Genomic DNA, 72,089 nt, shown 5'->3' with positions numbered 1-72,089 from the left:
TTGGAGTGATTTTCTTCTTAGTTCTTGTTTTACCGCAGCTTTGGGTCTTGTTTCTGAATCGGCAATGGTGTTGATAGCTTTCAAAGCTGGATTGAATTCCTTATCCTCACAGATCATTCCAATGAGCGGCCCATTGTTATAAGCCGGTAGTGTGTTATTAATCCCATTAAGGACTTCCTAGTCCCTCAGCACAATTTGTTTTTGTTCTATCAGATTCTCAACCGCCCTTTTTAAGGTCCAACAATCCTCCGTATCATTACCCTCAAGCCCCGAATAGTAAGCACACTTTACACCTACCCGGTATGATGGGGATTTAGGATTTTGTCGATTATGGGGCACAGGCTACAACAGACCCAACTGGATCAACTTCTGAAGCAAGCTAGAGTAGGATTCACCAATAGGGGTGCAATTTATTCTCCTAGGTAGCTCACGAGGGCGTGGATTATGTTGGTGGTTGTATTGTGGTGGAAGAGGATTATATGGAGCTTGGAAATGATGGTTATTTTTGGGAGGTGGAGCTCGAGCTTGGTTGTAGTGTTGTTGTGGCCGTGTGCAGGGTTGGGCATTCATCACCGCACAGGGAGACGGTGCCATATCATAGGTTGCATCTTGGTGGGGATAGCAGTGTTGTGGGGTTCTGGGCATCATGAAAGAGTGATCACGTGATCGACGGGGACTTCTTGAACCTGAAGTCATCATGGCTCCTTCCACCCTCTTCTTTCGATTGGTCAAACCTCCCGAGCCGTTCTGGATGGCTTGGGAGGTAGCTCTCAAAGCAGATTGGCTTAATATGCGGCCTCTGTGCAAACCATTTTCTACCATTTCTCCGATTTTTATTGCCTCTGCGAATGGTTTGCCCATGGCAGACATCATATTCTGAAAATAATCGGCATCTTAGGCATGCAAGAAAATCATAACTATTTCGGCCTCGTCCATGGGCGGCTTTACTCTGGCAGCCTGCTTGCTCCATTTAATAGCATATTCACGGAAGCTCTCAGTGGTTCTCTTCTTCAAGTTAGACAGGGAGTTCCTACTGGTTCTCTTCTTCAAGTTGTACTAAAATTGTCTGACGAAATTGCGGGCCAAATCATCCCATATGTGTCAGTGGGATATTTCCTCGTCCATGTACCATTCTGAAGCGATTCTAGTCAGGCTTTCCTCGAAATAAGACATCAATAACTCTTCTTTTCCACCAGCACCCCTCAACTGGTTGCAGTATCATTTCAAATGAGCGATCGGATCTTCGTGCCCGTCATATTTTTCAAACTTTGGCATTTTGAAGCCAACTGGCAGATGAACATGTGGAAACATGCACAAATCGGAGTAGGAGACACTCTTCTTGCTACTCAGTCCCTGCATATTTTTTAGGCTTTGCTCTAGGCTTCTCATCTTCCGAGCCATTTCTTCCTTCTCGGGGTTCCTCATTGTTCTTTCTTGTTCCATTGGGGACTCATATTGCGGATGCTGAGGGTATGAGTCTGGAGTAACATGAGTTGTATCTGGGTGAAATTGCGGGCCCTGAAAGGTGAATGTTGAAGGCTCAAAACATGGCCTGGGCGTGGTCGGTTGTGCCATGGTAAAGATTGGTGGTGCAGTGAGCAATGTTGGGGGTACCCCTGTAAATGGTGCCTGGGGGCGGACCTCAGAAGGCATACCGGTAAAGTTGGCTGACATAGTAGGGTACCCGAGCGGGACAAATGGATTAGTCACGGGAATGGGGATGTTGGTGGTTCCACCCATCCTGGGGATCATCTCAGGATATCCAGGGATTAAACTTGGTGGTTATCTACCGTTGGACCAGTCGTCCCATATCTCTAACATGCCCACGCAGCCTTCTATTCTCTTCGGTAGTTGCCGATTCAGGCTGGGTCATAACCGGTGTGGCATTATCCTCAGGATCGATGATGCGGAGACTGCTTTCTGAAGACATTGGGATGCTTCCTTTTGATCTTGTAAAGGAAGGGTGGGAAACCAGGATACCGTCAAAACTAACCACCTAAAACAAGACTCGTCTCATTTTGCACGCACAACAACCTTGTCAGTTTTGAAGCATTTAACAGATAGGGAATCGCACATTGGGGATGCAATGCACCTGAACAGTTAAACGTTTCTAAATGTTTTTGCAACGGTTGTGTGTTCATCTCGGCTTTTGCTATCTCTTTCTCAAATTTCAACCTTTGATTTCTTTTCCTACTATTTTCCGCTCTTTCCTTTCCTTTTGTTTTTACCATTTTTCTTTCTTTTTCCCTCACTTTCTTTTCTCTTTTTCTCTTTTTTATTTTATTTTATGGCTATGATCGAATCTTATAGGGATTGCCTACGTATCATGACGCCGCATGAATCATATCATTGCGTAATTTAGGAAATAAATGCGAAATAAAAGAAAAGAAATTTTTTTTTTTGGATTTTTTCAATATTTCATTAATAAAGACATCTTTTTGGGGTTTTCTATTACAAGGACTTAAAAGTACTGACGACTACAAAAGAAAACATACATACTCGAAATAAAACAACAAAACAGCCTTGACAAAGACGAACAAAACTCGAGAAAAAGTAAAATACATACTCAAAAACCAAGAAATCAAAAATACATAAGAGCCTCCGCTGGTACTCCGGGGTCCTGCGGGACATCAGCCGGTCTCTGTGCGGGCCTACGTGCAATATCTTCTTGAAGGTGGTCTAGGTCAACCATCACCTGGCGAACGAAAGTCATCACAGAAGCAAAAAACATAGACATGGTTATGTCTTCACATTCATGGCATTTCATTACAACATAATCAGATATCTCTTTAATTCTCATTATGATGATACCCTTTTTCTTGAAGCAAACGTCCAATTTGCTGTGCACGAGCTTCCAACACCTGTGTAACTATGTTATTTTGGTCTTGGAACTGGTGCATGCTTTCTTCTAATCGGTAAATCAATGTGTAGCAATGCACTCTTTCTGCCTTGAAATCATTTGTTTGCTGGACAATTTCATTCTCAAGGGCGAATAACTTTTTCTTTAAAATTGTTACTTCTCTGTCGTATTTCTGCTTCAACTAGTGGGCTAATCTAGCCTGTTCTTCCGCACCTTTGGCCAACTTTTCTTGAGCATTTAGCAAGTCTCTTTCGGCCTTTGTCAAGTCAGTTGCATAGTCATGCACCTTCAACCTTAATTTGCTGATGAGTTTTTCATCTCTTTCGCTCCTCACAGGAATTTCAGCAGCTATCCTCATGTCCCGAATTTGGGCTCGGAGTGCCTCGTTCTCTTGGGTCAATCTTCTCTTTTCACCTTCGGCCTCTTACGCCTGTAAGTCATCGTCAAATGTGAGGCTTCTCAACTTTTCCTTTAAGGCATGGATGGTGCCTTGATATTTCTTTTCCTTTTCTCCCCAGGCCAACCGTTCTCGGACTTTGTCATCAAAAGCCTAAATATGAGGTCTTTTGGCGGGCCTTTTGGGCTCGGGCTCGGGCTCTGGTTCATCATTAACGCAATACCTTCTCTCGAACCATGTGGAATAACCTGGATCTACCTCACCTCTTGCAAGATCTGGTGCCTGGGTATCCTCTTTCAAGTATCGGCAACCAGTCTAAGTTTGCTGGATTAAAGCCTCGGGGATGGGGCTTCAGGGTGTTGCTCAATGACTTGGACACTCAAATCTTCATCCTCGGGCACCACTTGGTATCTTCCCAACTGTCTTAGAACTCTTTGCGGTGCATACGGCTGGACACTTCTCAAGCCCATCAACAACAAATAACTCTTTATGGTCGTCATGTGTATGACTTCCCTTACCGGGAGCCATCCCAAAGTCCATTCAATCTGATTCGTCTTTAGAGTTCTTAGGTGGGAGATCCAAGCTTCAACCCCTTCTGGAGAGTTGTAATCTTTTACCTTTTCCACATAACTCTCGATGAAGTTGCTCTTGCTTGGGCCGTAACTCATAAATTTTGGGTGATGGCGGAGATGTTCAATTAGTCACATTTGCAAAAGAATATTGCACCCTTCAAAAAATGTCGCCCCAGACTTACACAGTGTCAATGCTCGGTAGATGTCTGATAATATAAGCGAAGCAAGTGTGTGATCTTCTTTGGAAGTTAAGACTTGCGCAATTCTGGCCATGCGGATATCAATTGTCTGTTTTTATTTGGGAAGACCATAATGCCCAGAAATGCCACTATGAACGCAAAGCGACAATGAATTTTCCAGGTGTCCTTGTTTTGCTTGTTTGTCAAGCCCTTTTCATGTGCTTCAGACCCATTTGAGTGCCCATATCTGGAATACAGGAAGTAGAAGGAGCAGCATCCATTATTTACATTGTTCTTCCTTATTTGTTTACTGATATTCAGGATATCCAAGAATCGATGCACAGAGGGAGGCCTTGGGAATATAAGTTGCTGATTTCTCAAGTCTCGGACGAAACCAGTATATCCAACTATTTCCTCCAAAATGGGAGTGAGCTCAAAATCTGAGAAGCGGAAGACATTGTAAACGGGATCCTAGAAAGTTACTAAAGCCTTGATCAGATCATCCCGGGGCTTGACTTTCATAATATCTGTGAGAGCACCTAAATATTTTACTACCCAGTGTTGACCATCTTTATCCAAGTCATACCAGCACATTTGAAGCTGCAGTGGAGCCTGCTCTGCAATATTTAATGGCGGGTTCTGGACAATGTTCATTTTGTACCTCTGAATGGTTAGGGTTAGGGTTGACTCTAGTTCGAAAGACAGACAAGTGGACTCTTTTGCAAAACAAGTTGTCAATTTTTCAAGGAGAAATCACATGAGAGTGGCTATTTATGCAACATTAGCCAAAGATGGCCATCTTTGAAATAATGCCCCCTTCCACTTTCGAATAAAGTTTTGAGGCCGGGGAAAGGCACTTCATGGGAAAAGTGATGCCACATTGACAGACATGCCTGTTCTTTGCGAGAATAGCCCTTTGACAATTTAAAGATATTCTAAGGCTATTCCAGCAAATAAAACGGTGAAGACGCAACCGAAGCTGGATCAGCTTACTCTTTTGATCCAAACAAACGGACGCATTTTTATTATTTTTTTTCTTTTTGAAAATTAGGTCGGAACCGATGAGGTTTACCTACGTATCTCACATCCGGTGAGAATCAAACCCGCGTAGTTTGGTCAGTTTTGACATAACCGGGAAAATATGATATTGACTTATTTTGAAATTTATTTTCTCTCTCTTTTGTTTTTTGAAAACATTTGGCAGAGTTTCGGGGCATTTCCAAATACCGGGGTTTTCAGAACCGGGTGAATTTTCTATCCTACCTCACTCTTGGTTTTTCTGTTGATTTCCTTTCCTTAGTCGGTCAACAAGCAAACTAAAACAAATAAATGCGCACATAACACGTAAGATGTATCAGGATGGTCTTTTATTTCGGGTACACCTGTCCTAGACGGACCCAACTCCTGTGTTGAGTCCCCAAAGTCAAATGCACATGATGCAAACAAACGTTCCTACTAGGGATCCGGCATGAGGCTATGTTAATCTAGGTTTAAATCTGTGGGTATGTTCTAGACATGGCTTACCCAAGCGGACAGCTTGAGCCGAGGTGGGGGCAATGTACCGGGAGTAGGGTTGTGCATGGATCAGATCGGATCGAATTTAGCATATTTTGGATTCGGATTTCAGATTTCGGATTCTATAAAATGCAATCCAAATTCGATCCGAATTAATATCGGATAGGATTGGATTTTAAAGTTCGAATCGGATAAATATTTCGGATCGGATTGTACATATTATTAAGGCTATTGCTAATCTAACTGGCAAATTCATCTGGCCAATTCGTGTGGTAGAATCCATTACATAAACCAAACACAATCTTCATAGCAAAATATAATTAACTGAAATCCCAATTAACTAAAATTCCAAGTTCCAAGTTCTATGACCATCCCACTCAATTGCGGCTCTCTTTCAAGTTCAGCAACACTGCATTTGACAAAAACGCGAGGATTAGTACTCTTAACTCTTAAGACAGCAACTAAATGATTAATTTCACACTTGCAATAAGGAAGAAAAGGCCGAAAGAGATACTTCTTTTGTAAAAAGATACATTTCAATAGCAATAGATAATTAGATATGCCCTACTGGACCTAACCGAATGTGGAATACATAAATATTCCTCTTAGCCATTGAAAAGATTAGCAAGGAGAACAAAGTGAGTCCCTTTAAACTAGTAAACAAAAAGAATTCTTTCCAGCAAGAAAATGCCAAGCATCGTTCCTGCATAATTCCATTGGGGGAGAAAGAGAGAGAGAGGAGTGTCCGGTCGCCGTCGATAATCGGAACACAGAGAAGAGAGGCGGAGGGAACAGACAGAGAAAGAGAGCAGTAGTCTCTCTGAAGTGAACTCTGTTAGGCAGAGGCATACTTCAAGTGAAAATGAAATAAAGACCTAACCCTAAAATTGAATCTTGTTATTTATACATGCCCTTATAATTTCGGATTTCGGATCGGATCGGGTTATATTTATACCAATCAGAATCTGATCCGGATATCTAAAATTTTAATAAACATAATCAGAAATCCGATCCAAATATCCGAAATCCGAAATTGAGCAGATCGGTTCGGATTTCGGATATCTGATCCAAATGCACAGCCCTAACCGGGAGCACGAAAGTCTATCCGACCTAGTTGCTTATCCATTCTCGTTCTATTTGGTACGACCTCTAACAGAAAAGTGGGCCACGTGTACGTGTGCACCATATTTTTAGAAGACTCATAAGGGAGGCATAAGAAGACAGTTTTAATACAATTCAAATAATATCAAAGGGGTAATAGAGCTGCAATTAGCATATTAGGACCACAAAAACTGTAATATCAACAAACAATAAAGCCAAGTATATATTACATTAACAAGCTCGAATTCTGAACCTTGAACCAGAGATTCTGGGTTCTGTTCCCCAGCAGAGTCGAGAGAGTTGTCACACCTCCTTTTTCCGAGGGGATATGGGATAGGGAGTTTTTTTTAATTAAAGTGACATTGTTCGAAGTTGGATTATTAATTTAATTCAGAGTCACCACTAGGAATAATTTATGGTGTCCCAAGTCACCGGTTTATTTTAAAATCCCAAATCGAGGAAATTTGACTCTGTTTAAAGTCTGCGAAAACCAGAAGACCAGGTAAGAAATTCTGTTAACCCGGGAGAAGGTGTTAGGCATTCCCGAATTCCGTAGTTTTAGCACGGTCGCTTTAATCATACCTGGCTTAATTGATTTGTTTAATTACGTATTTTTATAACATATGTGTATTGTACTTTTTACCGCTTTTAATTGTGGCGTTTATGAATTTTATCTTTGAAACAGATCACATGTGTGTAAATCCGCTTTATTTGGGGCGTTAAAATCATGTCACGCGTACATGTACACAAGCAATCACGCTTTATTATTTGAGATTATTTTGGCCAAAGTCACGCGAACGCGTACTTTGATTTATTTGTGGAAATCATAATCATGTCACGCGAACGTGTACACAATCACGATAATAGATTAACGCATTCCTAAAGCAACTATAAATATTCATTTGGGAAATCAAAATCGTGTTACACGAACGTGTACATAATCACGATAATTTGATTAAATGCGCGCCTAAAAGCATTTCTACGAATATTCAAAGAATTATTATCTAAAGTTCTATGATTAAGTGAAAGGAATCTATCCTTATGGTATTGATTGACAAATGTTTAAATCATAAACCTGCCCATATAAATGCTATTGAATGATAACACATAGTTAAGACTTGACCGGGGCAATTCGTAAAGGAAAGCATGTGATATTTGATTCAAGAAATGAAAAAAAAAAACGAAATTAATGAATTCGAAAAGTAAGGTGAAGCAGCTGGTTGGGCTTTAATTTTAAGGAATTCAATTAGCGGATCAGTTATATTAGTTAGCTAATATTCAAATAATAATGCTATGGGTTGCATAATTAGAGTCATATTCTAAGATTTCAAACATGCCCAAAATGTGAGGTACACATTGGCTAGAATAAGGCCTGAGGCGTTCCCCACCTTGGCCTGCTCATGCGATGGTGTCAAATCTCTAAATGGGCTCCATGTTGAGCCCAAATACATGCATAATTTCAAACCCCCTTTTTAATTAGCTAAATAATCCCATTTGGACCAACTACCCAGCTTAGTTAATCAATATTGCTTCTCAATATAATTTGCAAAAAATCAAAAATAACAACATTAATTACAGACTTTCTGAAACACAAATACATGAATACTCGAACTAAAATCACTACGTACTAAAAGAATAGAGGGAACTAGTTTAAATCCTCACCCATACTAACAGACAATTCTATAAACTAAATGCCTTCTATTTTTCTTCTTGACTTGAATAATACTACAACATATAATTCTTGAACCATTAACTCATAATCACTGCACGTTTTGACTTCAAATTGAAACCCATGATTCACAGCTACACCCTCATGTGTGTACAAAAACAGCGACAATCGACATATTTAATTCATGACTCATGGGCTCACATTAATACTTGACTAACAGTGACTTTATACCCAGATGAGTAAACGATCAGTAGCAAACCAGCCCAGTTAATGAGTCAACATAGCTTATATATTCAATTTAAAATGAACTAATAGAATCAGATATCTATCAAGAGAAACACAGATGAATCAAATCTAAGCATACCAACATAAGAAATACATAGAAATAGGTATAGATAAGGTATCAACATGTCAATTATGTATTTCCACATTCACAAGAGTCACAAGAAGGAGTCTCACATACCTATTTACGAAAGACATCCAACAAATAGCCAAATAAAGGCTGAAAACTGGGAATAAGCTCAGCAAACTCAAGAAACAACAACAAGCAAACAGACAACAACCAAGAAGAGCTCCAGACTAAACTTCAACTTCAGCTCAAAACCAACGTGAGAAGACCAAAGGTTGAAGGAAACCAGAACTTCTGAATCTATGTAAGGGAATGTAAATTGTAGAAAATACGGTGTGTTTTCTTTTTAAATGCAAAGATCAGTGTCAAAAATGAAGGAAAAATTCTGAAAATGCAGAGGATTTTTTTTTCTGTGTGTATCGACTGACTGTTTTTTAGAAAAGAAGGTGTCTCTTATATGCAAACAAAATCAAGGAATAATCAGCCAAGAATCTGTCAGCTAAAAAATAGGGAATGAGCTTCTTTTTTAACAGAAAAATGGACAACTGTCCTATTCAGATGTTTTAATCAAATTTTCAGCATCTTTTTCTTAACAACTTTGGACAACTGTCCATTATCTAGAAGCTTCCTATATGCCTATCTAAAATTCCCTCAAATTCAATTCCTAAACTACCCTGCAAGACCCCTATATTTACCCTTAGTAATCAATGTGTATTTGGGCTTCTTAGCCCATAACCTACAGAATCTGAACTTGACCAAAGCAGGTCAAAGACATCAGAAAAAGAGAGTTCGAATCAAATAAAATCAACACCAAAACAGGAAGTAATCAAGAACGAAATGATTTTAACAATTAATCATGAATTAACCTAAACATGCAATATTAAACTCAAAAATTACTTAACTAAATAATTAATTAGAACATGAAGATGAGAAAGATCAAACTACCGGCACCGAAATTATAATTAATGGAGAGAAACTGGGCTCGCAGAATCCATCACTTCAAAATTGATCAAGGATTTATAACAAATGAGCACTCGTTCAACTGTTAAGTCGAATAAATACTTCATTGGTTAGAAACCTTTGAGAGTTTGAAGTTTTGACCATGATGAAGGAGAAGAATGGGGCTCGTGAGTGTTCTGGCTGGTCAGTGGCGAGTCGATCAGAATCTGGCCACCGTAAAATAGGTCGGAACCAATGCCAATCGGCTTCTCTCATCAAAAGTAGTCGATTCATGTAGGTTTCATACCAATAGAGGTCGGATTAGGAAGAAATCGGAAAGAGGACAAAAGCTTGAATTTTTATTTCATAGATCTTCTAATTGCGGAGATGAGCAATTATTGGAGGAAATTGGTTATAGATTATGAAAGAGGGTCAAGTGAGGACTCTATGGTGATGTTTTGGGCGAGTTTGAAGGTGGTCCGCCGCCATAGTGCGATTTTCAGCGGCGAATTTGGGTGAGGTTGAAGAGAGATGAGGATGAGAGGGAATGAGGGAGATGATCTCTAAGGTTTGGGGTGTTCGGACAGTTTTAAGGGGTGAAAAAAAGGAGTTCAGGACCGTAGGATCAATAAGGGATCAACGGATGGGATTGTTTTTGGGTGAAACGGGATCGTTTGGGTATTAGGGGCTGGACATGTTTTTGAATAGAGCTGGGCTTGGGGCAGATGAAGGAAAAATTGGGCCACTGAAATTATTCGGGCCCAATTCAAAATAAAACCAAACCAAACTTTCTTTCCTTTCTTTTAATTTCATTTTCAGTCATTAATTAAACTAACATGATATGTAAACTAAAAATTACAAAATTAACACCTTACCACTTTATCTATCAACTAATTAGTTAATTAGTTTAATAATTTGAATTAAAAAGAAAAACCATTAATTTAAGCTAGAAGCTAAAATGTAAAAATGACTAGGGTATTTTTGTAATTTTTTATTTATTAATGCAATTAATTAACGTAATTAAATCCTACATGCAAATAAACCTAAAATGCTATGCAACGAAGATTTTGGATATTTTTTTGTGTTTTTTTATGATTTAAAAATATTAAATATGCCCAAAAATGCGACTAAATGCAAATAATTAAAAGAAATTCCTAAAAAATTTATAAAAGTTAAAAAATAATTAGAAAAGTTTATTTTTATGGATTTTGTAGGAGTAATTTTTGTGATTTCAAAATTACGTGCTCGCACCTTCAAGAAAAAGGACTAGCCAATATAGAAGAATTATATTTTTTTTTTCATAAAAGGAAAAATCAATTATGGTAAATATATTGCCCTTCAAAAAAACTAAATATAATAAGAAAATAATATTTAGAACCTATAAAATAAAAAACGTGACTAAACTGGTACGTGACTTTCTTCAATTCATGAAGCTACACGGAAAATGCTCGTTCACAGCTTCATCATTATAATGATGATTTTTCGGACTTGAATTGATTGCGTAATGCGAGAAGTCGAAAAATGTTTCAAAAATAATTTTAAAAAATTGACAAGAACGTCAAGTTCTGTTAGTACAAAATTAAGAAAAAGCCAAAACTAGGGGAAGCGAACGTGTTTTTAGCAGCTCTTACTCCAATAGTACAATGTAAGCCTAACAATAATGAGATGTATATAACACAAACTATTTGAGTATCTTATGTCCGTCTTCTTGAATTGATGGTCTTTTGAAAACAGTATTTTCACTCCTTCGAGGTAGGAATAAGGTTCGCGTACACACTACCCTCCCCATACTTCACTTGTGAGATTTTAATTACTGAGTTGTTATTATTATTATTGTTGTTATTGTTGTTATATTTGGGTATCTTATAATCTTAAAGATATCATGTTATTATGAGTAATTCATTCATGCTAAAATTGAGATATTAAAGGAAAGTAATTTTTAAATATATTTTTATGGGACAGACTAAAACGAAAAAGTTATGATATAAAATAAAATAGATGGAGCCTCACTTCAAGATGTATTTTTTTCTCATGAATACGATAACAAATTCAGTGTAATTTCATATGTGGAATATGAAAAGGATAATGTATTTTTTTGTTTGCAAATAATATTAAAAAATTAAGCAAATTTCAAACAATATTAGAGCAAAATAATTTGAATTCGGAAAAACATTTGACATCTAGCTCGAACAAATGGATGAACTCAATTTATGTTCCACAACTAGGGGTGTACAAAGAAAATCGACAAACCGTACCAATCCGATAATCCGAGTCAAACCGAGAAAAAAAATTCGACTATAGTTTGGTTTGATTTGGTTTGATATTGGAGAAAAAAACCCGACCATAATTGGTTTGGTTTGGTTTGGTTTTAACTAAAGAAAGTCAAACCGAAACTAAACCAACCCGACATTACATATATAGAAATTTTAGATATATTTAATATATAAATATACTTATTGTGATGTAATTTATAAATATTTCTTAAACTTTTTCATAATTTTATCTTTTAAGGTATTATTTCAAGGTTGGACTTAGAACTTTTAAATGTTCCAATAAGTTTTATAGCCATTAATATTAGTAAATTAAATAATGCTAATAAAAGCTCAAACCAAAATCAAATCAATACTAATGCTAACAAAAGACATTCAATTCTATACTACGAACGACAATGTATTGAATATCTATTTTTTGTTTTGCAATAATTTAGATAAAATTGGGTTGCTCTAGTGGTAAGCACCCTCTACTTCCAACCAAGAGGTGTGAGTTCGAGTCATCCCAAGAGCAAGGTGGAGAGTTCTTGGAGGGAGGGAGCCGAGGGTCTATCGGAAACAGCCTTCTACCCCAGGGTAAGGTCTGCGTACACACTACCCTTCCCAGACCTCATTAGTGAGATTATACTGGGTTGTTGTTGTTGTTGTTGTAGATAAAAATGCATAACATCTTTTATTTTTTCTTTAGCGTTTAGTCATGTAACTAATACTCCCTTATTAGTCTACTTATTTTAGCATGACTTAGTACTTTCAAATTATATTTATTTTTATTATGGCTTTTTAATTAGCAATATTTATATTACATAATTGTATTGTCTGTATTGTTAAGTATTTTAGGATAATGCTATGACACATCTCATATTTGGCATTATTTTCTTGGAAAATACCTTATATAGTTGTATCTTACTAGGATTAAAGAAATATTTTGAGCACAAGTTGTATGTTTTGTGCTACGAAGATTTTACCGGAAAAAATCCCGAAAAAACCCGAAAAATCCGAAAACCCGAGAAAAATCGAGAATGAAAAAATTGAGTTTTATTGATTTGGTTTGGTTTGTTTTTTAGATTTAATAACCCGACACAATTGATTTGGTTTGATAATTGCAAAATTCGAACCAACCCGACCTATGTGCACCGTTACCCACAAACAACTTCTTTATAATAATAGCTCTCTTATTTGGACAAATATCAAGTGTTAGGTTTGAGATAATGTCACATGCATAATATATATATATATATATATATATATATATATATATCCTGTACCGATCCGTGAGATTCTACTATTCCTGCTTTTGACACGTAAAACCTATGTACCTAAGGTTTGATAATTGCAAAATTCGAACCAACCCGACATATGTGCACCGTTACCCACAAACAACTTCTTTATAATAATAGCTCTCTTATTTGGACAAATATCAAGTGTTAGGTTTGAGATAATGTCACATGCATAATATATATATATATATACCCTTTTGTCTTTTTGGTCAAAGTGCATGAATATGGGAGCAATGACAAAAGTGAAATATAATCAATTGACACGTGAAAAATGGAGTTGGAAATTCGTAGTTTGCATTTGTTTCTAGCCCTCTCTATACCAGTCATATTTTATAACAGTTTTTTCTGAAACTAATTTTTCATGTTATATTATAATTATATATGTATTCTATAACAATACTCTATTCTAGTAGCCAAAATATATTATAGAAATATTTAACTGTATTTTATTCTTTAGGTCAGTATTGTCATGCTTTAAAGAAAATTAACTTGACTGATGGCTGATTTTCATCATATTTCATTCGTTCAATTTGAGAGAAGAATGAAAAACCAGCACGTTATCAAATGCAAGTCTCTAGTTTAATTCTTTCTACTGGAGCGATCCCCCCCCCCCCCAAACCCCCCACCCCTCTCCTTCCATTTGCGTATATCAAAAAAAATATTTGTTATTGATTTTCCATTACGGCAATTTCGTCCAAGCCCTTTATTTTTTTGGAAATTCATTCAAGTTCAAATAAATGCGCTGAAGTTGTATCTTCGTTTGCATTTTTTGTAATCATTCAATTTTTATAAATAAACTTTAAACAATGAAATTACTTAAAATTTAATTACAGATAAAGCCGGTATATTCTAGAAGAATTAACCCGAATAACCGCCCATCTAACTGTTTAAACTAAATATAGCCGATGGAGGTATAATATATGCATAATTTATGAATTATATATATATAATTGTCTATAATCTATGTATATAATTAAAAAAAATTAAATAACAAATATGATCGCTATTTGTGTAAAGATCTATATTCTCTCGCGGAATCGAAAAAGATTACCCAAGGCATAATAGGTCTTTTCATGGGCCAGTTTTATTGAATGGCAGATCTAAGTAGACAGCTTCATAGGCTTTTAGACTACATTATTTGAGTTGAAGTTGAAAATTAAAAAAATAATATTTGAATTTGAAGTTGTACACAAGTTTGTGGAAGTCTTGCTTTTGAACATAAACTTCACTTTAAGAAACAACATAACTACACTTGAGAAAAGTTAAATATTTGTGAATAAAAACCAATTTTTCACTTAACAAACACATTTAAACAAGTATCTTATAAATCACTTGATGTTCAAATATTAAGTGATGTATTTACAATTATTCATGTCAATCAAGTTGCAAAAACCGAATTATTATTTATGCCCAAATGAAATATCTCGGGTCCAAACTCCAAACATATCAATTCTCAAGGTAAAAAAAATCCCCTTTACTCATCTATTTGTTTCTAATTTTAATTTTATAAGGTTTTCTATTGTATTAGGTTTGTAGTGTGAGGTACAAATTTGTGGTGGAAATAACATTAGGTAGCCACTTTTAAGCTCACTGTTTAAAATACATCCAAAGTTTAAATGTATTTAAAAATAACCAATTCGTTCGAATTTCAAGACACAACGTCCTGAAGTTTAAACCTCAAAATCCAAACTTCAGGACATCGTATCTTAAAGTTCGAAAATTGTGTCCAGAAGTTCAAAACTTATGTCATGAATTTTAAATTAGCAGTTCAGAAATTCAGGACAAAGTGGCTTGAATTTTAAATTAGTAGCTCAAAAATTCATGACACTAAGTCCTGAATTCTAAATCCAGAATATTTAGTCCTGAAGTTTGGGTGAATTGGTTAATCTTTAAATATATTATAAATTATGGACATATTTTGAACAACGAGCTTAAAGGTGGCTAATAATGCACTTCGCCCAAATTTGTGCGTAACTGTCCAAAAACCAGGAGACAGCATCACAAGTATATAAAAAGAAAAGGTAGGAAAGCCTTGTGAGAGGTTGGGCCTAACAAACAAACAGTTCGTTCCAATTTTAAATATACTTTACAGGATAAGTTGGCCTTAACTTAAAACGGAAGGCAAAAAATGGAAATAAGTAACAATGCATATATGCAAATCTAGGATATTATCACTTTTAACCCGCGTCAAAAATTATTTATATTTCATAGCCGAAAAAGTATATAAAATTTGTATAATTTTTATATATAATATACAAAAGATATACAAATTTTAACATTTTTCGGCTATTATTTTTACAACGTCTATACAATGTCATTTTTCCAATAAAATAAATAAGAGATTTAACAACTTTTTAGAAGGAGAGTTTTTGAAAGTGATTAAGCTCTTTCTAATCTTGAATTATAGACCAAATCACAGACGTGTCGAACTATGGAGCAATATTTATGCCCATCTAGTCATTGGCTCATGGTGGCCCATCATTTGCTTATGAAATATTCTAGAAAAATGGCAGAAATTAGACACAATAAAAGGCGCTCTTGAACTTTTAACCTTTGGGCAAGTCACTTGATCAATGGACACTCATTAATCAGTTGACATATCGCAAAGGTCAAAAGTTCAAGATCATCTCATTTCAAGATTATTTTTGTTATTAACCTGAAATATTCATCTTCGTGACCTGCAACTGGCTAATCAATGAGTGGAAATAAGGGGGTGGAAGGGGGAGTATATTTGCCGCATTGTTACCTTTAACCCAACCTTCATTCTTTATCGATTTCTTTTAAAATTATTCAATGTTAGGAACTTGTAACGACTTGACTTGTCGTTTTAAGAATTAACGTCCCGTTCAGTGACTTAAGGTCTCGAGAAGTTTCGCAATATGTATTATGACCCGCGGGTGTGGTCGAGTTTGATTTTCGAAAGATTCAGAATTAAATTAAAAGAACAATTCTTATTTAGAAGCTTAAATGGAAAGAGTTGACTTTTGAGCAAATGACCCCGAAATGAAATTTTGATGATGCCAATAGTTTCGTATGATGATTTCAGACTTAGGCGTATATTTGAATTTGAATTTGGAAGTCCGTAGGATAATTCGACGCATTTTGGCAAAAATTAGAAAATAGAAGATTTTTAAAAAGTCCGACCGAAGGTTGAATTTTTTATAACGAGGTCGGATTTCGATTCCGAAAATTTGAATAGTTTCGTTATATCATTTATGACTCGTGTGCAAAATTTGAAGTCATTCCGGATTGATTTGATATGTTTCGGCACAAGATATAGAATTTAAAAGTTCAAAGTTCATAGATTTTGATTTGAGGTGTGATTCGTCGTTTTGATATTATTTCATGTGATTTGAGGCCTCGAGTAAGTCCGTAATATGTTTTGAGACTTGTTGGTATGTTCGGACGGGGTTCCGAGTGGCTTGGGTGAATTTCGGGGTGGTTTCGAACCATTTCTAGGCCATTTTTAGTTGCTGATTTTTAGCCACAGAGGTATGCATCGCTATCACGGATAAACGGTCGCGATCGCGAAGAGTAATTTTGCTGTTTGGACACGGTGAATCGCGATCGTGGAAGCCTTTTCGCGATCGCGTAGAGAAAAATTATGTTGCACTAACCCGATTTTGGAAGCTTATATCTCACAATCTATAAAAAATTTGGAGATGATCTAAAAATGAAAGTTGTAGACCAATGTGTCTAGTTTTCAGAAAGATAAATCATTTATCATTTGGAATTATGTACAAAATGTTATGGTAGATATACTATAGATTATCTGAGAAGAGTTTGAAAATCTCTGTTGCACATGGCTGACTTTGGAAGCTTATATGTAGCAATCTATAAGGAATTGGGACATGATCAACAAATGAAAGTTATAGCCATTTGCTGTCTAGTTTTCAGAAAGGTAAATCATTTGCAATTTGGAGGTTTGTACAAAAAGTTATGACCATTATACTAGAGGCTGTCTCGAAAAGCTGGGCACTTGTTCTTCGCGACCGCAAAGCATTTTCCGCGAGCGCGAAAGGCAAATTTTGGGATTAGAAAAGTTGTGCTTCGCGATCGCGAAGAGTAAATACTTGGTTGTAGCTATATTTTGAAGTTTCAGCCATTTTTAATATATTATAAGTTATGGAGCTGGGATTGAAGCGATATTTGAGGCGATTTTCACTATATGAATTCGGGTAAGTGTTCTATATCCTAAAGTGTTTATATTTCATGAATCTATGATTATATTCATCATTTAATTTGGATTTTAATGGAAGAAATCAAGATTTTTGGAAAAATCTTCCAAAAATAAAAAATTTAAGATTTGGAGGTCGAGTTGTTATCGGAATTTGATAAAATTGGTATGGTTAAACTCGTATCAGAATGGGTGTTCGAATTTCATAAAAATTATGTTGGGTTCCGAGAGGTGGGCCCCACTTTGACTTTTATTGACTTTTTGGAATAAATGTTTAAGTTGACGTATTATTATCCTGAATTGTTTCTGATGAATTTTAATGAGGTTGTACAATTAATTTTGATAGATTTGAGTTGTTCGGAGGTCAATTCAAGAAAGAAGGCTATTTTAGAATATCGACTTGACTTCAAAAAGGTAAGTATCTTGCCTAACCTTGAGTAGGGGAATTACCCTTTAGGCATTGAGTATTATGTGAAAATTGTGTGATTGGAAGTCGTGTACGCGAGGTGACGAGTACGTACTCGGGCTTATATGTATAAAATATATTGGGTTAAAGTCTTAGGCATATTGTGTAGTAAATTGGATAACCATTGACATTTATTAAATCATCTATTTGTCATGCCTCAATTCGCGTTTGTTGAATTTATTTTTATATGACAATTTGATGTGATTATTATTTGTATATTTATGTGAATTCCGTGAGTTTGATGATTTGATATTTCTTGAAATTTAATTTTATTATGGATTTTTCTTTAGCAAATAATTAATGAAATAAGTTTAAACTGGGGCGTTATATAATTATCAAGAATTTGAATTGTAAAGGCCGTGAATCATATTAAGGCAAAGTGCCAAATTGTGAAATATTATTCGGTTGAGTTGTTCACTCCCGAACATTTTGTTAAGATGTTGTGCTCATTATGGCCGAGCCGTGGGCTTCTTATTGTGGAAAAAAATATTATATTATTGAAATTTATGATATGTTGTAATATTTGAGCACTTGATGAGCCATTTGTGATATGTGAGCACTTGATGTGCAGTTGTTGAAATCATATTTACTTTGGGACTACGGAATGGTATTCCGGGAGATCCCCGTACATATTTACTTTGGGACTACGGAACGGTATTTCGGAAGATCCCCATGCCCTGCATATTTACTTTGGGACTACAAAATGGTATTCCGGGAGATCCCCCTACCCTGCATATTTACTTTGGGACTACGGAACGGTATTTCGGGAGATCCCCCTGTCCTGTATATTTTCTTTGGGGCTATGGAATGGTATTCCGGGAGATCCCTCTGTCTTGCATATTTACTTTTAGGACTACGAGGCGGTACCTCAGGAGTGCCCTTTTGTTGCTACTTTTCTATGGATGCACTTGCCTTTGGTTATTTTATTTTTCAGTGATATGTAAATTCTTGTCTTCTTCGGTGATGTACTAGTTGACTTTATTATTATGTGTTTTGTGCTCTTTGTTGTATTGTGTTGGCTTTGGCTTTTTAGTATGAGACTCTGAAAATTTATATTTCTGATTTTTACTGATTTTTTATGACTGAATTGTTTTAAATAAAAGAAAATTTTCTATTATGTTTTCAATTAATAAGTATTACATCCAAATCAGTAGTTTATCTGATACTTTAATTTAAGTGCAAATATTATTTTCTTCACTCAAACTATTTCTAAAGTAAATTGATCGTGCAAATTTTTTTATATATTGATATTTTTGGCACGTGAGTTGTCCTTGCAGTTGTGATAGAAACATGGGCATGAAGTACCGTGGAAATATGAAAGTGGATTGAGACCCATATTTTTATGAATATGAAATGAGGTGTCACCAGGTGACTTTTATTTGAAGGAATTATATTCCAAAATTTTATTTGAAAGAATTATATTTGAAAGATATTTATTTGAAGGAAGTATATTCGAAATAAAATTATTAGAAAGTATTATATCCTACAGATTATTAATTGAAAGATTTATAGGTGAAAGAATTATATTTGAAGGACTTGATTAATTGGTTGCACTTGTATTCATTATTTGTTGAGGAATATTTATGGTATTCTTGCCGATCTGTTGTTTATATCACTGGTTGATTATTATTGTCATCATTGTTATTTGTTTCCTATTATTTTTGTATGATATATTATACAAGTTATTAGACTAGTGGGTGTCTTGACTGTACCTCGTCACTACTCCACTGAGGTTAGTCTTGATACTTACTGGGTACCGACTGTGGTGTACTCATACTACACTTCTGCATATTTTTGTGCAGTGCCAGGTGTTGGAGATATCGGACTCGGACAGAATTAAAGTGTGATCGCAAGGATTCAAGGTAGAGCTGCTTGGTCTTCGCAATCCCTTGGAGTCTTTTCATTTTATTGTACTGTTAATTATTATTCGAACAATATTGAGTATTCAATCCTTGAGATCATTCCATGTATTCAGTTAGAGTTCGTGACTCAGTATTATAAGTTTTGTATATGTATGTATATATATATATATATATATATATATATGGCTTGAATTATAATTAAAATTGGCTTATTTAGTCTTAGAGACTAAGTACCATCACGATACATGTGGTAGAATTTTGGGTCCTGACAGAACTGTTGATCCGACTAATTTAAATTTGTATTATAAAAAATAAATTAGGGAGGAGTTCTACCTCTTATTACCAAAGAGGATTACATTTTCAAGGCTCAAATTTAAAAAGGGAGAATTACACAAAAATACAGTCCACCCATATAAATTACAGTAGAATAACCCAGTTATAGCTTTGCAAATCTGTAGCCCATTAACAATAGGTCAAATTCAAAAAATGAGCATTTTTCTTATTATTTTTTTTTATTCAATAGATCTTCAAGCACGAAAATTGGGTGATTTTTTATTCTTCTTCCTCAAGTTTGTATATATTCCTATTCCATCTACAAAAAAAGCAAATTAATATATAATGCAACTCGAGAACCTTAAATTTTCTTCTTTTCCAAGTTCCAAATAGCAGAAATAAAAAAAATTAAAAAAATTATTGCACATGATTTAGGAGATAAATCAACAAGGAAAGTTGATTTATACATAGATTGTTCGAAAAAAATAAAAATTGAACATATGAAAATTTTAGTTTTAGATTTAACTGCACATGTGCATTACATGTATAATTATGTATAACTTTGTATAAACTTGTATATACAATGTATACCAGAAAAATAAGACAAAGAAGAAAAAGAGAAGAAAGTGCTAAACTTCCATGGATGCCTATTATACACGTACAATGTATATGCACACTTATACATTAAAAACATAGATAATTTATACAACATCGTACGCAGATATACACGTTTATACATATTTATACAATATTGTATAAGTGTGTATAAACATTACCCATACAACATTTACACTAGAAAACACCTTCTGTCCATCACTACATTGCAGCTTTGGGTGGTTGCTGGTGTTGAATTTTCCCGACGAGGTTTTGGCATTCAAATTTGGGCTTCACTAGTAGCAAAGGATGACACAAAAATTGAGAAAAAAAGAAAAGAAAATACGAGACGAGGTTGTCGGAGATGCTCTTTTAGGCAAAATCTGATAGTTTTAGGCCAGATCTAATAGTTTTTTGACTGATAGGCCAAATTTATTGTGGTTCCTTAACCTCTTTTCATCAATTAACTCAAAATTCGAAACCTTATTGACATAGAATGTGAGGATTAAAGAGCCCTTGTGCTCAAAAGCAATAAACACGTGTGTGTACAAAATAATTTTGTAATTTTTAGGGAGAAAGAAGAGAGAGGCGAGTGGAGAGATTGAGTATTCTTGGAAAAAAGAAGGAAGAAAAGAAAAAAAATCCTAGAAGTGTGTCTTTAATAATGGGCTAAAGGCTGAAAAGTTTCTTTCAAATTTTATACAACGGCCAAATCGGGTAAGAACTTCAAACCTAGGCCATTTTAGGTTGTGCTTTTGGGCCAAGTGACAAGAGGTGTAATTCTTCAATTTAAGGTTAAAAACTCAGAAATTTTTCTCACTCCCCTATATCTCTTGGTGGTACTCCACCATTTTTTTAAGTTAGTCGGTTGATTCACCAAAATGATAGCCTAAATTGAAACCTATATCATAGTTAATCGATAAAACTTATGTAATAAATACATGTCGCACACTTATGAGTTTAGTATACATCGCATGCGAATAAGTAATTTTTTTCTGTAATCTACAATTGTTGATGTTGTTATGAAAATAATTATATTGTGGATGTTCATTTATTACTCCGCTATAGATAATCTTCCTGAAGAAGATTATCCATTTAGTACTCTGTTGAAGTTTATCTACAAGCATCTGATGCAAGCAGCTCAATGAAATAATTTGCAGCAGCTTCTTATTAAACAGGCATGTTGCAAGCAGCTCATGCAGACAGCTTACAAGCAGCTAAAGAAAAGCCTTGTAGCTGCTTCCTGAAAAGCCTCGCAGCTGCTTCCTTTCTTCTATAAATAGAGGAGTTTTCGGTTCATTATGTACACAAGTTTTAAGTTTGAATAATATATCAGTTTCTCCCTATACTTGTCTTTCCTTTACAGTCTTTATTTTAAATACGTTATCCGCACGAGACTCTGCCATCAAGTAAGTGAAAAAATTATTTGTGGCTCCAAAAATTTTGGGAATTTGAAATTGGGTCCTTGTATTATGTTGAGGAAATTCCAGAGAAACTTGAATTTCAAGAAATTGAAAACGAGGGGGGACAATCGGAAAAACAGAGTGAGAACAGACAGAAGGGGTTTTGGACAAAATCGAGGATTTCTCTTCTGATTTTCGGTTTTAATTTTCTTGTATAAAAATTATCAAAAGAAAATTTTGTTTCTTCTCACTACAAAAATGGTTTAAGATTTGGATTTCTATGGTGTTGCAGAGACGAAGTTGATTTCGACTATCCGTTTCCGAGTTCGAGGTCATGGATAAAGGTTTTAGTCCCCTGGTTCATTTTCTCACTTAAATTTCGGTCAGCGTTCGGTGAGGTTTCCGGTGAGGCCTCCCAGGGGAGATCTTGTCCGCGGTTCTGACGCTTGTGTTTCAAAGCTGCCACACAATTAAACTTCAGATTCGTTTGAGTGTTCATCTCCGATGCAAGGCGAATCATAAGACACATTATATCCTTGAGGTGGTGAGTTTTTCTTCTTGGCAATAGTGATGTAGATATTACTTACATCTGGAGTGGCCAAATTTGCATAATTTAATTTGAGCCTTTTGCTTATATTTTAATATCGTTATCATCGCTTGCTTGGTTATATGTTACGTGTACAGTGCATATTTTGGTATTTATTTTCATCCTAATTATCTTAATCAAGGATTACGAAGTGGATAACATTGTTAGATCCACTTAAACTCTAGCAGAGTTTGCAAGAAATATACAACCACCATAAATTATTATGTTTCATATATCTCATTGTAACTAAATTTTGTTAACCACCAGAAGTGGTATATGTCTATGACCACCAGAAGTGATAATTTAAGCTTTCTATGGTTACAATTAAAGATAAGCTAGAGAAATATATTTTATATTATATGCACGTCTCGATATGCTCCTGAAGTAGTAAATGCTTTAAAAGAGGTTGAAACACCATAATTTGATGTGGTTAATGCGTGTTCAGATAATTATATTCGATTTCCTGAAGGATGAGAATTTCTGATAAATATTAATCCATTCCCTGAAGTGAATGTAATAATATTAATAAAGTCATAAATATGAACGTGCTCTTGATGTAAATATATTGCAATTACCTCCAGAAGAGGTAATATGATTGAGAGAATATATGCTCAATTTTTTGTATTTCAATTTGCTCCTGAAGAAGTAACACAATTGAAATTTTCTCCCGAAGCAGGAAAATATTATGAAACTGTGTCTTTCTGTGCGTAAATAAAATAATGAGCTATTCAAAGTTATTTTTGAAGCACATTTTCATTCCCTGTAGTGAATGAAAAAAATACCATAACTCACCTCCGGAAGAGCTAGAATAACAGATGATATAAATATTATTTTTGTAGCATAAAGATAATTGCCACACGTACTTGTTGTACGTAAAATATCTTGGATAATTTTATTAAGTATCATTCTAAAGCAAAAGCATTCTTGTAGAATATTTTCTACTACAACCATATTGATATATTATGGTTAGTTGTTAGTAACTACCCCGAAGAAAATAACAATTCATGTATATTTTCCTGGAGGATATAATGACTATGTGGTTGCCGCTTTGATATAAAATATTCATATGTTAATGGCGTTTCTCCCTGAAGGAGACACAAAGTTGGTGGTAAAAATATGAAAATTCTTGATTTCTTACATTTATAAATTTAGAATTGTCTTTATATTGTTTATTTGATTATGATTTTCTATCATGATACCAGAAGTGTCTGAGCAATATTTGATAGTACAAAATGTATCAATAACTCCTGAAGAGCTAGATGTTTGTCTAGAAGACACATGACACCAGTAGTGTCCGATAAATATTAGATTGTGGATAATAAACGAAGGCTCTCAGAGAGCTTATATACAAATATGTCATTCTTATTATATGATTATGGTCAAAACATATGATGTAGTAAACCCGAAGTTTACTGATACAAATGGCTATCATATTGAGACTACAAATAATTGAAAGATTGAAAATCTTCATATCTCCACAATCATATGGGGTAAATATATATGTGAGAAGTTACCCGTCTTATTCTTCAAATTTGTACTACATCATGTATCATAGTATACCAGAAGTTTACTAATGCAAAAGCAGCCACAATAAATCAAAAATTTACTGATACAAAAGTAGCCACAGTAAATCAGAAGTTTACTGTCGCAAAAGTTTATGCCATAGTAAACCAGAAGTTTACTTAGAGATAGCACATGCCATGATAAATTTTAAGTTTTCATTTGCCATTTTTAAATGAGCTATTTGAGAATTCAGATAAGCATATACTGAAGAACTAGAAGATTCTTCAAGAATTCTCTTGTGTTGGTTGTTCTCATAATAACTTGATTATACCAACTAAAATTGGGACTAAAATTCACGAATTCTGAAATATATAAAAGGTGAATATGAGCTCATTCACCTATCATGTGAACCACTTATAGATGCATATATAAGATGGTTACATGTGTGTTTATTGTTAACCTGCAGTTTGACATTTAAAATTGTCTTTCTCAATTAAGAACATAATTTTCAGATTATGAAATCAAGATAATTCATCTTGATGATGCTGGTTTATATCCAAGCTAGTTTAGCATTGAATACCTCCTATTAATGGCTAAACTATTGCTTATGAGAACGAAGCCTCATGTGTTGGTCTAAGATTTTCTAAATTGCATACAGCGGCACTTGTATGCATCAGACCAACAAAATATGATAAGTCATCCCCTCACAATTGGTTTAGGATCAGAAACCAAATATTTTTACTATCTAATAACTTTTGATGTGTGGTATATGATTAATTTCTCTACCACAATGCACAAAGATATGTTTTCCAAAGAAGATTTGGGATATATGTTGATTTTTCTAATATTTGGGTGATGGAATAAAACAGTTGAAAAATATGCTATATGAATCGAATTATCATTAATATGATCCTCGCTTAGAAGATAATTCAAGTCAAATGCCAGAAGCATTTACTAATCCAAAATTAAATATCATATTTCAGCTGCAAATGCTCCTATTAAAATTAAAATCCCTGAAGGATAGAGTTTACTGTACGCATGAAGCGTGGTAGACCAATCGGTTCCAAAGGTAACAATCCTTAAAAGAATATGAGCAAATGATCAAAATGGTCATAATAAGGAGGAAATAAGCTCTGGAAGAGCCCACGACATAATATTTCATGAAACTCCGGAAGAAGTTCAGGTACCTGAAAATAAAGAAAGTGATGAGATCTCAACAAGTTATGTCGCTTACGAACTAATCGTCGATGATATATTTGATACAATATAGTGCACAATATTGTAAAAGATTGTGAGGATCGGACATGTAGTCCAGACACCTGAAGATGTCATGCCATTTAAATATGACTCATTTGATTAATTCTATATGAAGATCCCTGAAGGATTAAAATGCCTGAAGCAAATTCAAAATTTCGGGAAATGTATTCAATCAGATTACAAAGATCTTTGTATGGTTTAAAGCAATCTGGGCGCATATGATATAATCGTCTTACTGAATATTTGTTGAAAGAAGGTTATATAAATGATGTTATTTGTCCATATATTTTTATGGCATCAAAATTTGTTATATTTGCTGTTTATATTGGTGACATAAATTTTGTTGGAACTCCAGAAGAGCTCCAAAAGGCAATTGAATATATTAAGAAAGAATTTGAGATAAAAGATCTTGGAAAGACAAAACTTTGTCTTGGTCTGCAAATTCAACATTTAGCAGACAAGATCTTTATCCATCAATCTGCCTATATATAAAGGGTCTTAAAAAAGCTTTTACATGGACAAAGCGCACCCATTGAGTACACCAATGATTGTTCGATCACTTGAAGTGAATAAGGTCTGACCTCCAGCAGAGGATGAGGAACTCCTTGGTCCTGAAACACCCTATCTCAGTGCAATTGGCGTACTTATTGCTAATGCTACAAGGCCTGACATAACATTTTCTGTTAATTTACTAGCAAGATATAGCTCTTCTCCTACACGGAGACATTGGAATGAGATTAAGCATATATTGCGATATTTAAAGGGAACTCTTGATATGAGTTTGTTTTATGCTAACAAAGGTAGTACAGATCTTGTTGGTTATGCAGATGCAGGTTATTTATCCGATCCCCATAAAGTTCGATCTCAAATTGGATATGTGTTTACATGTGGAGGTATTGTCATATCATGGCGCTTCACAAAGCAATCTATTGTTGCTACTTCTTCAAATCATGCTGAGATAATAGTTATTCATGAAGCAAGTAGGGAATGCATATGGTTGAGATCAATGATTCATTTTATTCGAGAAAAATATGGGTTGGAATGTGATAAAAGACCCACAATTTTAAACGAAGACAATGCTGTATGCATAGCCCAATTGAAGGGAGGATTTATAAAAGGAGATAGAACGAAGAACATTTCACCAAAATTATTCTACACACACGATCTTCAGAAAAATGGTGACATTGATGTGCAACAAATCCGTTCAAGTGATAATCCGGCAGATTTATTCACTAAATCTTTACCAACTTTAACTTTTGAGAAGATAGTATACAAGATTGGAATGTGGAGACTTAAATATTTGAAACAAGGTTTTCATCAGGGGGAGTAAAATACGCGATGTACTCTTTTTTCCTTACTAAGGTTTTATCCCACAGGGTTTTCCTTATAAGGTTTTATCCCACGGGGTTTTCCTTATAAGGTTTTTAATGAGGCAGCTAGCAATGCGTATTACTAAATATATATACTCTTTTTCCTTCACTAGGATTTTTTTCCATAGGGTTTTTTCCTATTAAGGTTTTAATGAGGCACATTATCTTTTAATGAACATCCAAGGGGGAGTGTTATGAAAATAATTATATTGTGGATGTTCATTTATTACTCCACTATAGATAATCTTCCTGAAGAAGATTATCCATTTAGTACTCTGTTGAAGTTTATCTACAAGCATCTGATGCAAGCAGGTTGCAAGCAGCTCAATGAAATGATCTGCAGCAGCTTCTTATTAAACAGGCATGTTGCAAGCAGCTCATGCAGACAGCTTACAAGCAGCTAAAGAAAAGCCTCGTAGCTGCTTCCTGAAAAGTCTCGTAGCTGCTTCCTTTCTTCTATAAATAGAGGAGTTTTCAGTTCATTATGTACACATGTTTGAAGTTTGAATAATATATCAGTTTCTCTCTATACTTGTCTTTACTTTACAGTCTTTATTTTATAACAGATGTAAGATTTTTTTTTCTTTTTTTTTCTTTTAATTTAAAGTTATAAAACACAAATTATTACTAGGTGATATGAAGTTCTACAGTCAGACTTCAATTTATACACTTCAATATTCAGATATCAATTTGGTCAAATATCACATAGCATAAGGTTTATGTACTGAAAATAAGGGTATCACAAAATTAGCTACAAAATGGTAATGACTCTACTTTTTTGTTTTTACAATGCGGCTAATCCCTTTTACAACGTAGATGGTGAATCGAATATATATACAATGTGATTTTCCAGCAGTCCCTTCCTCCCCTAACTTCGCTCTTGATAGCAACCTAATGGAAAAGGTGTCACATATTGACAAATTGATCTTTCTTTTCTATTTTATATTTATTGCAATTATGAATGAGGAAAATAAAGGCGAGAAGGCAAAGATATTTTTTTCGTTAGGCTCGTGGAAATGAATGAAACAACATGTGAGATTTGGTCAATCAACCAATAAATGTGCATTAAAGTATCTGAAATTCTTATAATTTAGATTTCTATCAAATTTGTTTTTAAAGAAACAGGGATTCGCCTGACAACATTCAAAGAGGAATTTATGAGGATGAGCCTATTTACATTCAGCACAGAAGTGAACAGTACGAATTGAGAATATTTTATGAATGTTATCAAAATTATAAAGGTATGATACTAATTTTTAACATCGATAGTGTAATTTAACTACTCATAATCATATAACTTATAACTTGTAAGCTAAATAAATGATTTCAAATGTATTTCTTTTTGGTAAAATTTGTTACTTAATCATAACTAATTAATTTATCTCGATTAATTAGTTGTTTATAATGAATTAAAGTATAGTCTTCCAACGAAGCAACTTGATGTAAGGAGATTCATCCTAATTCAATATTTTTTATATGGAGAATTAATTTATGTGAAATCCACTAAAAAATTAATAAATATGTAATAGATATTAAATCATAAATTTAAAAAGTTCAATGAGATAAGTGCTAAAAAATTTAAAGGCCAAACCCATTAACTTTGAGAGTGTATAGTATATTTATGGAGTGCGTTTTGAAAATGACTTTATGTCATTTACTTGTTTGGATGGTTGTTACCAATAGTATTGCATAATATTATTAATTTAGATACAATATTAATTTTAATTATTATTTAAATTATATTGTATTGTTAAATCATTCATTATGTGACGATGAAAAGTTTCACTTTATGTAACGATTAATTTGATGTGATTGCATCATTACATAATTATTTTTTTCTCATTTTATCCTTAATTATTAATATTTAATAATTATATTTTACCCTTTTTATAATAACTCTACATGTACTTTACCTCTTTTTGTAATAACGTAAACTTAATATTATACCATACAATACAATGCAATTTCAATACAATACGATACGATACATTATAAAATGATATATAACAATCATCCAAAACAAGCTGTTATGGACGAAAGTCATTTTTCATAAAATACTTTCTTAACTTATAAGTTTATATTATTTGTTTCTCTCTTTCTATATATATCATCAAAGCAATCTCCAATTTAATGATGTTATTAGAATATGATCTTTAATAGTATATATTTTTCTAAATAAAATTTTCTCATTCACCAATCAAATATAGAAAACATTTTCAAGGAAAAATGAAAAATATATTTGGAAGAGGGGGCGGGGACTGATAAGGATAATGATTACTTTAAGTTAATGATAATGACTGCAGGTTTATGTGGGCTTGCAGGCTTTGCGACTCCTAACAATTTTAATGGTAAAATAAAATATAGAAAGAGAAAAAATTGAAACAGCCCCGCCCAAAAGTTTTTGCATAATTTTGTTTCCCATTATCCGACGAGTTATACCGATTCCCGGCGAATTAAACGCCGGAACTTGACAGCATGCCGCCGGAAGAATCAGTCTTGAATTCACTTCTCGACAAGCCGCTTCAGCAACTCACTGAAGATGACATTTCTCAGCTCACTCGCGAAGATTGCCGCCGTTACCTCAAACTTAAAGGTACTCACTCCTCTTCGTCTGCATTCATTACATACATAGAACTTATTAGTGAAAAAATGCGATTTTTTTTTTTGAAATTGTGCCTCTGCTGCTGTAATGTGTTCCGTACAGGGATGAGAAGGCCGTCATGGAATAAATCACAGGCGATTCAGCAAGTGATATCACTAAAGGCTCTCCTTGAAACGGCGTCAGATTCCGACGCCGGCTTTCGGAAGAAACTTTACATTCCTCGCTCCGACACTAGTGTACACCGTGTTCGTTTTCTCTATCTATCTTGTAGCAATATTTGACCTATTTTTTGTTATAGTCCGCTGGTAGTTAGTACCGTATGATGTTTGGCTCTTATGTCGATACTGTAAATGTACCAGCGCACGTTTATGTGTTAATACTAGTATTAAATAGTTCTAAAAACTAATGTAGGTCCAGAGAGGGAAAAATACTGATGAAGAATTTATTGAACTGGCTGAAGAGACAGTGCCTGATGGAAGAAAACAACAGGAAGAAACTGATCTTTCCGGCGATGCAACTCCCACTCTGGTTGCTGCTATTGAGAAGTCAGCTCCTTCAAGGTGAGACATGGTCTTCTTGATTGCTTTTCGGAGTCAATAAACCTTCTAGAATTATAGCTTGAAATTTAGTATGGGAGCGAAAGACCTGAATAGAACAGAATGGATATAGAGCTATATTCAATCCTAATAAGTTTGGAATTGAGACATAATTAATTGATTGATTGATAATAAGCTCTACATTGTGCTCAATGGATGGTTCCTTATTGTTATTAAAGAAAAAAGGTGCTTGAGTTTGAAAATTGTTCTTCTGAATACTTTGAGTTTCATGTCGAAATAGCGGCTAGTTCGTGCCTGTCAAATCAGTCTCTCTGTCCCTCTCTCTCAAACCCTGGCCTCCTTGTGTATCTCTTACTTGAATTCTCAGTACAGTAAGTGGCTTACCGGCAATATTTCCATTATTTATGTGCTTTAAGAATTGTGGTTAAAGTGTCCGAGTAATGTGAATGAATGTTAGAGATGCATATAAATATTCAGTCTTTATGATGAACTTCAATCATTTAGTGCACTAATTTGAGTGCAGTTTTCATGTAATTAAGAGATAAACGTACTTGCCAATGATATGCATTTGGTTTCTTATACTACCAGTTGTTGACACCATTGTTAATACTTCATTTGTTGTGTCCCATGTTCTAACACCACAAGTAATACCTAGAGTGTCATTATGCCAGAAATTTTGCCCCTAAATAACTTTTTAGGGTGACCACAATGTGCGTAGTTGAAGGATGTTGAAGTCCATGGACTAAGTAGACTACGACCATAAATCATTGAATAGTAATTGCATATGTGCTTCTAGGCAGCAACTGCCTCAGCAGAAACCAAAGCTTTCTACTTGGCTTAGAATACAACAAGTAATACTAAATTAGTTGTGGGAGTTCTTAAAGTCCCTCATGTCTTTTCTCCTATTAGACATCAATGGCTCCACAAGCTCCTCTGGTGATCTCTTGTTAAGTTAATAGTTTCATTTCCATAGATTGTTATTGTGGCAAATTCATCATTTAGCACTTAAGTAAGATCCTTTGTCTATTGTTAACAAATCATCAGGTCCAAATATATTCACCTTCACCTTCACCTCTTGTGTTTGCATATCCCAATGTAACCTAAAGTTTGTTGGAAGCTACTCTATTCAGAATGGCATCATAAGGTAACTTGTGATTCTGTATATGCATAGGTGCACGGGCCTCATTTGACTAGCATTTCCTTCAAATGAAAATTGCATTCTATCCAGCTTCAAAAACTGATAGCTTTTCTATTGGTGCTTCCAGAATATTAGATTCAGTAGATACACCAGTAGAACAAATGACAATCTTCTACAGTGGCAAGGTGAATGTTTATGATGATGTGCCTGCTGACAAGGTATTTAAGCTTGCTGAAAATTGGGAACTTCAGAAAATCAGTGTAGTTTCACTTTTTTCCTGATACGACCAACTCGGATATTTTTAGGCACAAATAATCATGCGTCTTGCTTCAAGCCCCCTTTGTGTGCCTTCAGAAACTTCATCAAATGCTACTGCAGCAGCTCGGCATTCAACATGCTGCTTAGGGGCTGCAAATACTAAACTACGCCCAGATCCTGATATGGCACTTCTGCCGACTATTCAAACAGGTCATTAGTTGCATTATGGTGCATAACTCTTCTATCTTTTTGTACTTGCTTAGAATGGGTGAGTTGAGAATGTGAATTAGGTAGTGTTTGTTTCTGAGAATTTTAGTGAGGAGAACTGAAAGGTTACTGCAAAAATAAAGCAACCATAAGAAGTCAATATGAAGAAAATGCAACAACTTTATGATCCTAAATGTCATATATTGGGGGAGAAAATATCACTGTACATTATGACTCCTGTGAGTGAGGAGTCCTTTTCCTGGGATCATCAGGGAAGATGTTTATTGTCCTGTGCCAAAACATTTTTGTTTGATCTTTTACAGTAAAATTGAGTGAGGTTTCTCGAATGCATGTAGAAGAAAGAAACGGCTTATATGATGACAATCCTGGTAGTTTTTCGTTATGTTTTCATTCTTTTCTCTTTTCCATAAAATTGCTCATTGGACACTACTACATTTGCGAATATTAAGGTACTTTGTTCTAGTAGAGATTTATAATATGAAATACATTTGAAGATCCACTAGATAGAAGTAAGCAATCTTATAGAAAAAAAGGGGAAATATTAGAAGTAAAAAGAAAAACTTCCTTTCCCTGCTAAGCTTATCTTTTAAGGAATATAATCAGTTCTGAAACCCACAAATGTAGCCTGAGTGTTGGTGGACGACTGTGTTTTCTGTAAGCAAAAGGTTTACTTGGGTGAAAAATGTTGGTCTAGTGCTGTTTCCTTTTCTGTGGAATGAACTACAGTAAAGTACCTTGTGCTGAAAACAATATGAACACTATATTCAATTTCTGCGTAATTTTCTTTCGCATTTATTTTATGTTCCCCAGAAGCAGTAGAGAGCCCCTCAAGCAGGAAAGCATCAGTACAAAGATATCTTGAGAAGCGAAAAGACAGGTATTGCAATAACTGAGCTGCTCGATATGATAAAGTGAAATAATATAAGAAAATATTCGCAATTGTTTTCTGTTTCTGTCTGTCTCTCACATCTCTGTTAGGTGAAGGTTCAAGTGCAAGAGAAAGGTAGAAATAACTTCATCAGCTAGCTTGGACATCTATTTAAACGGTCGAATGGGATCTCTTACCCCAAGTGAACACTCAAGTAGGACTGATCTTTGCTTTGCGCCCCACATTAGACTATCTACAGCACCCACACCAAGCGGTCCCCTAGAAGAAAATATTCAGATGAATGCCCCTTTTTCTAGTGGTCCCAATGACAGGTGATGTTGTTTATCCTTCGAAGAACCTGACTATTCTAGTGGTCATAGTACTTTCAAATGTTCTATAATAACGTTTTTTTTTGTTGCTTCTTTAATTAGTCTGTGCATGATATGGGGCCATGGGTATTTGTTATTGACTGAACTTTCCCAACATCTAGGAAATAAGTGAATATTACTTCAAAACAATAAGATACGCATAGCTTTCATTAGGTAACCAGGTTGTTAATCACAAAAGTTGCATTTTAACCTCTGAATCTGTTCTTTGTAAGCTCCTCAATGATTCTTGTTGGCCAACTGAATTGCAAGATAGTATCCGATTCCTGTGTTACTGCCTGTTGAAAGAAAGCTATTGCCTTATTGAACCAACTATCTTCCCTTGGGACCTTAGACACATTCATAAGGTGCCATGGTTCGTTAATTTGGTGATGTATTGCAAGTAATTAAATAGTGAATACAGGAGCGAATAGCTGCATTGAGTGCATTCATCCTTGTTCGCTTGGGATCTCCTGTAACATATCTCATTTGTTCTTTGCTAGATGCCATTGCAACGACAAATATTGAGTATTTACTATACTAGTCATTTTTTTGCTTGAGGTCTCTTTATAACAGTCTCACAACTATGCCAACTTTCATCTCCACCCAGCCGTTTCACCATAAAAAATGAAATATATGAAACATTTAAATCGTCAAGTGTTTGATACGTTTTGTTGCTTTTCAGATGTTAAAGAATGAATGTTGGATAAGGTCAGGGACGCACACCAGATTTCTATTTTGTGTTCATCTGTAATTTTGTGGAGGACAAGCATGTTCTAGTGTCTAGATAGTTGAATGAAGTGGATGCTGGTAGCCTTTTTTTCTTCAAAAATTGACAATATATGTAAAAAATGCCATCTCAATTTAGATTGTTGTCTGTACTCATGTAAATGAAGAGAAAACTAGTGAGAAATAGTTATCCACCATGCAGTGTTTTTGCTTTCAAAATCTTGTAAGAGCTAGTCTGCATCTTCAATATTGATGATAGGCAGTATCATTTCTTTGTTGCTGGAATCCCTTCTAAATGATCTTGCTAATTTTGGATTATATGTCCAATTTTATTGACTGCCCATATAACTTTCTAATTTGAATTACCAAGGCATTTTCCTGTTATTGGTCAAGCCTCAAAGTTTATTAATTCAGCTATTCGTTGACTGAGACAACACAACAGGATTTTGGGAAAGAAATGTCTCTATGTATCTGCATTGCTGGTGCTATATGATGCCTGTCTCATATAAACTTTAAAGTTAAAAGTTCGAAGGACAATGACATTTATTAATCATCTACTGATTACAATATGGAGTAAAGTTTGAATACAGAGGAGGAGAATAGACCAGTCAAATACAGCAAATGGTTAGACAGTGACAAAGGAAAGACCACAGTGAGAGCAGGGAAGGACTAAACGTACAAGTTAGGGTTCATTGGAATTTAGTAACTTGGGCTTACATCTTATATATGTTTAAAAATTCACAAAATAAGTACAAATAATAGATTTCAAACCCAATAAATGGCAGTGTTAAAATTTGAAACCGAATTCATGAAGTTCAAATCTAGGATTTATCTTTGGATGAGATCATCTCGCAAATATATGATAGTGTAGTTGATGAATTTCATTATCAAATATCCATATTATAGTGGCGTAGAGTACCGCATAGACTAAACATAAACCCTTGGATCCGTCATCATATAGAGGAGGAAGAAAGGAGGTCAAAGTACTAATCTTAAGAAATGTAGACTTATAAAGGTTTATTTTTTCTGAGATTATAAGATTAGTTTTAAATTTTTATTTTAAAATAACGTTAAAATTTAGTTTTGCTTTGTTTCCAGCAATTCAAAGCGTTGCACTCGAAAAAATAATAATTAAGGAATTATAAAAGAAAAAAATACTTACTCGATGGTCTTTGTACCAGCCAGGCAATTAGACCATAAGATTCACAAATTAAAGTGAAAATATGTTATGACTTAATTGATAAAAAATTATATAAATCCTTCATTGGTTTAACCAAAAAACAAAGTAAGTAATTTCCGAAATAAAAGAGTGCTTCAGGTATTGGGCCGACTTACGGTCCAAGCAATTTACTACCCGGCCCCCTCCAGCTGAGATTGTAAATTGCAACTTCTTCCATTTCTGGAATATTGTCGCTTCTTCCATAAAAGCACAGGCAATGCAAGATTGGCATCTTCATTTATGGTAATATGCTCGGATTGAAGTTTGCTATATCTTCTACCTTGTACATATATATGCGGTTAATTGCAGTTTTATTTTATCTGCTAAATTTTACTTCAAATTTGATCCGAAGTTAACTACTTCTTAGGGGCGGATCCAGCCCTTTAGTACCGGGTTCAACTGAACCAGTACTTTCATTGCGAAGTATAAATTTATTAACATTACAATAAATAGTAGAATGCTAGGTTTGAACCCATCCTGGATCCGCCTAGCAGATTGAGCTAAAGCTTGCGTTTTTCATTTGTGGACTTCGAAGACTGATAATTCCTGCTTTTTTTGGGTAATCAACAATTTTTGGACAAAACAAAGAATTAAGAGTGTGTGTTTGGCATTTTATCTCAGAATCATTTCTGGATCATTTTATTGGATCACATTCCAGTGTTTGGTTTGAGTATAAAAGTATGTGGCTATCATGTAAGATGGAAAATAGAATATGATGGTAGTATTGTGGAAATATTTTTAGCATTAATGACTGAAAACAATATGTAAGCATTGATTGAAACAAGTGATATAAAGCAAGAGTTTGTATATTAGTGAAGTCTTTAGGAAAATGACTTATGCCCACAATTGAACAAAGTCCCTTTGTACTCCTAATTCCTGGTATGATGACAAACCATATTAGGCAGAGAAACTTTAGTGTTTTCTTCTTAGTGCTTTCATGTTAGATCAATGGAGAGTAATCTAAAATGCATTCATGGTCTTAGGATTTCATATTATTTCCAGTTCCAATTCGAGATATATGTAAAAGGGGAGTATTTTTCTCCTATGCTAAGATCAGTGTTCTATGGTCTAATGCCCTGCTATACTTCTGTATTCATATAGTTTTGGTATCAATAAAATAACCTACCCAGGTCCAACGAATAAAGAGCTTTATTTATTGGGGTAAAATACAACATTAAAATGATTTCAGCTAGGAAAATACTTTGCAGGAAAAAAGTTTCCACCATAACAAAAGTAAGCAGCGCAATATGGGAGCAGCATTGGATGGATGTGCAATTAAAAGATTTTGGATGTGCAATTATAAGATCTTTTAATAGCAATTCCTTTTGTGCTTATGAATCCGCGTAAAGTTTTAGATGCATCAGTGTGTAATGCGAGTGCCCTCAGCTCAATAAATGCTGTGGTTCACTGCTTTTTTTTAATCTTCTTTTCCTGTTTTGGAAGCTATATACAAGTCTCCAGAATTTTATACCATCGCGGCCATAATATCTGACTATGTTTACTACACTATTGATCTCCTTACTTTTTTTATTTGCGATGTGTACTACACTCAGGTGAATTTAGATTTTTTCCACTAACAATATACGGAGTAAAATATTTTTACTTGACTGGCTTCCACAGGTTAGTCACCCTTTTGGCCAGGTTACTATACAATCAAGATTGGTTAAAGAGAGTACTTTGATAAGATTGTGCGGCGGTTGATTGTTAAATGAGCTGATTGTGCATATATTTGCTGACCAACCAGACACTGTATGTTTTACTTAAGCAAAACTAACTCTCAAATATTTTGTCTCCAGGCAGTTGGATAGGTAGTGGACTCAAAAATTCTTGATCTGCATGAAATATTGTGTCATGAAATTATGGCTAGGTTCTAATGGCTGAGTTTTCAATGGAAGGAGGAAAGCTTGCACTTCTCTTTGGAGCATTTCTTTGCTCGAGTTACGCTTATGAGGTCTCAGTGTCCTGTATGATAGCTTATGATGAGGGTGGTGCTTCAGCAGTTTTTGACTCACCCGAATGTCCTATGTGGGAATTTTCTGCTGCTATTCAAAATGGAACAGATAACTGCCCTGTAGCTACGCATCGGGGGCGTAGGAAATACCAAGAAGACAGTATTATTTGCTATCCTCATGTTACTGTTCCCGTTTTAGGTAGTTTCAAACTCTACCCGCTTTCCATATTCAGATTTCTCATTGTTATAAAAGAGCAGCTCTATTGCCTCTCTCTTTCTTTTAGTTAATGGGACTTGTTAGCAATATATCTGTCTCAACTGCAAAGGTAGCACCTTTTTGGGGCCCTTCTTCCTTTGAAGACCCAAAACGAGGGTACCACTATTACCATATTATATGAGAGTTGGGAACCCCTTAGACTAAATCCAAATGTTGAAGATATTATGATGACCAATCTCTTTATTTTAAAAGATGCTGAAGATATCAAAACAAATCCTGTAGTTTAGCAGTATATCTGTAAAATGTGCAAAGTTCCTGGTTACAGCTGCTCATCTTTTTCTTAATATCACTAGGTGAAGATGATCCTAACGAAGCTGGTGTGGGTATAGCGGCAGTTTTTGATGGACATGGAGGCAAGGAAGCAAGTGAAATGGCTTCTCAAAAGTTTTTAGATTACTTTTTACTGCATGTTGTTTTCAATACATACAAGAAGCTCTTTTCACACAGTAATGAGCATGAAGAAGCAGGTCATTATAGCTTGAAATTGAAAGGTTTGTAACCTGTCCTATGAAAATTTAGAACTGGATATTGTCACTGGTTATTTTCTGCATCAATATTTTGCCAAACCCCCCAATCTGTTGCCATATAAATGATATGAAACACGTCTAACATGTTATAACTTCCTAAATGGAGATGCCTATGCCCTTATATCTTCAGGAATACTTTTTGCACTCTGATGGTTTTCCTTGTAATCCGCTGCAGCTTAAATATAAGGATTTTTATCCTTTTAATGATCATGCCATCATGTGTATTGTGGTTGTATCATCAATGTTTCTCAACTTCATCTTTCATCAGCTGATACGAGTTAGTAATTGTCCGTTAAACGGAAAGCATGTGAATATACTCTTTTTCTGCATGTCAAACCATTAGAGAAAGTATTTCATACCTATAAATGTACTCTCTACTGCGCAAGTATTGATGCCTTGATGTTTATACAGTTCTAATGGGGCATTATGTGTAGTTGATGAGGAATTGACACATGGCATCCTAGAGAAAGCCCTCTTGAGAACAATCCAAGATATAGATTCAGAATTTTCACAGGCACATACTGTTCTCCTTATGTTTGTCGTTTTCTTAAGCAGCCCTACGGATTTTCAAGTCAATTCTCTCTGCAGGAAGCTTTGAACAATGACTACATATCTGGATCAACTGCAACAGTTGTTCTTTGGATGAATGGGCAGATATTAGTTGGTAATCTGGGGGACTCGAAAGCACTCTTATGCTCAAGGAGAACTCATTTTGATCAGGACAGTGAAGGTTTAAAATCTTCCAACTATTGTTCACTAAAACTGTATGTTGGTTAGCACATTGTTGCCCCTGCCTAAAAAGCCGATTATTTCGTTAGCTCTCCGTTTTCCTTACTATCCTTTTACTCTGTCTGTTCTGCTTGAACCTCTCAGGTGATTTAGTGACTAAACTTCAAGCTGAGGAACTAACAAAGGATCACCATCCTGATAGGGATGATGAAAAGGCTAGAATTGAAGCAGCTGGTGGGGTTGTCCTTGTTATTGGCGTACCTCGTGTCAATGGTATATTGGCTGTCTCACGGTCTATAGGAGATATTCGTTTGAAAAGGTCCATCCTTAACCCTTTGTCATTAGTTGTCCTTTTTGACTCAAACTGCACGCTCAGCAGTCCTTGTGTTATGCCATGAACACAAAGCAGCGAGTAGAGCGTTTCAGCTGATCTATTTTCTTTTGGTATTTCTAGGTATGGAGTTATTGCTAAACCAGAACTCACGGATTGGAGACATATGACGACTGAAGACTGCTATTTGGTGATAGGATCTGATGGCATATTTGAGAGAATGAATCCCCAGGATGTCTGTGATATTTTACATGGAGGACATGCTAAAGAGAACGAGACATCCATTGACTCATCCTTCTGTCCATCATCATCCTCTTTAGCCGACTGCATTGTCCAAAATGCATTTAGTAAAGGTAGCAGTGATAACTTGTCTGTTGTTGTGATTCCAATGAGACAAGATCCACCTTCACTTGAACACAAAGAACAGACATGAACTCTTTTCTACATTCAAGTATTCTTTGCAAGTTGCAAAGAAGGTTGACCAATGACTTACTACTAACTTGAAAATAGAAGTGTCCTGCTAAGTGGCATGTTCGTATTTGCTTTTCCCAAATAATTTTTTCTGTTCTAGTCATATGGAGGATTTTTCGAAGGTGTATCCCCTGCCCTTATGGGAAAAGAACTTTTAATGGAAATACTTGAAGGTAAAACTGCAATGTGATATGAATTTGAGTGTTGATCACTTTGATATTATGAATGGTCACCAAAATCAAGAGCTTTGGAGAATTACCTCCCTCCCCCTTTCCTTACTAGAAGCAAAATTTCACTCTACACACTCACATAGACATAAACAGACAACACATAAGCAAAAAAGGTAGGGATTTTGGAATGCATAAGCAAAAGTTATTACTCTGTTGTAACCAATTAAGGCTGCTATATACTAAAACCGAGCAAGAAAAAACATTTCCGTTACCGGGAATCGAACCCGGGTCTCCTGGGTGAAAGCCAGATATCCTAACCGCTGGACGATAACGGACTTATGTGTGAAACTTGTGTAAATATATACATAACCGCATAATAGGTGACTGGACAACCAGAACAACTAAGCAATATCTTCTGGTTGTAGGAGGGGCGGATTTATAGGCTTGGGTATGAGGCACGTGAACCCATGGTCTTTCTGTAAAATTAGATATTTTATGTACATATTTTCTGAAATTGGTATAATATTGTTTGATTGTTGAGATATTAACCAAGAGGTATAGAGATCTAATCCTATCATTTTTTTCTCCTTCTTTTATAGTAGTACACTCATATACTAAAAATCCTAAATTCGCCTCTTGCTTTTTCCATCATTAGTACCATGTATTAAGCAAGGTGTAGGCTTGCTTTTTCTTTCTTATTATTCAAAGCCTAGAGGGAAACAAGTAAAGCTGTTAGCATGATCTAGTATTGGTCAATAAAAAAGAAAAAGAAAGAGGAAGAGGAATCATTGTTGACCATGATTAGGTCATGCTCTAACAGCCTCATGTCCTTCCTCTTTTGAGATAATTCAACGGTTCCAAAAGCAGCATATATACCTCGACAGTCGACACAATATATAATTTTACTATAACTATGAAACTAAAAGTTAGTAGACGGAGCAACAGCAAAATCACTGTGTAAGAGTAAGTAATCTTTTACTCCAGACCATATTATTCTCTTTTTCATTTGCAATGACTTCTTTCTGCTTTCTTATCTTGATAGCTCTTATATGATTTGTTTATTACTTTCGTTTTGGCTTTTTACTTCATTATTTTAATTAACTCTTTTCAGTATAAAAAGCGCAAACATTGGTCAAGGATTCACCCTCTCGACTCGCGAAACTAAGACATGCATATATGATCGATACATTGCTTGCCCAAAAAAGAAGTAAAAGTTAATATCGTTTGAAAAATGATCCTTATTTTATAGCTTTATATTTTTCTGCAGAAGCAAATTGGGCAAATTGGTGACCTTTGTTGGAAAACGAAACATTCCGTTACCGGGATTCGAACACGGGTCTCTTGGGCGAAAGCCAGATATCCTAACCGCTAGATAATGACGAATTTGCTGTTTGATATTGTGATATACTAAAACAAGTAGATAATTAGCATTGTAGGTCACTAACAAAAAAGTATTTATATCAATATTATTATCTTTCAATTATTTCAATAATAGCAGATTTTATAACAAATGTAGCATATTCAACCAAAATACTGTTTCTCTTTAATAGTACGTAACTGATAACTCATTTATCTCTCTTCCACAAAATTAGGGATAGCTTTTATTATCTTGTTCCTCTTCTCAAAGCAAAAAAATAAAATCATCTATTTTCATTTCTTTTCCTCTTATACTGTATTGTTTTTTTCACCTTTTTTATAATCATTTCTGTCTTCTCTTATTTGAGGAAAGGGGGAATAGATCAGGTTACTTTAGTGATTGAATCAAAGAATTATCAAGTGATGACATACTTACGATTAATGTTGATCTTTATCGTTATATTTATGTTTTAAATAAAGATAACATTCACATATTTATAGTATAGTTATGGGATAAATATGTTAATGGCAAGTAGTTTTTGTGAAATTTTTTTGTTACACATAAAATATATATTTGAAGTATATGGTCTAAATTGTTTTATATCTAACACATACCCTATACACGTATGGTATAAATATGTGTTTAGGGAAATATTTTTTCTTTGTGTGTGTGTATATATATATATATATATATATATATATATATATATATATATATATATATAGAAATATTTTTTCTTGGTGTGTGTGTGTGTGTGTCTCTCTCTATATATATATGAAGTAGCCTTCACCCATGAATCATGACACCATAAATATATAATTATTATCCCATGTATAACATTAGAAATTAACTTATATAAAAACACATCTAAAAGCAAATTCCATTAGAATACTAGTATAATACCATATATTATTATTATACCAAAGTTATACCATATATATAATTTGCAAATACTTTACATAACACATTTGAACATCAAAATATCATTATTATACTACCATTATACAATATATAAAATTTTCATATCATTTTCATAAACACATCTGAAACGTCTAGAATACATTATTATATAACTATTAAACATTGTATATTTGTTATTAAAAAAATACACATCATATCAAACTATGCATTAAATATGTATATTGCAACTTTTCAACTATTTAAGAAGAAAGTAATCATTTTTTTTATGTGTTTTGACTATACACAGGCACTATATCTGATAGATACAATAGAAAAGGAAGAAAGTTATGGTATCTAATTTTTAGGAGAAAGATTTAGGAAAAACGTTATGGGAGCTAGTTTCTAGGGGTAAAAAGTTATGGCTGGGCGAAAAAGTAGGAAAAAGTTTAGGATGTTGCGGAATGCAAATATGTAGCTGTCACATTTGTTAATTAATTCATACTTCTAAGCTTTTGTATTTTTTTTTTTAAAATATTGCACAATTATGTTTTTTCCTCATTTTAATTTGTAATTGGAAACTGGATAGTGGGAAGCAAAAGTGTAGAGATCTTTTAGATTGTCACTCTAATTTAATCTGATATAGTAAGATAATTGGCTAGTTGTTGTACTGCGTTACAATTAATAGTTATTATAAAGACTTATGTACTATTACCTTGTAAGTAATATGATATAATTGTGTAAAAAAAAAAAATTTACAATGTCAATGAATAGAACTTGAAGATTCGAGACTAGTTCCATTTTTATAGGTGTTGACGTGTTGTCTTAATTGGTACTATTTCCTATGTCCTAATTTATATGTCATATACTATCCTTTTTAATTTGTTCTTATTTATAAATAAGTTTTTCCGGAAATAGCCTCTCTATCCTTCCGGGTAGGGATAAGGTGTGCGTATACTTTACCCTCTTCAGACCTCACTAGTGATATTATTACTGGGTTATTGTTGTTATTATAAATAAGTTAACTTTAAATTTTGCATTTCATCCTAAATAGATGATTTATAGCCACATAAATTTCTACATTTTGTTTTGGAATAAGTTTCAAGAGTTTTTCTTTCTTTCTTAATTTCGTACCTAGTCAAATACCGCTACATAAATTAGGACGAAGATGACAAAGAACAGTAGCGCATCATTTTGATTCAACTTATAGAATAAGCAGTAATCGCTTGACAAATAACAATCCCTATAGTAGAAGAGCAATGAAAATAATGCAGCTATGACATCAATTATAATTTTCTCTTGTATCTTGTTACTGTATGTGGCTGGAGGCCCTTTTGTTACTGGGACGGAGGTAGAAGGCACGCGAGCTCGGCCAAATTCAATAACTTTTATTTAAATTTTTTATTTGTCATAAAAAATTCATTAAAGATGTAAAAGATATTAATTCAAAATTCAGTAACTTAAAATAATTAGAATTCAGAACCTACAAAATTACTTCAAATCCTAACTTCGCCGCTGTGCCAGGAAAACCATACTCACGAAAAAACCATTAAGCTAACAAGACTAAACAGAATACGCATGCAAACCATTAAGCTAACAAGACTAAACAGAATACGCATGCAAATGAATTGCTTGGGACTCGAGTTTCTGCTATAGGTCAATGAGTACTACTCAACAATCACTATGCTTTTTGAATGCTGGCCTCTTATTATCTCAAATATTTTAGTGTCGAGTTCTGATGATGAAGGACCTTTAGTAAAGAGCTATTTATCCTTTAATAAATTTATGCAGCACGAATATATAAATTAGATAGATAGGTTTCTAATGCTGAATGATTAAAGCAAAAAAAGGTTGCTTCTCCTATCTCTTTTGGTTATCCAATTCAGCCATTCCACCTCGTCTAAAGTCAAATTCAGACTGTGAGTATAATTTAAAATAAGTACATCTTACGTTAACAAAGATAAGACTCTAGTGTTGTTGCATTTTTTTTTTGGTTAATTGGATACTTATATATATATATATATAAACATTCACAAAATTACATCAATATAAGGGGAGGATGAGGTCCCATGTTAATTGTCATCAACATCTACCATTGTATTACTATTACAAACATTAGTTTTCCTAAAAAAATAATTCCTAAGATGTCTGCCCACACTGCATCATTTGCAAACACCGGAGGAACTGCCAAAAATTGGGTCTTGTCAAAAACTTCCTTCCTAGCTCCTTCCTTTGCGAGGAGGTCCGCCACTTGATTTTGCTCCCTGTAGCTATGGCCTATGACTGGGTACCCCAGCTGTTCCATCAGATACCTGCATTCAGAAATTATGGGATTGTGAGTTAAGTTACCATGCTCTAACATTTCCAGCATCACTTCAGAGTCAGTGTCAATCACAATAGGTGACAAGCCTTGATCTAGAACTATTTTTAGCCCCAACTATAGGGCTTGGAGCTCTGCCCTAAGACTATCAATGTTTGGGAACCCCCTCATGAAGCCTAAGACCCAGTCGCCCCTGATGTTTCTGAATATCCACCCCTCCCTAATATCCCATTTCCCTGTGTTAAGGCATGCAGCCCCATCAATGTTCAACTTATAGAAGCCCTTATCTGGTGGTTGCCACTTTAGGTATAAGGTGATTATTGTTATAACATGTCTGGATGTGACTGCTACATGGTGGTATTCAACAACCTTTGCTATTATTTGGTGTACATTAATGTGATTTCTTTTATTTTTAAAGACATTAAAGTTCCTAGTGAGCCAGATGGCCTAGAGGCAGAAGGGCAATAGCTGTTTTCATTTGATGCAAGCATTGTATTCTACATTTTAAAGCCTATGCCATGTGTCTTCCCAGTTTGGCATAGAAAAGGGATTGACATTAAGATTAAGCTTATGGTTGCACTGGTATAGTAATTTTTGCTAGAACCCCTTGACATTAGCACATTCAAAAAAGATGTGGTTTATGTCTTCTATGGCATAATCATAGAAGTAGCAGTTAGGATTAATTCTCAGGCCAATGTGGTATAAGTGATTCCCTATAGGCAGCCTGTTTTGCTGCGTGAGCCATATGAAAAACTTAATCTTATTGGGGGTCTTTAACTTCCAAATCCAGCTGAAGTGGTCCTCATTGGAAGTGTCATTGTGCATTAGTGCATCAAGGAAGGAGTAGACTGATTTGGTACTAAATATGCCATTGGGGTTAAGGTTCCAGATTAGCTTATCCTCAACAGAGGTGGAGGTGGGAATGAAAGTGTTTTGGATTATCATATTGATGTCACGGGGGATTGGATAGGAAATGGAGCTGAAATCCCAAACCCCATTGGAGTACACTTTATTTATCCTGGTGTTCATTCACTACTAAAAAATCTAGTTTTAACGACAGACAAGTTCTGTAGCTAAACAGAAAAATTCGTAGCTAATCTCATTTAGCGACGGATTAGCGACAGATTATCAAGAAATTCTGCTAGTTACGGATATTTTAGCGACAGATTAGCGATGACGTTCGTAACTAATTTTATTTTTTTGTAGTGATTTCACTGTGGTGCCATGGACCATTAAGGATTTTTATCTTATGGCTGTATCTTGGGAAGCCATGTGTTAGTAAGGAATCTAACCCCATTCCCTTTGTGAACCACCCATCTAGTGCAATTTGTGCATATCTTCTAGCCCTCCTAAACATTTTTTCAGGTCCTAGTCCTAGCCTTAACCATGTTCCCTCCTCCACTGCAGTGCTTTCCTATGAGCACCCTAGCCCAGATGGAGGTAGTATTATTGTAGAGTCTCCAAGCAAGACTGGTGTGGTATGTTTTGTTCTTTAGATGGGCCTACTGGAGGCCCAGCCCTCCCTTGTTCTTTGGCTTGGTGACAGTGGCCCACTTGACCATGTGTATCTTTCTTTTTGTAGGAGTTGTACCCCAAATAAAATTTCTTTGGATTTTGTCAATTTGGTTAGTAATTTGGGAGGGTAACTGGATGTATTGTATTACATGGTTTGGAATGCTACTAAGGCAAGATTTGGCCAGATGGTTCGACCAGCCATGTTCAGGAACTTGGTTTTCCACCCTGCCATTCTACTGTTGAGGTTATCTATGATGAATTGGAAGTCACTATTCCTAGGCCTTCTGTTGAAGATGGGAAAACCAAGGTATTTCCCAAAGTCTCTAGCACCTTTGATACCTAAGATGGCACTGCATGTTGTGGCACACTCTTCTTGGAAATTTGAAGAAAAAATCACTCTAGATTTCTGAAGGTTGACTTTCTGCTCAGATGCATCATTGAAATTACCCAAGATGGATAAGATTGTCTCACAGTTTCTCCTATTGGCTCTGGCAAACATAGTGAGGTCATCAACAAAGAACATGTGCGAGATTCTAGGCCTTCCCCTACTGATGCTGATAGGGAACCAATCCTTATCAGTTACATCATTGTAAATATTTCTGGAAAGTCTTTCCGTGCATATGATGAACAAATAGGGTGACATTGGATCCCCCTGCCTAATGCCTCTACTGGCTTGAAGTAATCAGTCTGGATACCATTGACAAGGAAAGAGATATAGCTTGTAGTGAGATATGACATGATTAAGGTGGTTAGTTTAGTGGAGAAGTTGAAGAAGAGAAGGGATTCGCTGATAAAAGACCATTCTAACCTATCAAAAGCCTTCTCTAAGTCCACTTTTAGGATCATATTGACATTATTACCTTTCATATTTTGGAAGTGGGTAATGTACTCTTGGACCACAATGGCATTATCAGCAACTCTTCTATTGGCTAAAAAACTGGCTTGAGTAGGGCCAATGATGTTCTGAAGCAAAGGTTTGATTCTAATAACAATGATCTTAGTGATTAGCTTATACATGGTGCTGCACAAATCTATTGGCCTAAAGTTTTTCAGTATTGTGGCACTTTGTGATGAGGCAGAGGTTGGTTTTGTTTAGTTCAGGAGGTATTATACAAGTAAAAAAGATAGTGTGGCCGAATTGGATTACCTTGCCAGAAACTATGTGCCAGTACTTCTGATAAAAGAAAGGGTGGAGGCCATCAGGCCCAGGTGCTTTCATGGCCTTGAAGGAGAACAAGGCACACTTGATCTCAGAGAGCCTAAGGGTGGAGTCAATGGTGCTCTGCTCCCTGGTAGTCAGGACATTAGCACTATCAATAATGTGGTTCTTGTTCAGCATTGAGCTATGGTGTTCAGTGGTATAGATCTTAGTGAAGTAGTTAAGGATTGTGTCTTTAATATCATTGGAATCCTGAATATTGTTCCCCACTTCATCTTTAAAGACATGATCATGTTCCTCCTTCTGTTAAGTGTGGATATATGGAAGAATTTAGTGTTAGCATCTCCCTCACTTAACTAATTAATTCTGGATTTAAGCTTCCAGAAATCTTCTTTACTCCATGAATGATAGATTAATCTTGTTGGAGCTTGGCTTTAAGCTCTTGAAGGAAGGTACTAAAGGGGTAGGCATTGGAATTCTGAATGCTAAGGGTTCCTACATGAGGAAAGCCTTTGTCTTTGGCTTCCCTAGTTTTTCTAACATGTTCTCCAGGTCCACATTGGACTCCCTGAGGTAGTCCAATGCCATGGTAGTGCCCCTGCTCAGTAGATCGATAGGTGAGAGTGGTTGGGATGGTTGCTGAGGAATATGGACTATTGGTGGCCAGAGTTAGAAGGTTGGAGATGGGACTGGAGTCTGCAGGTTCATGAGGGGGAAGAAGGGCATGGTCTGATAAAGCTGGCCCATGAGTATGTTGAGTTCCTCCATAGATAGGGGTTGTTGGTTCCCCATGTACTGGGCTTGGAGTAAGGTGGACATACATAACTGGTGTCCAAAGTTTGCCAGACCCTGGTGGAGGAGTTGTGTGGCCATTCAAGCTAGGTACCTGGGATTTTGGATAGTTATTTCCATCAGGGCAGACCCTACCATCATTTGTAGGTTCTGGGTGTATCCTTGGAGTGCCATTTCCAACTATGATTCTGGCATGAGCTCTGGAGGCATTGGGGTGGTGGAGATGGTTAACGGTGTTGTGGCTTGTGTTTGGGAAGGGAGATTGTTGTTTTCCATCGGAAAGATCAGAGTGAATGGGACTGTTGGTGTGGCTTGGGGTAAAGGAAGAGGAGGGAGAAGCATTATAATTCATCCCTTCTTTGGGTTTTGTGTGGGACAATTTGCCTTCTGCAATTAATCTTGAGGGATTTACATGGGGTGTCACCTCATTGATAGTATTGGTTATTGGGTTTGTAACAGACACTTGATTACCTCAACTGAAAGAGGCAAGATCGGGGAAGAGATGGGGGCGGGTTGTGTGTTGCGCGGGCGCAGGCACGGTAAAGTGGCCTTTCGTGAGTGTGTGGGCCAATTTACGATGGGATTGTGCTGACAAGAGATTCCTTTCCGAAAAGGAGATACTCTCATTTTGTGTAAGAGTACCCGATTTGGGGGGAGTAGAGTCAAAGTGGGGGTGGAATCTACAATCCCATTTTTGCAGATTGTATTTGGATTTTTGGGAATGGAGATATTCCCTAAAGTGGCATCTTTTGGGATTGTTCCTCACTTAGGCAAATGCCGTTTTAGCCCAGTCAGCTTTGCATGTGGGGCTTCTCTTGTTTTGACTTGGCCCACTTGTAAAGATGGGCCTTTATCAGAGTTGGGCCTCAACGACCTAAAGTTTTGTTGGTTCTCCGTAGCCCACCCCATATAGCCCAAGTGTTCACCTGGGTTCAGATATTCGTGGGCTTTAGGGCTGCTGCCGCTAGTGGTGGTGGAAACTAGGTCAATAAATATACCTGTGGCTTCACTGTACCACTTTACCTGAGTCGTGGGTTGCTCCGATGTTGCTTCGGCTGGCCTTTGTAAGGGATTTCCTTTATGGGTTAGTTTTTTGTTCCGCTTGAATATGACCGTTTGCCATAGAGAGTCTTCGCCAGGGACTGTACCAGCATTTGTGGTTGTAGAATTTAGGTTAACTGAACTGTTAGTTTCATTGGCCTTGGGGGTGAATGGGCAGTAGCGTAGCGTATGGCCAATTCTCCCACATCCCGTGCAGAGAATCCCTTCCCTCTCATATAGGATGGGTTGATTGTGGGTACCCATGGTGACAGCGGTGGTGATGGGGATGTCTAATAGAACTTGGACACAGATCCTAGCATACCTCTCCCTAAGGGTGGAAGAGGACATGTATCTATTTTTAGTAATTTGCCAACCCTATTGCCCACTTGCTCGAGGATCGCCCTATCATAGAACTCTGTTGGGAGTTGTGGGAGTCTGATCCAAATTGCTGTAATAGCAAGCTTGGATTTTGCTGGGACAAAGTTTGGTTCTTATTTCCGTATAGATAGGAAGTGGCCTGTCACAAACCAGGGTCCCTCTCCCAGGACTTTGTTCATGCTTGCTTCTACGTTGAATTTGATGATGAAGAAGTCCCAACCCAGGCCGATTAGCGTTAGGGGTTCAATGGGCTTCCAAAGATGTGCAAGCTTTGCTCGTAGTAACTGGTGGGGAATTTTGCTCCCAAATAGTTTCACTATTAGGGAGTATCTCCAGGGGAGGTTTAACCTGTTCTTATCCTCCTTTGACAAAGGGATGTGGATATTCCCCGCATTTAATTCGAATATGGGAGGGAAGTGAGTTAGTTCATATGAAGTGGTGGAGATTAGATTCCTTTCCATTAGGATCCCTTTGAAAGAGTTTTTTTAGGGGTGTCCTCTTCCATCTCAAGTTGGGAGGTTTTCGTAGGGGGGTCCGGTGGTTCCGGTGGGATTTTGGAGGATGGATCCTCTGCCGGGGGTGGGGATGTGGCCTTGTCAGTGGTATTTGGTTAGAGAGTGGAGAGAGGTGTGATTTTTCTCTCTCTACAATTTAGTATATGGACTAGTCAGTGTTGCTGCATTTTACTAAAGATTGTTCCTTAACTACAATCGCTTTTCTTTTGGACTTCAATTATATATTTAGTAAAAACAAAAAATTTCAGTATAATTATTTTTTCGTAAAATGGTACAGTTGAATTTATACGTGGTGTCTAGACAAGTGAATTAATTTGATCCTGAAATAATAGAAGAGTTAAATAACTATGCAATACTTAGCCTTGAGATGGAGATAAAATAGTAGAAACAATAGTTCCGGGAGCAAGTTCTCTGGGCACGACAACGATGAAATTAAAGAGCAAGAAGATAAAATTGTATTAAGCTTTGAAATAGATTATAGTGTAAGTTTGCCAGAAAATTCGTGTCTTTTACAATGATAATAGAGCTCACTATTTGTAGTTTCACATAGGGAACAAGGTCCTAGGATCAAGCCCTCATTTACTGTCAATTATGAGTGCCATTGAAGAATGTGTAATGGCGGGCATGAATATCAAATTCTTTATAACGGGCAGTGTACTAAATGCTGTGGAATATTCTTCATTAAATGCTACCAGGTGGCAGGCATTTATTTCATCTCTATGAGCACCATTATTTTCGGTAACAGACGGAGTAGTTGGCTTCGGTTTTAGCTATCCTCTATCTTCGGCTCCACGTGTCACTTCCCTATGCAATCACTTAACATAACAGATTTTACCCTATACAGATAGTCCCACTGCTTTCCGGTGACATAACTTTGTGTCACCGGAAAGTTGGTAGAAACATTTTTTTTTGCGAGAATTTCACCGACTCCCTCTGAAAATCTTCTGACGGTTGATTAGACGCACGTCTCTCCACATTTAATATCCCGAACACGCGTCATCCCACGATTCAGCATGACGTTTACTGGTTATCAAGGTAATTATGGCCACGAGTTTAGCCGCCTAAACCTTTACTTATGCGTATCAACCTCCTTTATTCGCATCTCATAATTCTCCAAACTCTCTCAAACTCTCTTCATTCAACTTGTACTCTGTTCTTCAACCTTTCTTTAATTCTCTTCGTAAGAAAAACGCTTTTCTTTCTTCTCTAACAGAGAATGGCTTCTTCTTCAAAAAATCTCATTTCCTCAAAGAACAAAAGCAAAGCCGATGAATCTGATCCTCCTACAGTGAGCATCATCATCCCCAGAAGTCTTGCCACAACTAAGGACTTCAAAGAGAAATTTCCTTTTGCTAACCCTCGTACATGGGCCATTAGCAGATATCCTTCTTCCATCCGTCCTTTCAGTATTCCTGTGAAGGAAGATTGTAACTGCCAGAATTTAGACAAAATTATCGCTCCTGATCTGGCGGAGCGGGTAACCTTACCCAAGAAGGGTTTTACGCACTTCTATACATGTCCCTTCACTTTGGGGACGTTTTCTTTGAGTGGAGAGCTTGACTGTGTCATTGTGGAGTTCTGCCACCGCTACCAGGTATGTTGGCATATGTGAGTCCCTCCGTGTGGAGAACGATTGCTTGCCTTCGGTGCCTGTGCCAAGAAATGGTGGAGGAGTTATCCCTAGCTCACATGATGAACATTTATTCCACCAAGATCTTCCATGGGGGAATGATTAACTTCAGAAAGCGAGGCCACCATGCACTGTTATCCAGCATGGATGATGATAACGACTGCGGGTGGATGGAACGGTTCGTTTTAGTTGCCACCAGTGATATCACCCCGGCCTTGGCTCCATCTTTCCCGAAATTGTGGAACCGCACTCGTAAGTATACCTGTCACGACCCAATTCTGGTTTAGGTCGTGATGGCACCCAGCACCGTTGCTAAGCAAGCCGACAGTGGACAATCTAGTGATTTTCGTTTTTAATAAGTTTTTCGAGCAGCTAACTTTCATTAAAAAATTTTAAAAAATTTAACAAATAACAGAATTAAAAGTGAGCAAAACGAAAGCAGCTAAATGAAATCATAACCGTAGAAGTACAACCCAAAAATCATAAATCTACTAGTGTATGCCAAGACCTGGTGTCACAAGTATATGGGCTACTAGTAGAATATACAAAATATTTCTAAGCTACTGCCTGAAATGGAATAGATAGAACAAATAAACAAAAGAAAGACTACAGCTGCTGCAAAACGGCTCGGAAGGGCAGCTCACCGTATAATCTCGTAGCGGGGATCAAATATGCGCGCTGAACTGGTAACCAGATGTACCTGCCTCAAATCCTGCACAGTCAAGTGCAGAAGTGTAGCGTGAGTACATAAACAACATGTACCCAGTAAGTATCCAGTCTAACCTCGAAGAAGTAGTGACGAGGGGTCGACTTTGACACTTACTATGGGCTAACAATGATATATCAAATTTTATACTAAGCATGGATTTCATGAACAATACAAAAGGCTCAAATATCAGGAAATAGTAAATTCTTCTTTCGCAAATATTAAATCCCAAGTTTAGTTTCATTATTTAACATATCGTATTTCAAGGCATTTTAAGCAATATAAATCATGAATAGTTTCAAAGATTTTCATGCCCATATTATGCCGAGGTCGTACGGCCCGATCCAACATAATATTTAAATTGTGCACTACCGAGGATCGAATGACACGAACCATAGATGCATCTATCTGCTACCGAGGTGTTCGTCTCGCTCCACAAATAGAAAACATTTCAAATAACACACAAATTCTCATTTATAATCAAGTGTTTCATTCGCAACTTTAAGTAAGTGAATTTAACCTTTTACAATTCTTTTATCAACTTCCAATATGACTTAAGCAATTAAATCAACAAGTAGGGGTACAAACATTTCAAGTATAGCACGGTATGGTTCCTAGATTACCCGGACAATAGCATAATTAGTAGCTACGTATGGACTCTCGTCACTCGTACGTACATAGCCTCACACGTAGGAGCACACATTAGTTATAATTTACCTATGGGGTAAGTCCCTCTTACAAGGTTAGAAAAGAGACTTACCTCGTCTCAAGGCCTACTTTCCGGTCCAAGGTCATGCTCAAACCTCGAAATTCGGTGCCAAACGACTCGAAACTAGTCAAATATTATATAAATTAATCAATTTATGCTCAAAAGTTCATATCCCAACTATCAAAGTGATTACCCAACTCTAAATGCAAGATTCCTAAAATTTACCCCCGGGCCCACGTGCCCGAATTCCGGAAATATTTGAAGAAAGTCGTTAACCATACCCTTAGAAACATAAATATATGATTTTCACTAAGTTCTATAACCATTTTCGTGGTAAAATCTCATTTTTATAAAAACATAGGTTTTTCATCTAAACCCGTGATTTCTACAAATTTTCATATTAAAATCCACCCATAAACTATGTATTAAACTCATATTAGGTAGGAATTACTTACCTTATAAGGCTAGGTCAAAATCCCCTCCTTAAAAGCTCTCAAATCGCCCAAGAGTGTAATAAATAACCCCCCAAAATGCCTAAGTCCCATTTTAAAACTTCACTGCCAGGCTGCCTCCTTCTTCGCGAACGCGGAAGGGTCCTCGCGTTCGTGAAGGCAAACGGCTCTGGCCCCCGTAGACAACACATCGCGAACGCGTCCAAGTCATTGCGAACGCGGAGGCTGGCTTGGCCTACCCTTCGCGAACGCGAGGGCTGCTCCGCAAACGTGAAGAGTAATCAGCGGCCTAAGCCCAGCTTAGACTCCTCTACGCGAACGCGAGTCGCCTCACGCGAACACGAAGGTCACCGGACCCAGACCTTCGCAAACGCGTAGCAAAAAATCCACCAACCCCAATTCTTTCTACGCGAACGCGTGAGGCTTTCCGCGTTCGCAAAGAAGGAAACCAGAACTGGAATTTTCTTATTTTTCTAACTTTGCTCCGAGGGGTCCGAACCTCACCCGAGCCACTCAGGACCCCGTCCAAAGGCACCAACAAGTCTAAAAATATGATACGGACATGTTCGAACTCTCAAAACATGAAAATCAACAATGGAACTAAGAATCGCACCCCAAAACCAAATTGAATCAAAATATGAACTTCAAGTTTTCCAAATTGCTCAGAATGCGCCGAATCATACTTAGACTACTCGAAATGACACCAAATTTTGCGTACAAGTCTTAAATGACATTACAGAACTATTCTCAGTCTCGGAATTCCGTTAGGACGTCGATATCACCAAAACCTGCTCCAAATCAAATTTAAAGAACTTCTAAATCCTTCAAAAACCAACTTTCACTATTAGGCGCCAAAACGCTCCCGGGTCATCAAAAACCCGATTCAAACATACGCCAAAGTCCGAAATTATCATACGAAACTATTGGAACCGTCAAGTACCGATTCTGAGGTTGTTACCTTAAAATGTTGACCGAAGTCAAACTTGGCCTTTTTAGTCAACGTTAAGGAACCAGGTGTTCCGATTTCAACCCGAACCCTTTCAAATACCAAACTAATCATCCCGTAAGTCATAAAACAGTAAAAGCACGTATGGGAAGTCTTATTTAGGGGAACGAGGTTGTAAAAAGCAAAACGACTGGTCGGGTCGTTACATTCTCCACCTCTTAAACAAATATTCGTCCTCGAACGGGTTTAGATTCATACTTGGAGTGCTGAATAAGTGTGGATATCCGCTCCGTATGTCTTCCTCGGACTCCCAGGTCGCCTCCTCGACTGGTTGGCCCCTCCACTGAACCTTTACCGCGGAAATCCTCTTGGATCTCAACTGGCGATCTTGCCTATCAATAATGGAAACTGGTTCCTCTTCATACCCCAGACTCTCATCTAATTGAATCGTGCTGAAGTTTAACACATGCGACAAGTTGGGATAATACCTCCAGGGCATTAACACGTGGAAAACCGTGTGAACTCCTGATAGACTGGGAGGCAAAGCAAGCTCATAAGCAACCTTCCCAACTTGCCTCAACACCTCAAATGGGCCTATAAACCTTAGGCTCAACTTGCCCTTCTTTCTGAATCACATAACCCCTTTCATCGGCGAGACTTTCAAGAGAACCTTCTCGCCCACCATAAACGATAAATCACACACCTTCTGATCCGCGTAACTCTTTTGTCGGGACTGAGCTGTGCGAAGCTGCTCCTGAATCAACTTTACCTTTTCCAAGGCATACTTCACCAAATCAGTCCCATACAACCTAGCCTCGCCGGGCTCAAACCACCCAATGGGAGAACGACAACGTCGACCATATTAAGCCTCACATGGATCCATCTCGATGCTGGACTGATAGCTGTTGTTGTAAGCAAACTCGACCAAAGGCAAGAATCGATCCCACTGCCTCCAAAGTCAACCACACATGCTCTGAGCATGTCCTCCAATATCTGAATTGTCCGCTCCGACTGACCGTTGGTCTGCAGATGAAATGCTGTGCTGAGCTCTACGCGGGTCCCCAACTCACTCTGTACTGCTCTCCAGAAATGTGAAGTAAACTGAGGACCTCTGTCTGAAATGATGGAAGCGGGCACACCATGCAGCTGAACTATCTCCTGGATATAAATCTGGGCCAATCTCTCTGAGGTATATGTAGTCATCACAGGAATAAAGTGTACCGACTTGGTCAACCTGTCTACAATGACCCAAAATGCATCAAACCTCCGCAAAGTCCATGGAAACCCAACTACGAAGTCCATAGTGATGCGCTCCCACTTCCACTCGGGTATAGTCATCTGATGGAGTAGGCCTCCTGGCCTCTGGTACTCATACTTAACCTGCTGGCAATTTAAGCATCTAGCTACATACTCAACTATGTCCTTCTTCATCCGCCGCCACCAATAATGTTGTTTCAGTTCGTGATACATCTTCGTAGCACCTAGTTGAATAGAATATCGGGAACTATGTTCCTCCTCTAGGATCCTCTCCCTCAAGCCATCGACATTAGGAACACATAGACAACCCTGGAGTCGCAGAACACCATCCTCGCCAATAGAAACCTCCTTGGCACCACCCTATAGTACCATCTTTCTGAGAACCGCCAAGTGCGGATCATTAAACTATCGAGCCTTGATCTGCTCAAATAGTGAAGAATAAGCAACGACGCATGTAAGAACTCGGCTGGGCTCCTAAATATCCAACCTCATGAGTCTGTTAGCCAAGGACCGAATGTCCAAGGCTAGTGGCCTCTCCTCTGCTGAAATGAATGCCAAGCTACCCATACTCTCTGCCTTTCTGCTCAAGGCATCCGCAACCACATTCGCCTTGCCCGGATGATAAAGAATAGTGATTTCATAATCCTTCAGTAACTCAAGCCATTTGTGTTGCCTCAAATTGAGATATCTTTGCTTGAATAGATGCTGCAAGCTGCGATGATCAGTGTAAACCTCACAGGACACCCCATAAGGTAATGCCTCCAGATCTTAAGAGCATGAACAATCGCGGCTAACTCTAGGTCATGCACAGGGAAATTCCTTTCATGAATCTTCAGCTGACGCGAAGCATATGCAATAACTCGCCCCTCCTGCATCAGTACACAACCCAGAACAACCTGTGAAGCATCGCAATAAACTGTATACATCCCCGAACTGGAAGGCAACACTAGAACCGGTGTTGTAGTCAAAGCTGTCTTGAGCTTCTAAAAGTTTGCCTCATAATTCTCGGACCAACAGAACGGAGCACCCTTCTGGGTCAATCTAGTCAAAGGTGTTGCAATAGATGAAAAACCCTCCACAAACCGGCGATAATAACCTGCTGATCTCAAGAAACTCCTGATCTCAGTCGCCAAAGTGGGACGAGGCCAACTCTAAACTGCCTCAATCTTCTTGGGATCCACCTTGATACCCTCGTTTGATACCACATGCCCCAAGAATGCCACGGAATCTAACCAAAACTCACACTTGGAGAACTTAGCATATAGCTTCTGTTCCCGCAAGGTCTGAAGCACTACTCTCAAATGATGTTCGTGCTCCTCCATGCGACGTGAGTAAATCAAGATGTCATCAATAAAGACAATAACAAAGGAATCAATATAAGTCCTGAACACCCTGTTCATCAGATCCATAAATGCCGCTGGGGCATTGGTCAAACCGAAGGACATCACTAGAAACTCATAATGGCCATATCTAGTACGGAAGGCAGTCTTCAGAACATCTGAGTCCCGAATCTTCAACTGATGGTACCCCGATCTCAAGTCAATCTTAGAAAACACCCTAGCACCCTGCAACTGGTCAAACAAATCATCAATACACGTCAACATGTACTTGTTCTTAATTGTGACTTTGTTCAACTGGCGGTAATCAATGCACATCTGCATAGTCCCATTTTTATTCTTCACAAATAATACTGGTGTACCCCAGGGTGATACACTCGACCTGACAAACCCCTTTCCTAGCAACTCCTCAAGTTGTTCCTTCAACTCCTTCAATTCTTTCGGAGCCATACGGTATGGTGGGATAGATATAGGCTGAGTGCCTGGAGCCAAGTCAATACATAAATCAATATCACAATCTGGTGGCATACCTGGAAGATCAGAAGAAAACACGTCAAAGAACTCCCGGACTACTGGCACTGCCGGAGACTCTGTTGTAGTATCCCAAATATAAACTAGATAATCCAAACAACCCTTCTCGACCATATGTCGAGCCTTCAGAAAAGAGATGACCCGACTAGATGTACTAACAGATGAACCCTTCCATTCCAACCTCGGCAACTCTGGCATCGCTAAGGTAACAGTCTTGGCATGGCAATCAAGTATGGCATGATATGGGGATAGCCAGTCCATGCCCAGGATGACCTCAAAGTCGGTCATATCAAGCAACAGAAGATCCGCTCTAGTCTCATATCTACAAAATATAACCACACATGACCGATAAATCTGATCCACAACAACAGAATTGCCCAAAGAAGTGGACACATAAACATGAGTACCCAAGGACTTACGGGGAATATCCAAAAAATGAGCAAACAAGGATGACACATACGAATAGGTAGTTCCTGGATTAAATAATACTGAAGCATCCCTACCGCAGACAAATATAATACATGTGATCATGGAATCTAAGGCTACTGCATCTAGCCTGGCCGGAAAAGTATAAAATTTGGCTGGAGCGCCATCTGGCTGGCCTCTGCCTACCTGACCTCCACCTCTGGGACGACCTCTACCCACCCACCCTCTGCCTCTAGGCGGCATAACGGCTGGTGTGGCTACTGGAATTTTAATCATGTGCTGCTTGCCCTACTGCACTGCCTTGCCATGAAGCCTGGCTAAAAATCTCTGCACATGACTAACATCCCCGCACTCAAAACAACCTCTCGGTGCGGTGATATGATGCCCTGATGTCTGACCCTAATAGCCTGAATACTCACCGGAAGAACCCTGAATAGTTGGTGGGCGATATGAACTCTTTGGCATGGCACTGAAGTAAGTACTAGAAGAACCTTGATGACCGGAGCACCCAATGGAAGGACCCTAAAACGCTGGCGGTCGGTAAGAACTCTCCGGCATAGTGCTAAAATAGGGTCGCGCTGGAGCACCCTGTGGAGGCGGCGGTGCTAGATATGGGGGCCTACTAGGCTGACCCCTCCTGAACTGACCTCTACCCCCAGCTGGGGCACCTCTGAACTCCCCGGAGTAATGGACCCTTTTGTCCTTCTGCATTTGTTCCCTACCCTCTGACGATAGCCCTCGATCCTCCGAGCAATCTCAACTACTAGCTGGTAGAAAGTCCCCATCTCCACCTCTCGGGCCATACTAGCCTAAATACCTAAGTGCAACCTCGCAAAAAACCTACGCACCCGCTCTGCCTCAGTAGGGAGTATCATGAGTGCATGGCGAGACAGCTCAAAGAACCTCGCCTCATAATTGGTCACGGACATCTGACCCTGCTGGAGCTGCTCAAACTGGAATCGCAACTCTTCCCTCTGAGAGGGTGGAATATACCTGTCTAAGAATAGGCGTGTGAACTGGTCCCAAGTCATAGGAGGAGAATTTGCTGGTCTACCAAGAAGATAAGACTGCCACCACCTACGTGCCCTGCCCTCCAACTGAAAGGTAATAAAATCCACCCCGTGAGACTCCAATATCCTCATGTTGTGCAGTCTATCCCTGCACCTATCAATAAAGTCCTGAGGATCCTCGTGTCGCTCACCCCCAAAGACCGGAGGGTAAAGCCTAGTCCATCTATCTAAAATCTTCTGCGGCTCGCCGGCCGTAGCTAGTCTAGGCTCAGGTACAACTGCTGCGACTGGCTGGGCTCCGCCCACGGGGAGAGTGCCTGGGGTATGATATACAGCGGATGCATGCCCAGGAGCCTGAGCGGTAGGGGTTTATGCTCCCCCTCCCACCTGAGAGGTGGCGGGGTCCGCTGGAAATAAACCAGCGTGAGTCATAGTGTCTATGAACCGCGGCATACGGCCCATGACCTCCTAAAAGCCCGGTGCTAACACGAAATCTACCGGGGCTGGCTCTGCTACGGGCACCTCGCCCTGCTCCTCAATGATAGGATCCTCTACTGGATATACTGTGGAGCAACCGGGGCAGTTCTGGGACGTCCTCGTCCCCTACCTCGGGTCGGTGCCTTCCCCCGGCCCCGGCCCCGACCCCTGCCTCGGCCTCTAGCAATGGGGAGAGCAGCTTCTCCCGAGTCTGGAGCGTCCGTCGTACGCGTTCTCAACATTTGTTAGAGAATGAGAGAAATGAACTTAGTACACCATCAACTGCACGATAGGAGATGAATAAAGAGTAGGTTCCTAACACCCTATAGCCTCTCGAAGATAAGCACGGACGTCTCTACACCAATCCGCAAGACTATATTAGGTCTGCCCATAACTTGTGAGACCTACGTGAACCTAGTGCTCTGATACCATGTTGTCACAACCCAATTCTGGTTTAGGCCGTGATGGCGCCCAGCACCGTTGCTAAGCAAGCCGACATTGGACAATTTAGTGATTTCCGTTTTTAATAAATTTTTCAAACAACTAACTTTCCTTAAATTTTAAAAAAAATTAACAAATAATGAAATTTAAAGTGAGCAAAACGAAAGCAGCTAAATGAAATCATAACCGTAGAAATACAACCCAAAAAATCATAAGTCTACTAGTGTATGCCAAGACCCGGTGTTACAAGTATATAGACTACTAGTAGAATATAAAAAAGAATTATAATCTACTGCCTGAAATGGAATAGACAGAACAAATAAACAAAAGAAAGACTCTGGCTGCTGCAGAACGGCTCGTAAGGGCAGCTCACCGTATAGTCTTGTAGCGGGGATCAGATATGCGCACCGAACTGGTAACCAGATGTACCTGCCTCAGATCCTGCAGAGTCAAGTATAGAAGTGTAGCGTGAGTACATAAACAACATGTACCCAGTAAGTATCCAGTCTAACCTCTAAGAATGGATTTCATGGGCCAACAATGATATATCAAATTTTATACTAAGCATGGATTTCATGAACAATATTGAAAGCTCAAATATCAGGAAATAGTAAATTCTTCTTTCGCAAATATTGAATCCCAAGTTTAGTTTCATTATTTAACAGCTCGTATTTCAAGCACTTTAAGCAATATAAATCATGAATAGTTCCAAATATTTTCATGCGCATATTATGTCGAGGTCGTACGGCCCGATCCAACATAATATTTAAACTGTGCACTGTCGAGGGTCGAACGACACGAACCATAGATGCATCTATCTACTACCGAGACGTTCGACCCATTCCACAAATAGAAAACATTTCAAATAACACACAAATTCTCATTTATAGTCAAGTGTTCCATTCGCAACTTTAAGTAAGTGAATTTAACCTTTTACAATTCTTTTATCAACTTCCAATATGACTTAAGCAATTAAATCAACGGTATGAGTATAGAACGGTATGAGTCCTAGACTACCCGGACAATAGCATAATTAGTAGCTACGTACGGACTCTCGTCACCTCGTACGTACGTAGCCCCCACACATAGGAGCACATATTATTTATAATTTACCTATGGGGTAATTCCCTCTTACAAGGTTAGAAAAGAGACTTACCTCATCTCAAGGCCTACTTTCCGGTCCAAGGTCGTGCTCAAACCTCGAAATTCAGTGCCAAACGACTCGAAACTAGTCAAATATTATATAAATTAATCAATTTATGCTCAAAAGTTCATATCCCAACTATCAAAGTGATTACCCAACTCTAAATGCAAGATTCCTAAAATTTACCTCCGAACCCACGTGCCCGGATTCCGGAAATCTTTTAAGAAAGTTGTGACACATTCCCTTAGGAACATAAATATATGATTTTAAATAAGTTCTATAACTATTTTCGTGGTAAAATCTCATTTTTATCAAAACCTAGGTTTTTCATCTAAACCCATGGTTTCTATAAATTTTCATGTTAAAATCCACCCATAATCTATGTATTAAACTCACATTAGGTAGGAATTACTTACCTTACAAGGCTAGGTCGAAATCCCCTCCTTAAAAGCTCTAAAATCCCCTCCTTAAAACTTCACTACCTAGTTGGCTCCTTCTTCGCTAACGCTGAAGGGTCCTCGCATTCGCGAAGGCAAACGGCTCTGGCCCCCGGAGACAACACATCGTGAACGCATCCAAGGCATTACGAACGCGGAGTCTGGCTTGGCCTACCCTTCGCGAACGCGAGGGCTGCTTCGCGAACGCGAAGAACAATCAGCGGCCCAAGCCCAGCCCAGACTCCTCTACGCGAACGCGAGTCACCTCACACGAACACAAAGGTCACTGGTCCCAGACCTTCACGAACGCGGACTAGCTATCGCGAACGCATAGCATAAAATACCCCAGCCCCAATTCCTTCTACGTGAATGCGAGAGGCCTTCCGCGTTCGCGAAGAAGGAAACCAGAACTGGAATTTTTTGGTTTTTCTAACTTTGCTCCGAGGGGTCCGAAATTCACCCGAGCCACTCAGGACCCCGTTCAAAGGCACCAACAAGCTTAAAACATGATACGGACCTGCTCGAACTCTCAAAATGCGACAATCAATAACGGAACTAAGAATCGCACCCCAAAACCAAATTGAATCAAAATATGAACTTCAAGATTTCCAAATTGCTCTGAATACGCCGAATCATACTTAGACTACTCGAAATGACACCAAATTTTGAGCGCAAGTCTTAAATGACATTACAGAGCTATTACCTATCTTGAAATTCTATTAGGACCTCGATATCATCAAAACCCGCTCCAAATCAAATTTAAAGAACTTCTAAAACCTTCAAAGAACCAACTTTCTCTATTAGGCGCCAAAACGCTCCCGGTTCATCAAAAACCCGATCCGAACATACGCCCTAGTCCAAAAGTATCATACGAACCTATTGGAACCGTTAAATCCCGATTCCGAGGTCGTTTACTCAAAATATTGACCGAAGTCAAACTTGGCCTTTTTAGCCAACCTTAAGGAACCAAGTATTCTGATTTCAACCCGAACCTTTTCAAATCCCGAACTAATCATCCCGCAAGTAATAAAACAGTAAAAGCACGTACGGAAAGTCTTATTTAGGGGAACAGGGTTCTAGAAAGTAAAATGACTGATCGAGTCGTTACAATACCGTTTGCTGCTTTTTCTGTTAAAGGCCATTCTTCATCATTGTTGACTTTTCTTCCTTTACCTGTCTCAGCTACTCGGTGGGTTCCCCTTAGGATTTAGGGCTTGGACCAATGGGTTCAAAAAATTTTGGACGTTACTATGCCCAAAACCCGCACGTGGAAAGAGTTATCCCTGAAATACGGGTGGAAGGCCAAAAATCATGGTAAGTTGAACTCATCTTGTCTTTACCTTTTCTCATATGGAAGTTGTATGATTCTTTTCTCTTGTTGATTATAGGTCTACCCAGGACTCAATTTTTGTCCCCGTGGAGGAAGTGTTGGCTAATCATACCGACACGGCGATGCTGCTGCAAAAGGCTTTTTCATAGGCAGGCATCTCCGGGCCTGCTTCTGGTGCGAGTGATTCTTCTCGGAGTTCCCACACCGGAGAACAAGCAACAAAAAAGAAGGCACTCCTCCGCGGCCGAGGGAAAGAATAAGAAGGCGAAGAATGCTGCCCCGAGTCATCTCCGAAAGTCATGGTGATGAGCCCACCACCCGGGCTGGCCATAGATACCGTGATGATTGATGATGATGGAGAAGCCAGCGAGGAAGGGGCTTCTCTACATAGAAGACGACGACCTTCCTTAACTCAACAAATTGCTCAATCTGTTGAGTTAGTTACACCAACCGAGGACGATGCCTTGGCGTTCTGGGGCGAGTTTGAGATGGTGGAAAATGCCAACTCTCGTTTCCGGATCCCAGTCATTGCGCCCGATATTGTGGGGCTGAGTACCAGGTCCCTGCCATCTTCGGTTAACGAGTAACAGACAACCAGCACTGTATTTTCTGCAACTGCTTCTCACCCTTCAATGCCATTAACTTCATATCCTTCTTCACCAAATCTTCTAGCAGCAACTGCTACATCATATCCACCGGCCGCATTTGCCCGAGAAGAGGGTGTTTCTCTCCCCCAGTCCCCAATTCATGGGAATTTAGGGCAAAATTATGCTACCCCCTCAGAAGATCCGCAAAGGTGGAGGAGCATTACTCTCTCGGTCTCTACCGGATATAATTTGTTGTCCCGATCGGTGGAACTTGCTAACTATCTGAAGCCTTTGGCTTCAGAAAAAGATTGGGAAAAGATACAGGCTCTCTCGGGAGAGTGCTTATTGAACAATGCTATGCACAACGCCGCAACGGTACACTCTTTATTTCATGTGTCATTTCTTCTGTCTTTAATTTAGTAATATCTTGAGTTTTGCCTTTCTTGTTTCGCAGGCCAATTTTCTTGCTTCCGACGGCCTCCAGAGGTTGATTTGGGAAAAAGAAGAACTTACCTCCGGGAGGGATCAACTCTTGGTCGAGCGAGACCAAACGGTTGCTCGCCTCCCAGAACTGGAAGCCAAAGCTAGTGAGGTTGTTTGTGTTGGAGGCTTGTTTGCAGCAAAGCGAATAAGAAGTAGAGACCCTTAGCCAAGAGATCGCCCCACTGAGGGTTCAATTTGAAGAGGCTAGGGCCAAATGGGCTGAAGTCCATAGTGTCATTCTTGCTGCATCCGATTGCAAGGCTGCCTCCGCTAAAAGATTGACCAATTTGAAGGCAGTCTTGAACTCCAAAACTGAAGAGCATGCTGCTACCGGGATGAAATATGCCCCATTGGAGGAGAAGCATAAGAAGACCATTGAGCATAATAGACTTTTCAGCTCTACTATCCGCGAACTCGACGTTAGCCTCAAATATGTTATATCCGCCCGGGAAAACCTTTACGTCGAGGTTGAACAACTTAAAGAAGAACTCAAGCATCGAGCGTCTTCCCTCGTTGTTGAAAAGAACATATGTTATGTACAACATGAGGAGAAAAACTTTGGAAGAGTCTAAAGCGGTGTCATTGACTTTGATGCCGAAATTGCAAAAGCCTGTGAGCTGGAGTCAACTGCTAAAAGGGGTCTCCCGGTAGGGCCTGATGCTTCCGGTTCTTCTGGTTCTGGTTTCGAATCCTCAGGAACTGAAGAGAAACTGGAGGGCAAATATATTGAAGGCCAAAATGATTAGGGTCAAGACATTGAGTCGGCGGAGGATCTACCCACTTCCCCAGGGGGCGCAGATACTTTTCTTCCTCCGGGTTCCAGAGATGCAGCAATTTAGCTTTTCTTTTCTTTTAACAACTTTTGTACCTATGCCGTTTTAGCACATTATTGTGATTAAAAACATCATTTGCTCAAGTATTACATGAGTCTTTCTACGTTCTTTTGTTTGAACATTTATGCAAGTTTTAATCTTTGCGTTCTTTCTTGCTTAAGTCTTTTGCGCAAGTTTTACTATTTACATCTGATTATGTAAGGCTTTGGGTGTATTTTCCCCTAAATTCATTTAGACGTCGAGCACAAGTTCTTCCTAAATTAACCCTTTAACGTGAGGGTTTTTATAAGAGAGGGTCCTCTTACATTTACGGTGCTCTTGAAGAGGACGTCTCATGTTCATTACGGTACTAGCATTTGAAGTACTTGTTTAACTTTCAAATGACAAAATCAAATCATCGTTCAAACAAGAAACAAGATATAAATAAAAGGACTTTACTTTATTCCTTCTATTTTCAAAAAATACATAAGCATTCGTTATGCTAAAAGACATTATCATTTTTTGTTGCTAATTTATACAATTTGTTTCTACGGGGCTGGTCGCGTAGTCCCGGGTCTCGATGATACAACTATGTTTTCGGTCGACGTGGCAGTCATTGTTGTCGTATCCTCATATCATCCCCCCTACCCCCAAGTGTTCGAATGCGAAGAATGTGAATTTGAACACTGGAAGTTTTGCTCCTTCGAGGACCCCACTAATGAATTGCTAGATAATCTTCAGTTCGGTAACAAACTTCACTTCCCCTTAGGAATTTATGCTATAGAGCCAATCCCTTAGTGGTTTGCACTTGTGAACGGTGTGTAACATTTGCTTGATAGCAAACTTAACTTCCCGATGGGAATTTTGCTATCGAGCCAAAGATTACCTAATCGCTTCGGAGTGGCTCTTCACTTGTGTGCCTTGCTATTAAAAGGACTTATTGTTGTTGTTGAAACCTTCTTTGTAGTATGCTTTCCGTTACTGTCTCATTAAAAATATTGCCAAAAAAACCCAATTGGGACAAAAACTAGACAAAGGGAAAAAGAGTGCAGCACATACTTTCAGTATAGGCGACGTTCATCAGCAATAATATCTCTTGAGGTGTGTCACATTCCAGTTTCTTGGCAATTTTTCTCCATCTTGATTTTCCAACTCGTATGAACCTTTCCCGGTGATAGCTGAAACGCGGTAGGGGCCTTCCCATGTTGGACCTAGCTTCGCTGTGTTGAGTTCCCAGGTGTTTTGAGTTACTTTCCTTAGAACCAAGTCTCCCACTTTGAAATAACGGAGATTGGCTCTTCGATTATAATATCTTTCTATTCTCTGTTTTTGAGCTGCCATCCTCATATGTGCCAAGTCCCTGCACTCATCGGGTAGCTCCAAATTGACTAACATTGCGTCGTTATTTGCCTCTTTATTTGCCAAGAAATATCTCAAGGTAGGTTCACCTTCTTCCACCGGGATCAAGGCTTCTACTCCGTACACAAGGGAGAAAGGAGTCTCTCCTGTGCTCGATTTGGCCATTGTTCGGTACGCCCATAGCACTCCTGGCAGTTCCTAGGGCCATTTTCCTTTGGCTGCTTCCAATCTCTTTTTGAGATTTCGTATGATCAATTTGCTCGTTGACTTTGCTTGGCCATTTGCGCTCGGATGATAAGGCGAAGATGTGATCCTTTTGATTTTCAAGTCTTCAAGGAACATGATCTTTGCGCCTATAAACTACGACCCATTATCGCAGGCTATCTCTTTTGGTATTATAAATCTACAAATTATGTTCTCCCACAAGAAGTCCACCACTTCACATTCGTCGATCTTCTGATAAGGACCTGCTTCAACCCACTTAGAAAAATAGTCAGTTAAAATTAAAAGAAATCTTACCTTACCGGGGGCCATCAGTAGTGGTCTGACGATATTCATCCCCCACTTCATGAACGGCCATGGAGACAAAACTGAGTGCAATGGTTCTGCTGGTTGATGTACTAGTGGTGCGTAGCATTGACATTGTCCCATTTTTATACGAAAGCTTTGGCGTCTTGTTCCATTCGGGTCTAAGAGTATCCTGCCCTTACCAGTTTTAGTACTAAGGAGTTTGCGCCCGAATGATTTACATATATCCCTACGTGTACTTCTCGCATAACATAATTAGCTTCGGAAGCTCCCAAGCATCGAGCCATGGAAAGACTTCCTGTATAATTAGCCTCCTTTATAGCTATATCGTGCTGCTTTGGCGCGCAGCACCCGGAATGCCTTGGGGTCTTTGGGAAACTTCCCATGTTTGAGATAATCAATTATCTCATTCCTCCAGTCCCAAACCAAATTAGTCGTATTTACCTTATAGTAGCTATCTGCGTCCAAAACTGAGTGCATGAGCTGTACTACCGTATCGGAATTCGATCCCTTCATTTTCGTTGATGAGCTGAGGTTAGCTAATGTGTCTGCTTCTGCATTTTCTTCCCTTGGGATATGCGTAATGGACCACTCCCAAAATCGAGCAAGCAGATCCTGAACCTTCACTACGTATTGTTGCATGTGCTGCTCTTTGGCTTCGAAGATCCCGTAGACCTAATTTACCCCCAGCTAGGAGTCGCATTTGATTTCTATGACCTCGGAATATAGTCCTCGAGCCAACTCAAGTCCTGCAATCAAACTTCATACTCTGCTTCGTTGTTAGTCAAAGGGAACATTCTTATGGCATGCCTTAGAGTTTCTCCCAAAGGCGTGATTAATATTATGTTGAGCCCGGGCCCCTTTACATTAGAATCTCCATCCGTAAATAGGGTCCAAACTCTCGATGTCGATTTTGACACCATCACTGCCTCTTTGGTTGCTAGAGGCAGCAATCCCGGACTGAAATCGGCCACAAAGTCGGCCAGAACTTGTGACTTAATCGCAGTCCTAGGTTTATATTCTATGTCAAATTCACTCATTTTGACGGCCTATTTGGCCAACCTACCCGAGTGTTCAGATTTATGAAGGATATTTTGCAGAGGAAAGGTGGTCACCACAACTATCGGGTGACATTGCAAGTAAGGCCTTAGCTTCCGAGCGACGACTACGAGAGCTAAGGCCACCTTCTCCAAATGCGGGTAGCGAGTTTCTTCTCCCATTAAAATTTTACTCACGTAATAAATGGGAGATTGCGTGCCTTCATCCTCACGGACTAAAATGGTGCTTATCGCTACCTCTGAGACTGCTAGGTAGATTAATAATTTTTCATCTTCCTCCGACTTTGAAAGTAACTGAGGGCTTGACAAGTACCTTTTCAAATCCCTCAAAGTCTGCTGGCATTTCGGGGTCCACTCAAAGTTGTTCTAATTTTTGAGTAGCGCGAAGAAATGATAGCATTTTTATGATAAACGGGAAATGAACCTGCTCAAAGCGGCCAATCTCCCTGTGAGCCTTTGAACCTCTTTTACGCTCGATAGTTGGTCCGGGATGTCTTCGATGGCTTTGATTTTATTGGGACTTACCTCAATCCCCCTTTGTGACACCAGAAATCCTAAGAATTTGCTAGAGTTGACCCCGAACGCGCACTTCTTGGGATTAAGCTTCATGTTATGCTTCCTTAGGATATCAAAAGTTTCTTGCAAGTGCTTAAGATGGTCACCTGCATTCAAAGACTTAACAAGCATATCGTCTATATAAACTTCCATGGTTTTCTCTATCTGTTTTTCAAACATCTTGTTTACAAGCCGCTGATAAGTGGCTCCAGTGTTCTTTAGCCCGAAGGGCATCACATTATAGCAATATGCGCCGAAGTTCGTCATGAACGAAGTATTTTCCTGATCCACTGGGTTCATCTTAATTTGGTTGTACCCGGAGTAAGCATCGAGGAAACTCATTAACTCATGCCCAGTCGTTGCATCAATCATTTGATTGATGTTTGGCAGTGGGAACGAGTCCTTTAGGCATGCCTTATTCAAGTCCTTATAGTCTACACACATGCAAAATTTATTGTTCTTCTTAGGAACCACTACTATGTTAGCTAGCCAGTCTGGATAATTTACCTCTCGGGTCGAACTGATATCAAGTAGGCAAGTTACCTTTTCTTTGATGAATTTATTTCTGGCCTCGGCAATAGGACATTTCTTTTGTCTTACCAGAGGAATGTTGGGATCCAAGCTTAGATTGTGTACAGCCATTTCCGTCAGGATAACCGTCATATCCGCATGTGCCACGCAAAACAATCGGCATTAAACTTAAGAAATTCAATAAATCTAGACTTGAGCTCGGGGTGCAGTCCTGTCCCCAAGTGAAATTTCCTCTCCAAGAAGTTTTCAAACAATGCGACTTGTTCAAGCTCTTTCGCTATGGATTTTATTGCGCCCGTCTCTTCTGGTACCTGGAAATATCTTGGCACCTGATAAGATTTCGATGCCTCTTCCCCCTGGTTGACTTCACTTGATTCGGGAGCAGGCGTCGGTTCCTATAATTTCTATGCCGTATGCTCTCTCTCTTTGCTACTAGAGACCGAAATCGCATTCATCTCCCTTGCCGCTGGTTGATCGCCTTTTATTTATTTAATCCCCTCGGGAGTTGGGAATTTCAGCAACTGATGATACGTTAATGGTACAGTTTTCATCTCGTGCAACCATTTTCCTCCCAGAATAATGTTGTAACCCATATCACTGTCTATAACCTCGAAAAGGGTCGTTTTCATCACCCCATCAGCATTTGTGGGCAGCAGGATCTCTCCTCGGGTTGTCACGCTTGCGAGGTTGAACCCGACGAGGAGTTGTATGGCCGGAATGATGCTTCCGGTAAGTTTGTCTTGCTCCAATACCCTCCATTGTATGATATTGGCCGAACTCCATGGATCCACCAGAACACATTTGATTTTAAAATCTAATACATTTAAAGAAATTACCAATGCATTGTTGTGTGGTAGCAACAATCTGTCTATGTCTTCCTCCGTGAAAGTGATGTCGTCCTCGGCGACCTCCCGGAGCCTCTTGTCGTGGGTTACTGTTACCTTCGTCTTTTTTGCTGCTGAGAAGGTAACCTTGTTAATCTCGTTCCCCCAAAAAATCATTTTAATCGTCTTGCGCAGGGGGTTTCTCCTGCTTTTGAGGGATCCGCGTTATCACATTTGCGACCGTAATTATTTTTGGCCCAATCGATCACTTAAGATTTCCCTGAGATGGCCATTTTTCAATATTGTCACCACCTCTTCACGCAGATATCGGCAGTCCCCATTTGGGTGGTTGTTCGTCCTGTGGTATTCGTACCAAAAATTAGGATCCCTCTGGATGGGATCGGACCTCATCGGCTTCGGGAACCATGCTTCTTTAATATTCTTCATAGCCGATACCAACTCTACCACACTGACGTTGAAGTTGTATTCTGAAAATCTGGGATAGGAAGGATCTCGAGACCCTGATGTTTCCTTGTCCTGTACTGACCTATTGTTTTGGCCGCAGTCAGTTCTTCTATCGGTAGCGAACCTGTTTGTCATCCGAAAACTTCTGTCGCGTCCTTCAGCCCGTTCATAAGGAAAAAATCGGCCCCTCGAAGATCGTCTGTCTGTGTCGAAATCGTCTTTTAATTTCTCTTTATTCTTCTCCCGACCTTTAACCGGCGCTTGGAAGCCTAGCTGATCATCCTCAATCCTTATCTTGGACTCGTACCAGTTTTGAACATCTACCCAAGTCGTTGCTTGGAACTCGGGCAAGCTTTCCTTTAATTTTCGGGAAGCATCAGAACTTCTCGGATTCAAATCCTTGGTGAATGCTTCAGCCGCCCATTCATCTGGAACAGTCGGGAGCAACATTCTTTCCTTATGGAAACGGGTGATGAATTCTCGCAGCAACTCGAACTCTCCTTGTGCAATTCTGAATATGTCGGCCTTTCGGGCCTGCACCTTTCTGGCCTCGGTATGGGCCTTAATGAAAGAATCCGCAAGCATCTCAAAGGAATTTATGGAATGCTCGGGCAATAGCAAATACCACGTCAAGGCTTCCCTCGTGAGAGTCTCTCCGAATTTCTTTAGCAAAACTGATTCGATCTCATGGGGAGCTAAATCGTTCCCTTTCACCGCCATTGGATAGGTGGTAATATGCTCCTGAGGGTCCGAAGTCCCATCATATATTGGCACGTTGGGCATTTTAAACCGCTTAGTGATCAACTCTTATGTCGCGCTCGATTTATACGCCAGTTGAGTATACTTCTTTGAGTCCGGTCCTTTCAGCACCGGTGGTGCCCGGAATTTGGTTCATGCGGGCATTTACTTCCCTCATAAACCGCAAGAGTTCACTTTTGAATGGATCGCTCTCGTTGTTGTGACCGGATTCATCCCCCCAGCCCCATCGAAACTAACATCGCCCATCGCGGTGTTGTTGTCGACTTTCTGCGTTATTTGATTTGCGGGAGTACCGGGAAGAACTGGACCTCGTCCGTTCGTGTTATTGGAAGCACCCGATAATGCCTGCTTTAGTTCTATCATAACCTTATCCTGCTGTGTGAGATGGCCTAGGATGACCTCTTGTTGCTCCTGCAAGATCCTCACCACTTCAACGACATGTTCCTCTTCAGCATCACCGAGAGTCGCCTTTCGAATATGTCGCGGGTACCATCTGTCGTAGACCGGCGTGGCATCGCTCCTCTCATTGCGGGTATCACTGATTGAATCTTCATGTTGAGGCTCGTTTCCTTAGGCCTCAAGATTGTGTATTGTTAACACCATTATCTGCCATTTTTTATAATTTTTTGCTAAGAACAAATAATCAAAACACATTAAGGACCAACTTAATTACACGGCTGTCTAAGCCCCACGGTGGGCGCCAAACTATTTTCTCATAAAACGGTACAATTAAATTTATACGTAGTTTCTAGACAAGTGAACTAATTTGAGCCTGAAATAATAGAAGAATTAAAAAAAATATGCAATACTTAGCCTTGAGATGGAGATAAAATAACAGAAATAGTAGTTCCGGGAGCAAGGTCTCTGGGCACGAAAGCGATAAAATTAAAGAGCAAGAAGATAAAATTGTATTAAGCTTTGAAATAGATTATAGCGTAAGTTTGCTAGAAAATTCGTGTCCTTTACAATGATAATAAAGCTCACTATTTATAGTTGCATCTAGGATCAAGTCCTTTTTTAATGTCAATTATGAGGGCCATTGAAAAATATGTAACGGCGGACATGAATGTCAAATTCTTTATAATGGGCATTGTACTAAATGATGTAGAATATTATTCGTTAACTGCTACTGGATGGCAGGCGCTTATTTCATCTTTATGAGCACCATTCTTTCCGGTAACAGACGGAGTAGTTGCCTTCGGTTTTAGCTATTCTCTGCCTTCGGCTCCACGTATCACTCCCTTATGCGATCACTTAACGTAACATATCTTACCCTATACAATAATTTAATCAAATATAGCACGCTATTTCTCTGTTTTCGGATTGCCATATCAAAATTGCTATAAAAAATAATTACTACTACCTTTTAACCGATATCAACTTAATTTAATAGTAAAAAAACATCTATACAATGTCCGTGCACATTACTTGAAGTGTGCAGTGGCGGAGCCATACGTACTTAAGGGGTGTCAACTAACACGTCTTCGTTGAAAAATTATGCCGTGTAACTAGTTAAGTTTTTGAGTAGATATACTCTATATTGACACTCTTTAGCTTCTTCGTGAGTTTATTTCTTTATATTTTGACTCCCTTAATGAAAATCCTAGTTATGTCACTGCTTTAGTGTCACGACTCAAGCCCGCAACACGTACTGTTCGTTTTCGGCCTGAGCCCGCATGGATTTATCTTTTTAGGCTACGTCACCTCGAGCCCCATAAACGCGCGTATCATGTGAACTTGTGTCATTTCTTATATAGCTCTTCACTTTTCTCTCTCATTCTGACATGCGATTCGCGTAAGGTGACAGAGCACGTGTTCTTTAACAGCATGCCAGTCTAGAAGTCTCTCGGTCCTGTTTAATCCATCCTCAGTGCATCACATTTAGTGTCAGATTCGAGCCAATAAGTTCGGAACTTTTTAGAAGAGTACCGAATTTTTCTACTTTTTAACACTTTGACAAAAGGGGTGACTCTGCATTCATCTATTGGTTGCCATCTTCTCAAACCAACCAAAGGAATCAAAACAATCTGAAAACAACTTAACGTCAAAATCACTAAAACTTTTCATCACTATAACGATCAATTATGCCTTTTTTTTCTTTACTTTTTCCCTTTTGATAAGAAAAAAAAGAAAAGAAATTCAAGTATCAGACATACTCACCTTTACAGATCAGACTCCAATCTCCACATGTATTGAAAAAGCAATAAACAATGGATCTGTCTTTAGAAATTTCTCTTTTTATTAGTAACTGACAAGAAATATGTGGAGAAGAGGCAATAACT

The 72,089-nt window shown here is 38.1% G+C and overlaps 3 protein-coding genes and 1 non-coding gene across 12 annotated transcripts; 2 read left to right on the top strand and 2 right to left on the bottom strand.

Annotated features, from left to right (window-relative positions):
- The first annotated feature begins 28,928 nt into the window (after window positions 1-28,928).
- Window positions 28,929-33,583, top strand: LOC104106042 (protein TIFY 4B-like). Of its 4 annotated transcripts, none has more exons than XM_070178020.1 (8): window positions 28,929-29,212; window positions 29,324-29,466; window positions 29,633-29,781; window positions 31,044-31,134; window positions 31,222-31,384; window positions 32,219-32,279; window positions 32,387-32,602; window positions 33,321-33,583. In XM_070178020.1, the coding sequence occupies exons 1-8, from the start codon at window positions 29,095-29,097 to the stop codon at window positions 33,325-33,327; spliced, it is 948 nt and encodes a 315-aa protein (XP_070034121.1). In that variant the 5' UTR covers window positions 28,929-29,094; the 3' UTR covers window positions 33,328-33,583. The 4 variants fall into 4 exon arrangements, with proteins under 4 accessions (XP_070034121.1, XP_033514531.1, XP_009612805.1 ...); XM_009614510.4 differs by having other exon boundaries at window positions 28,930-29,212; window positions 32,213-32,279; XM_033658640.2 differs by lacking the exon at window positions 33,321-33,583 and having other exon boundaries at window positions 32,381-32,520.
- Window positions 33,584-34,670: 1,087 nt separating this feature from the next.
- LOC104106043 (probable protein phosphatase 2C 51) lies at window positions 34,671-39,088 on the top strand. 6 transcript variants are annotated; one of them, XM_070178015.1, is made up of 7 exons: window positions 34,671-34,826; window positions 36,380-36,733; window positions 37,105-37,302; window positions 37,773-37,852; window positions 37,927-38,068; window positions 38,212-38,386; window positions 38,522-39,088. In XM_070178015.1, the coding sequence occupies exons 2-7, from the start codon at window positions 36,457-36,459 to the stop codon at window positions 38,829-38,831; spliced, it is 1,182 nt and encodes a 393-aa protein (XP_070034116.1). In that variant the 5' UTR covers window positions 34,671-34,826; window positions 36,380-36,456; the 3' UTR covers window positions 38,832-39,088. The 6 variants fall into 6 exon arrangements, with proteins under 6 accessions (XP_070034116.1, XP_070034115.1, XP_009612815.1 ...); XM_070178014.1 differs by having other exon boundaries at window positions 34,672-34,826; window positions 36,204-36,733; XM_070178016.1 differs by lacking the exon at window positions 34,671-34,826 and adding an exon at window positions 34,857-36,332 and having other exon boundaries at window positions 36,451-36,733.
- A 214-nt stretch (window positions 39,089-39,302) lies between these two features.
- Window positions 39,303-39,374, bottom strand: TRNAE-UUC (transfer RNA glutamic acid (anticodon UUC)). Its single transcript has one exon. It is a non-coding gene; the product is annotated as a tRNA-Glu (tRNA).
- Window positions 39,375-68,829: 29,455 nt separating this feature from the next.
- Window positions 68,830-69,768, bottom strand: LOC138894907 (uncharacterized). Its single transcript, XM_070179642.1, has one exon. The coding sequence runs from the start codon at window positions 69,766-69,768 to the stop codon at window positions 68,830-68,832; it is 939 nt and encodes a 312-aa protein (XP_070035743.1).
- Between the last annotated feature and the right edge of the window lie 2,321 nt (window positions 69,769-72,089).

Source organism: Nicotiana tomentosiformis, chromosome 6 (genome assembly GCF_000390325.3).
Source record: "Nicotiana tomentosiformis chromosome 6, ASM39032v3, whole genome shotgun sequence".
In the NCBI taxonomy this organism is placed as follows: Eukaryota; Viridiplantae; Streptophyta; class Magnoliopsida; order Solanales; family Solanaceae; genus Nicotiana; species Nicotiana tomentosiformis.
This window is presented reverse-complemented; position numbering and strand designations above follow the sequence as displayed.

Excerpts from the sequence above, each read along its gene's own strand:
- LOC104106042 (XM_009614510.4), top strand. The coding sequence starts at position 29,095 with ATGCCGCCGGAAGAATCAGTCTTGAATTCACTTCTCGACAAGCCGCTT. Across the intron at positions 29,782-31,043 it reads GAGAAGTCAGCTCCTTCAAG|AATATTAGATTCAGTAGATA; the intron begins GTGAGACATGGT and ends TGGTGCTTCCAG. Across the intron at positions 31,135-31,221 it reads ATGATGTGCCTGCTGACAAG|GCACAAATAATCATGCGTCT; the intron begins GTATTTAAGCTT and ends GGATATTTTTAG.
- LOC104106043 (XM_070178015.1), top strand. The coding sequence starts at position 36,457 with ATGGCTGAGTTTTCAATGGAAGGAGGAAAGCTTGCACTTCTCTTTGGA. Across the intron at positions 36,734-37,104 it reads TGTTACTGTTCCCGTTTTAG|GTGAAGATGATCCTAACGAA; the intron begins GTAGTTTCAAAC and ends TAATATCACTAG. Across the intron at positions 37,853-37,926 it reads TAGATTCAGAATTTTCACAG|GAAGCTTTGAACAATGACTA; the intron begins GCACATACTGTT and ends TTCTCTCTGCAG.
- LOC138894907 (XM_070179642.1), bottom strand. The coding sequence starts at position 69,768 with ATGGCGGTGAAAGGGAACGATTTAGCTCCCCATGAGATCGAATCAGTT.